The sequence below is a fragment of the Mytilus edulis genome, chromosome 9 (assembly GCF_963676685.1).
Source record: "Mytilus edulis chromosome 9, xbMytEdul2.2, whole genome shotgun sequence".
Taxonomy (NCBI): Eukaryota; Metazoa; Mollusca; class Bivalvia; order Mytilida; family Mytilidae; genus Mytilus; species Mytilus edulis.
This window is the reverse complement of record NC_092352.1, coordinates 73411145-73483233: the sequence shown is the minus strand read 5'-3', so window position 1 is coordinate 73483233 and position 72089 is coordinate 73411145. Positions and strand designations below refer to the sequence as shown.

Here is a 72089-nt window from a genome sequence, read left to right as displayed (position 1 = left end):
TGTTATGTTTTTGTATAAGATACAATCATCTGCAAACAAGCGTGTTTTTTTTTTGTTACTGCTGTAGGTAAGTCATTTATGAAGATGAGAAAAAGAAGTGGATCCAAGACTGACATTTGGTGTTGGAATTGAGAGCACGAACTACTTACTCACTATTTCTGGATACAATGGAGATGCTGGTAAAAATATTAGTTATGTCTTTCACTTGAACAATTGAAAATAGAAATTGACGCAATATGTAATAATCTTATAAAGAAGTCTTATTGTATCTTTTCTTATTCGGTTGGTCAAACAACTTACATTTCCCGTGGAATAAATTAAATTAATTGACTGTTAATTTATACTATCAAATTTAATTACATTTGCATATTTTGATTTAATATTTTGCTTTATTTAGCATGATAAAGTCTATTTCAACATGAGACCGATATCAAACCGGCACTATCCTTAAAGTTGAACCAATGAATGCTATCTTTGCCGCTCTGTTTACATTATAGGCATTTATTTCAACCTATTGGAATCACTGAATATAAGACATGATTCGTTGGGGTTTTTCTGACCAAGATATATTATCCATGTTATTTTCGGAAAATGCCTATACTAAGTCATGAAAATTGAAGTTTTTTCTCACTTGTTTCGTTTTTTGATACCGTTTGATTATTTTTTTCGATTGTTATGGATCTCCCCCTTTTGAATTTGCGTTTAACATTTTGAAGTTCTTTTTTTAGTGATACATTTTTATGTAGTGATTTGTGGACTAGTTGTCTTCTTTAATAGTTGTTTTTTTTTTTTTTTTTTTTTTTTTTTTTTATGTGGAAAAGACGTTGTCAGTTTATCTTAAATTTGTATGCTCTACTAGGAATTTCCGCATGTTTGTTCTTTCGTACTATATCATATAATAGAATATACAAATATATATAACTCACTCAAAGGAATGTGTTTTTGAGGTTGATCTAATTCTAAATTGTATTCGTTTACGGAACTTTACATCAATTTTAGATGTTCGGGAGAGTAAAGAGTAAGACATAAAAAGAGAAGCGGGATGAACCAAAGGGCGAACTAAAATCAATAGTCAAAGAGGCCTAGCAATATCATGAGAAATACCAAAAACACTCGTTATGCAGTCATTTTGGTTGATTTTAAATACATATATAAGTAGTAAAACATGTGGTTGTTTAATTTTATATTTTCTTTTTTATGCTTCTTTGTTAATTATTTGTTTGTTTTGTTCTGATTGAGATTGTGACACGGTATTGATGGCTGTATCGCTATTTTGACAATTTTACCTATTATGTCTGTTTTGTTCACGCATCGTTATAAATATAATGGAATTTGATGCGACTGTCATACAAGTGAGAGGTTTAAAACCAGGATCAATCCACTATTTTCTACATTTGAGAATGCCTGTAACAAGTCAGGAATGTGATAGTTGTTGTCCATTCGTTTGATGTGTTTTATCATTTGATTTTGCCATTGGATTAGGGACTGTCCATTTGATTTTTTTTTCAGAGTTCAGTATATTTGTTATTCTACTTTTTAAGAATATACCGGGATAATATTTTTTCCTGGAAAACTTATATATTAAACTTACTCATACAAAAATCATAACTAAATATTTTATACAGCAGACGCGCGCTTTGTCAGCAAAAGGCTCATCAGTGTACGATTCAAAACAGGTAGTCGATCATTACGTCTCATGTAAATAAAAGAACAAGTTCACATGAAAAGGAGCATAGTTGGTAAATATTTTCACTAATTATCAAATCTCAAAAATCTAGAATTTATAAGAATCAAAGTAAACAACAAACACTGAGGGGATGAAATTAACATTAAACAAACAAGATCGGGTGAGTTAAATATATGGTATTACTCTCCTGCTATGCATACGTCACCTACTTTACAATTACAAAGACAATTGTTTGACAATATTTTATTTATGTTGAAATTAATAAAAAAAAAATATCATTTACTAAAAAATACTCCCAATTTAAATGTTCAACTAAAACATATCTTCTTCATGCCTTTTTGCAGACAATGTCTTAACCATAAATTAAAACATTCCTTTGGTTTGATCAGGTCGGAGATCCAACCAAAAGGACTTTTTGAATATGTGAGAAAAAAAAATAAGTTATAAAAATGCTATTTTTAATCAATATACTTTATGAACATGGACTTTGCTAACCATAAACTGTTCAAACCCGTAAAAATTACTTCTAAAAATGATTGAAAATGTGTTTTAAAAGTATATTTCGCCAATAAAAGTCATAATTATCAATATTTGACATCAGAAATCTGTACAAAGAAATGTACTACAAAAATAAGGCTACACCTGTAATTTCATTTACTTACATCAAGACTATTGCATCCACGATGTTCAACCATGAGAGGGTTCTTGAGCCCCAATGAAGTGAATTCCAAACCTCCGGGTTGCTCTTCTGCATCGCTAAAATTCAATTATAGTCCATCGGGTTATGTTATTACTGGAGAACTAAGTATCGCTACCAAAGAACAACTAGGAGAGATTTAAGCGAAAGGATTCAAATTAAGAATTCCCAAGCCCATCAACAGGAAAAGAATTTGAGTTTACTGATGAATGCAGTTGATGACTATGTACGAAAATGGAAAAAAGCGCGAATTAGACAAACCAGCAATGGTTCAATGTGTCTCAATGGCTCACAGATATACGATCGGCCATTGAGACGCGCATTCAGAAGCTACGATGTACTATGAGCACAAGCATTTCTAACCCATTCAAAATCTCGGTTGCTGATAAAGCCTTCGATTATATTGTCTTCGTATGCTAAAAAAATTATATTTACAATGTCTCACAAAAGAGCTTGGAATAAACAAGACAACACGTATTCCTACCTAATTCTAAACATCTTTCTTAAGTGTTGACTACTATTTTTTTTCAGAAAAAGAGAACCTTCAACAATATCGTGATAAGAAATTCACAACCAGTGGTGTCAATCAGATGTTGATTCTCAAATTTTCTAAAGATCTACAGATAAATCTTATTTCACAATCGCTGCAATTTTGCAGTATCATAAACCGTCAAATTTTTCTACGCTTTACGCTACTATTCCTCTTTTTTTCAAATGAAAGATCGACCATCATTTCCATCAAACAGAGCGTTTAATCTAAAAATTGGAATCGTAGATATTCATTTCTAGTTTTGGGTTATAATTAGCATTATTTTGTGAAGAACCACCGAGGAAGTGATTCTTATAGAATTTTAAATGAAGATCATATTGTCAAAATGCTTGATTGTGGAGGTTTGCTTTTTCAACCGACAATCGATATTCTAATGGAGAATGACACTCCGTTAATTTCCTGAACAACATAATGAATTGGTTGATATTTTTGTGTCTAATACAACTAATCGCATTTTTCACCGCATAAGATTGTGGGTTTAACCCCTATTTCGTCTGTCTGCTAAGTACCGAACAAAACAAAACAAATTTCCCGTATATGATTGTTTTATCGAGTGTAAATTCGCTTTGCTATACGACATGTTTCTGTATTTCATGCATCCAACATTTATCTGTATTTTTTTTATGTTCCTGTTGTTGTTTTGGTTAGATAATGTGTTACTGGTGATTCATTATGATTCGTTGAATTCCATTTTGTGTTGATATCGTGGGCACAGGTGAACCACGAATTCAAATATTCAACGATTTACATATTTTCAATGGGCTTTGTATGTTTGTACTGGTTTTGTGAACATGACTGTATGAAGTTCAAAATTACATATTCGTTACATACATACATACATACATAGGCGAGTCACTGTTTGAGATGTTTTGTTGTGCCTGTCGTTGTTGGAAGATATTTGTTGTTTTTCTATGTATTTGCATGTTGTGTCGTCCATTATATCATTTGTTTGAGCAGCTTTTCTATGTGATGAGTGTTTTTGTGTGTATTTGTGTTTTACTTCTGTATCGTAGTTTTGTCATTTTAGTGATTTTTGTTTTTAACACTTTTATATATGCGGGAGGTTTATCTAGCAATTATAACCAGGTTCCACCCACCATTTTTGTTCTGTACCATGTCAGGAAAATGGCAGTTATTATCACATAGATCGTTTCTATGTATATTGCATTTTGGAGTTCTGGTTGTTTCTTTTGTTTTTCCCTTCTATGGTTAATTTGTTCCCTTCAGTTGTAGTTTGTGTAACCCGGATTTGTATTATATAATTCGATTTATGACTTTTGAATATTGGTATACTACTGTGTCTTTATTAATATAATGATTAAAAAAAACAATAATGAAATATATAATGATATGTGAATAGTGTACTTTATACTTTTACAGATTTGTTTTCAGCTACTAATATGTGAACATATTAACATAACTTGCATCATGTTATATACTCTTATACTGCATTCGTTCTATTTGAGCAGTCAACATGCGCTGACTGTGTATTTCTATTTCATGTACAGTCACTGACCCTCTATCTCTTTTCTTAATGAATATTTAAATTGAAGTTACAAAAACTATATTTAATTATTCATACAACCTCTTCAGTCTGTTTTTGTTTCCAATATATACAAAGAAATGTGGAACGACTCAAATTATAATTAAGTACGCCAGACGCGCGTTTTGTCTACATAAAGACTCATCGGTGACTCTCAAATCAAAATAATTTATAAAACCAAACAATTACAAAATTGAAGAGCATTGAGGATCCAAAATTTCATAAAAGTTGTGCCAAATACGGCTAAGGTAATCCATGCCTGTGATAAAAAAAAAAATCCTTAGTTTTTCGAAAATTTCAAAGTTTTGTAAAAAGGAAATTTATAAAAAAAAAATCCACATTATTGATATTCATGTCAACATCGAAGTGTTGATTACTGGGCTGGTGATACCCTCGGGGACGAAACGTCCAAAAGCAGTGGCATCGACCAAATGTTGTAAATAGTTATCAAAGCTACAAGGATAACAATTAAGTACGCCAGACGCGCGTTTCGTCTACATAAAAACTCATCAGTGACGCTCAAATCAAAATAATTTATAAAGCCAAACATTTACAAAATTGAAGAGCATTGAGGATCCAAAATTTAAAAAAGTTGTGCCAAATACGATTAAGGTAATCTATGCCTGGGATAAGAAAATCCTTAGTTTTTCGAAAATTTCAAAGTTTTGTATACAGGACATTTATAAAAATGACTTATTGCTTTTACAATTTTTAGAAAAAAACATGTTTCACTTTGTTTTTGAAATCTATAAATCTTTATTTTTTATGCTTATTGTTGGGATTTTCGTCTAAACTCAAAAAAAACAAAAACAAAAACAAAAAAAAAAATTCGTTCACCATTGATTGCAAGTTTCAACAGGTAATCTACATTTCATTAATTGTGTTGTATATTTCTTCGCCTGACATGAGGAATTTGTTAAAGGGGATTTTCCCCAATAATTTTAAAATCAAATAAACAACATTAACACATTAACACATTAAACAACACTTGAAAACGTTATTTTCTAGATGGCAGTATAAAGACAACAATAGTTCAAAGATATGTCAAGACAATGCACTATTATTGTCTATCTAAATATAAGATTTCCAACAACAAATTGAATACAAAACTTTGTAAATTGAATACAACACTTTGTAAATTGTATGCGTCCGAAGCGCTTTATGAATTAACCTTTAGCAGAATTGTTCAAAGTCGAAAAAAATTGACAGCCAAGGATACATTTATTTATAAAACCGATGATGTTGATATAACCACAAGTGACAAAAAAATTATAGCAAATTTCTGCAAAGATCAACATGGCATGAGGAGTTTATACCTTAGTTTCTTAATAGTTTCCAATTTTACAAAATGGACAATTTAAGAAAAAACAATTCAATTTTTTCCTAATTTTTAGTCCAAATAAATGTGTGAAATATTTCCCACTTCCTCTTGTAGCTAATAACAAAATATATACAGCATATCATAGCTTAAATACCAACTTTCTGGGGAGTGGAGTGTCTTAACTCAAAGTGTAAGCCGCCATATTATTAGTGCATTCTAAGATTGTATTTTAGTTGTCTTTAATGGTTGCTGTCTGTCATATTTGTTTTAAACTTGTTGTTTCAACATACATTGTTTAAAATTTTGTAATGTTTTGACCTTTTATAACTAACAATTCGTATCTGTGTTTGTCCATTGTCGATGAACATGTGTCGCTTACCCCAAATTTATTTGACATCTCCTTGGTTTTGTTCCAGTTACTTGTGTTAAAACATGTTGATGTTTAAATTGAAAAAGATTTAATCATAATAAATACATGAATTGCCAATAATGTACCTACAGTAAATCAAGTAAATTAATATTGACCAATTATCTTAGCAAACCAAGGATTCAATTATTTTTCCTGCTTGTAAATGAAAAAGTAAATTTACAAAAATTCTAAACTCAGATGAAAATTCGAAACGAAAAATCAAAATGCAAAATAAAAAGTGCAAACACATCATAAGAATAGAAAACAACTGTCATATTCTGAAAGAATGTGGTTTTTAAGCATTGATTCTTACTCAACTGTAGTATAATTTTTTGTTTGGTGATTGAAGGTGAATTCCCGTAGTAATTTAAGTTATACTTAGTATTCATACAAGAAATTAATCATGCAACTGTGTATTTTCTTATACATCAGTGGCTACATAATATTAGGTAGTAAGGGTAAAATGTCATTGTTTGTACATGTAGTAAAAGTACGTAAATTCTCATTTAGTACATTTAATTTAAAAAGAAGGAATAATACCAAGCAGAGTGCACCCATAAGTGTTAATTAAACAGTTGATATAAAATATAATGTACTATTCATTCTTGCATAAGGATGTTTGTTTGAACTAAAGACTGATATTAAGAAACACTCATTTTATTTGCTTAAGGTTTCGATTTGTAAAGATTTCCCACAGGGTAATTATCATTCGTTTATTCTAATTTATTTTTTTGCTAATTCAAAATATCTTTTTATTGTTATTCTTTTCTTTTTGTGTTTCAGTACATCGTGTCACTGGTTTGATAATGTAGAAAAAAAATATATGGCATTAGAATTACATAATATTTACTCAATAGATATTAATTTTCTTTATGAAATTATTCTTTTTGTATGAACTTTCTAATATTTAATAATTCTTTTTTTTTCTAATTCATTGGCCAGTTGGTAACACCTGGTTTCTATAAAATAATATTTTGATTGTCATACACCGCATTGCGGTTTTTGAAGACTTGTTACTCAAGACTCAAACAATATATAGTCATGTATATGCTTAGAATTGTGGTAGTGGTTCTATCATTGTTCTGCTTTTCCAAAGGTGAATTGCAATTGTTTTCGATCAAAAATAAAACACGAATCACATCGAACGCAACATATCTCTTAACTGTAACAGTACCTTCCTCCATTGCATGTGCCAGAGAGTGTACCAGAAATGATTGCTGTACAGCATGTTACAACATAACAACAAACACATGTCACCTTCATCGTGACTGTTTTCCTGTAACTGAACATTCTGACAGTGGTGTTTTTCTAAGAAAACACAATAAGTGAGCATATTAATTATTTTAATTTTTTTCATACATAGTTGATATTTTGTTTCTATATCACTTTAAGTGACTATATCTTCAAAATTCACTAGGCTTATCTTTGTGGCTCCATTTAATAAAAGCAAAATGTTTTCAAGAACCGCTAGAGCTTTTTGTCTCTGAGGGTATCGTCAGTTCTGTTTTTGTTGATTTAGGACTTATTTCGACTCAATGCTTTCAATATCCCTAAGTATCTTTCGTTTTACTTTTTTTTAAAGTGTTTAACATTACACTTTTACCTGCAACAGGAAAAAGCGATTATTAGTAAATTTTGCTTTCAACTTATGCCATCTAAACGCATACTTTAATGTATAGCTTATCAAGCATGCAATAATTCAATTGTTTTTTAATAACTCATAATAACGCTAACCAAATGAAACGATGCCAACATATCAAAAGTATAAAGTATCATTTTTAGTTTAATTGAAAAATACTTAATTATGCATAATATATCCGCATAATTCTTCTGAACATGGAATAAGAACATAGAACATGGAACATAGAAATATGATTAAGATATATACGATTTTACAATAAATGTTAACTATGGGGTGTTGGATATGGAGCAGAATCGTCTAACCGTACTGCGGCACCTCAGAACAACTCTTTGGAGGGGTTTGCGTTGTTCAGTAATTTTTATGTACTTTTTCGTTTATGTTCTAAACTTATATAGTGTATTCACATGTTCATGTTGTTTTAGAACTGATAGAGTTAGAGAGTTCTAGAATAAACAAAAAAAAGGAATTTTTATTCTTTTGACATACAAATGTATTTATGTAAAAAGTATAATATATTAACAAGTACATCAATACTAGATATTATAATAGTATGCCATGGATGTTAGACATGTTTCAATTTCACATATGTAGAAACAAGCAACATCGCAACAGTTACATCAAGTCATAGTACAACACTGGGAAAAAAATCAACTACCGAAATATCAACAACAAGCAACGAAAGATCTACTGCAATAACCATTGAAAGTGCGACAGAAGAGGAAACGGCAGCCATGATCATTGATTGCAGCGACATCCCTGGAGGCAGTCTTAGTGGTGTTTACGAAATAAACGTTGATAACAAGCCAGTTGAAGTGTATTGTGAAATGAGAGTCGATAGTCAATGGACGGTATGTCATATTCATCCTTATTTATGAAATAATCGAAATCAAAATAGTATGACATCTGGTGAAAAGTATATTTGAATCGTAAGTGAAATTTTTAATATTCATGTTATTTTTATTTTTATTATAATTATAATAACCAGTTGTATTATCTTTATTATTTTTATCATTGTGATGAAAATTTTCCCCATTAGAAGGTAAAGTAATGCCACTTTAAGCCTGTTAAATCAAACCAGCAAGAAGGGTGTACACAATCCGAATATTTCATCAAAACGGCTAATAAGGATATTGATATAGAAACCACCTTTCTACAATAAAAAAATAAGTTTGCATAAAGATCACAAAATTATATCTCGTTTAGAACAGTTTTATTGGTTGCATTTGGACTTGCGATTTCCGCGGTTTTTGTTTGCAAACTAGATTTGCTTTCTCATTCAATTTCTGATATCTAAACATGGTCCGTTTCCCAAATTTATATTATGGTTTTTCAAAAGTCCTTACCGTTGTTTTCTCAGCATAATGCCAACAATATGCAAATTAATATCTATATGTAATCTTGCAGATTAGAGAGACTGTAATAAAATATTTTCCGTCCATTTTGGTTCAAAAATTGATAAACTATCTGTTTTGATCTAAAGGAATTATAATATTAGTAGTATAGTATTTATAAAGTCATAGTTGATTTGATATAGCATGTATCAATGTCAGTTTAACCTCAAGCATCATTCAAGAGATCTGGTTAAGAAAATAAAAAAAATATCTGTATTTTTGCCAATACTGAAGTATAGGATAGTAAAATATTGAGGAGGGAAAATAGTTTATGTCTATTAATGTCTTTACAGGTGATACAAAAAAGAGTGGATGGCACAACAGATTTTAACAGGAACTGGCAGGATTACAAACAAGGATTTGGGGATTTAACTCCTGAATATTGGATAGGTATACTTTTTTCGTGAATCGTCTTTGTTTATTCTCTGACGTTTTTTGGTTATTCTTTGACTTATGAGTTTGCATAACACTATGGCATCTTCGCATCTTTCTTCCAGAATCGCTACCTATTCAAGTTGGAATTAAGTGGGGAATATAAATACGCACAGGCTAAAAGCATCTTAATATTTTCAATTTAGCAATGGCATTAAACAAGATCTCAAATCAAATCTATAATTAAGACAACAAATCGAGATAACACAGATAACACATACAAACAAAGGAAATCGATTTACTAGTAACTTAATAATGAACGATAACGGTCGACAAAGTATATATCTTCCACAATGCATTATCATCTGTATAAATATCCACACTCCGTTGAAATGATAGAATTGATGAAAGAACAAAATCGGTAAAAGTATGATTAAACCAGATATGGTAGTTCAAAGTAAAAAATCCGTTTAGCTTATAAGTCAACACACAGATACATGCATCGTATTGGTCAACGTATCAGTGAATTCTTTGTAATATTTTAAGTCATACGACGAAGCAAGTCGTATAATGCTGTCGAAAGAGTATGTAAGTGTTATGTTAGTTTACTTGTTGTTTTACGGTTAACACTACCATTACTCAGATAAACTAAACGAACAGTTCAAAAGATTTACATGTAAGATGTAATACATTAATTGTAGAGATATTGTTGTTCGATGGTTAAAATTTATAATGCATTTTGTGGTTATTGGTAATCGACGACTCTACGTTATCAAGTAATTACACATTTTCTATAGAAATGTTTCAGACCACGTCAAAAGCAATAAAATATTTGTTTTTAATCATTCCATGGCAGTTAGAATCTGATAATATGAATGGCACATAATCTACATGAATGCAACTGATATTTGTTCGTATAATAACTTTTTTTATTATTTTTTAAAGACAGATTCATATCATCGAAGTGTTTCATTTTGAAAAATAAAGATATTGGTCATGGTGAAACATCTTATACACTTAATCTAAGATGTTGGTTTCTATGTTTGGATCAATTAAATAAATTGATAAATAGTAGATAAATCAATAACTGAATGATTTGCTTTAACTCCCAGATACATTTATTGGTTTCATTGTGTTGTTTTAGCTTCTTTCTCCTTGATCATGTTGATTTTTTCCTTGGTTACCGCTGCGGATTAACCAAAAACACAATTTTATATCATATATATTTTTACTTACCAGTCAAGGAATACACATAAGGATTATCTCCCTTACAACGTTCTCATAACTCGCAACACCTGGATGATTTCAAACATCTATCTAACATTGATCATCCGGGTGAAGGCCTCCTCAGTTTATCTTTCGGCGGCAACAAAATAAGACGTTCTCACTTTGAGACTTCCTACTATAGTCTCGTTGTTGAAATTTTTATTTATGTACGTTTGATATTATCGTCCGTTCATATTGGACGATGGCTGAAGAGTATAGACTCTCACTTGCTGACGCAAATGCTGAAAATTTAGATTCAGATAGTGCAGGTGAAACGCCAACGGGTGATTTTCTCGTGAAAAAAATGGCGAGGACAACAAAAGACTCTTCTTCAAAGAAAAAGAAACGTGTGTCAAAGACGGCTGAACTTGAGAATAAGTTAACCAGTATGGAGGACAGGTTTGATAAGAAAATAGATATGCTATTTGCAGTTTTGAACAAGTCATGTGCTACTACAGGTAGTTCGACTGTTGCAGAGATTTCTCAATCTGGTGGTTTAGCCACGCAGAGAGAACAAAGTTCGGATAACGTCCCAAGTACAGGGGAGCGTAGACCGGTAATTTCTTTGAATGCAAATCTTGATGAGGACTTGGGAAGTCCTAGAATTATTAGAAATATTGATTTTGACAATAGGTCAGAAATTTCTCTTCATATAGACAGTCGTGAAAAGGCTGATTTACTTGGTCTATGTTCATCAGATGTAGAGGATGAATATTCTCGTGGCCTTGGTAGTCCTGTAAGTGTTTATTCTCAGGCTGGCAATAAATCTAGAAATGTTGAAAGATTTAGCCAATATCTACAAACTCAACCTACTATAATTAATAACAATGTTGAAAGTCATTCAAATCAGAGACAAACAAGTAACATTGATAATAATAACAATAAAACTGTAGACAAGCAGTCAGATAATTTAAATTTATTGTCTAAGCTTTTCAAGGAAGATATTCCTTCAGAATCTTCTGATAATTCAGGTGGCTTGATCATTGATGAAGCGCAGGTTAGAATTCTAGAACGTTCCTGGAGAACTACAAATCCAGAGAAACTTACTGCTTTTAAAGATGAATACCGTAGTTGTTTTCCGGTTAATGATAAATCTAAAAGCTTTTTACAAGTACCCAGTTTGGATGATTTATTAGAACCAATGATAAGAACTGTTCATGGTACAAATAGTGTTAAGTCATGGGACAAACACAAGCAATTGGTTACTCAACCTTTAAAACAGATAGAAAATCTAGCCTATCAAGGGCAGGTGGCTTCACGTATGGGTATTATATCAGTGTTGTATATGCAACAAACATTAGGAACCTTATTAGAGAGAGTTGAGAATGAAAATGTAAGTGATGAAACTTGTCAAATGGTGAAGGACTTGTTTGCAATTTCGACAAAGTCTCTTGGTCAGGTAGGACGCACAGGGGCGTTTAACCATATGATACGCAGGAAAGCTGCAGCTACTGAGTCTGGTTTAAATAACTTGAAAGATATACAGGCTAAAGTGTTGTATTTACCTCTTTCGAATGAGGGTGTATTTGGTAAAGGTTTGGAAGACAAACTTGAAACGTAAAGAACAACGTGAGCAACTAGACGATCTCTTACCAGAGTATAAAAACAATAATAAGAGAAAGTTTGAATCAACTCAGGTGCGTCAAGATTGGCAAAATAAAGCTCCTAGATATAGTTCTAATAATAGTTCTACTCATGTTAATTATAACAATGCTAATTTAGCTGATAAACGCTCAGGTTTTAATTATAACAAATCTTCTGTGAGATCTGTTCCCAGGAAGTTCCAGAAAGACAATAAAGCTGATGACTTTGGGAAAAAGGATAAAGAAAAGAAAGCAGGTGGCAATTGGCATTCTTTTCGGATCCCAAAGAAAAACAATAGCTGACTCAGAGTTGAAGGTAATAAGTTATCAGAATCAGGCCGAGATACCAGTTGGGGGTCGTCTAAGATTTTTTCGGGACAATTGGGAAAAAATAACAGACGATCAATGGGTCTTGTCAGTAATAACAGAGGGTTACAAACTAGAGTTTCTAGAAATGCCATTTTGGACAGGCATACGGAAAACCTCTGTGTCTTTAAAAGACTCGGATATTTTAATCCAAGAAATAAATACTCTTATAGAAAAAGACGCTATAGAACCTGTTCGCCAGCAAGATGCAGCAACAGGTTTCTACAGTACATTTTTTCTAGTCCCCAAAAAGAATGGGACAATGAGACCAGTAATAAATCTCAGACCCCTCAACAGGTATCTCAAGAAAATACATTTCAAAATGGACACTCTCACAAAAGTATTAAATCTAGTAAAAATAGGAGATTGGGCCATTTCTCTAGATCTAAGCGATGCTTATTTACACATCCCAATATTTCAGAAACATCGCAAATTTCTCAGATTTTCTGTTCAGAACCAGTGTTATCAGTGGAAAGTTCTTTGTTTCGGACCAACTTCTGCTCAGAGAGTCTTTACAAAAATGGTTTCGGTAGTAGCGGCTTTTCTGAGAACTCAAAATGTGAGACTAGCAGTCTATCTAGACGACTGTTTAGTAGTCAATCAAAACAAGGATCAATTATATCAAGATCGGAGGAAATGTCTCGATCTCCTAATGTCACTAGGTTTTCTTATCAACAGAGAAAAATCAAGTCTAGTACCAACTCAAAACTTGATATACCTAGGGGGGCAGTTTCATTTGGACAAGGGACTTGTTTGCCCAACTCAGGAAAGAATAGACAAACTGAATATGGCAATATTAATTCTTTCATCAGGGAATGCAGTGTCAGCATTTCACTTCCTACAATTACTAGGCATAATGGCATCTTGCATAGAGTTAATTCCGAATGCACGCTTGTTCATGAGACCTATTCAACTACATCTTCTCTCATTTTGGAGACCAAGTTGTCAGGATCTGTCCATAAAGATCCCAGTTACACCACATCTGAAATCACATCTCAGTTGGTGGAAAAATTCAGCAAACACGCTGAGAGGCCAATATTTTCAACTGGCTCAGACTTCTGTCACCATAACGACAGATGCTTCCAAAACCGGGTATGGGGGTTTTATGAACAATCAAATTTTTCAAGGGGAATGGTCAGAAATGCAGAGCAAGAAACATATAAATTCCCTAGAATTGGAAGCAGTGTTTTTAACGCTGAAACACTTCCTAAATCAGTTGAAAGGTCAATATGTTCTGATAAGATCGGACAATACCACAGTGGTCCAATATATAAACAAACAAGGGGGGACGAAATCGCCTACTCTTTGCTACCAAACATGGGATTTATGGAATCTAGCAATTCAAAACAATATTCGATTGAAGGCTGCTCATATAACGGGAAAATTGAACATTTTAGCAGACCAACTCAGTCGAACCAAAATTCAACACACGGAATGGTCTCTGAACAAACTGGTGGTTCAAAATCTATTTCAAATTTGGGGGACTCCTCTCATAGATTTATTTGCCTCAATAGACAATCGTCAGACAGAAATTTTTTGTTCATGGATCCCACATCAGAAAGCTTTAGCTCTGGATGCTTTGACAATTTCATGGGAGAGAATGTATGCCTATGCTTATCCCCCAATCTGTCTGATCCCAAAAGTCTTGCAATATATGAGGCAATACCAGTGTCAGATTTTGTTGATAGCTCCCCAATGGCCACGGAGACATTGGTACCCAGAGCTGCTTCAATTATTGATAGCAGTTCCCATCAGGATACCAGTAATTCCAGAATTGTTATGTCAACCGAAAACTCGGATTTATCATCCCAATCCACAAGTTTTCAAGCTGACTGCATGGCTTCTATTAACGAACGGTTTACAACAGAAGGCTTTTCTAAAGGGGTTAGAGAGTTACTCTCCGCCTCATGGCGGAAAGGGACTCAAAAAGATTACTGCTCAAAATTCAAAAGGTTCAATAGCTGGTGTAGTACAAGGAAAATTGATCCCTATAAAATATCTTTAAGTCAGATAGCTGATTTTTTATCATATTTATTTGATAGTGGTTTGCAATACAGAACGATTGCAGGATATCGCTCAATGTTGTCCACAGTATTACCTCCTATAGATAATTTCCAAATTGGACAACATCCTAAAATAATTAGATTGATTAAAGGTGTTTTCAATACAAGACCTCCAGTTGCAAAACTATTACCTGAATGGGATTTGCACATAGTATTAAGAATGTTAGAAAATAGTCCTTTTGACAATGTTGAACAAATGAGTTTAAAAGATTTGACTTTAAAAACTGTATTCTTAACTGCCATTACTACTTTCAGGAGATGTAGCGATCTGCAGGCACTAAGAACGGATGAAGGCTCCATGAGAATACAGACTAAAGGAATTACGTTTATAAGACATGGCCTAGCCAAACAGGATAGGGAGAAACATTTTGGAGCAAAAATTTTCGTGCCTACATACACTGAGAATACCTCTTTAGATCCACGGAAAAGTTTGTTACAATATTTAGATAAAACAAAACCGTTGCGAAAAAAATTACAGCAGGACCAAAAAGGGAAATTATATTTAGCTTTATGTGAACCTCACAAGCCAGTTACCTCTCAGACAATTTCACATTGGATTGTTCAGATTATTAAACAGGCTTATTCTGACTCTGAATCTTCAGGGAAAGGGAAAATACATGCACATTCTACAAGAGCTATTGGTCCGACTTGGGCATTCTTTAAAGGAGCATCTATCAATTCGATCTTAGAATCTGCAGATTGGAGTTCAGAATCTACCTTTAGTAGATTTTATTTGCGTGAATTAGATGTAAATGTGTTACAGACTAAGTTGATATTTTCGGCGAGTTGCACAGCATGTTTTTTGTTATTCATTAAAATGTTATTGGTGGAAGCATTTTAAATGGTGGAAGTATTTTATATGTTTTTAACTATGAACTGCATTTGAACTTATGATAAAGTTGAAATGACAAAGAATCACAGAGAAGTTTTTCTGTTATTAGATGTGTTGTAGAAAGTCTCTTCAGGTGAGATAATTTATTTATAACACTCCTCCTAAGGTTCAGACTGCTTTGAAATCAGTAGTAATCCTTATGTATATTCCTTGACTGGTAAGTAAAAATATATATGATATAAAATTGAGAATTTGTTTTCAAGTTCTAATTTTATGAATTATTTTTACTTACCAGTCAAGGCTCCCACCACCTCCCCAGTTATAAATAATTTTCGGTATAGGGAATATTTTGTTCCCGCCGATAAACTGAGGAGGCCTTCACCCGGATGATCAATGTTAGATAGATGTTTGAAATCATCCAGGTGTTGCGAGTTATGAGAACGTTGTAAGGGAGATAATCCTTATGTATATTCCTTGACTGGTAAGTAAAAATAATTCATAAAATTAGAACTTGAAAACAAATTCTCAATTTTATATTTTCCAAATCGAGTAATTTGTCACCTGTAGGTTGTAATGTCTGATAAGTTTGTAAGTATGAGATGCACAATCAATCATATTTTGATCAAGGATGAAGCGTTTGAACAATAAATTTTATGCAATTCATCAAGTACTTCCAACGAGTTCTTGACACTCCAAAAGTAATTAATTCCACTATTTTCAAAGGCTTATTTGAACAATTTATTATCAGGTTTTTTATTTTACCATGTGTACTGGTAAGAAGAATAGACAATTTAGTAGTGGAACAATGGCTTGAAGACGAAATGAATATATATTTGTAAGGTGCTTTGTGTAGCTTCGAAAGCCAATACATAGTTATGACTTTCATTGTGTTTGGTTCTACTTGTAAAGCGGTAGCTAAAAGTTTATGTTCCTTACAGATGTCGTTTTCTGAAAATTGATTCAGTTGGAATGTTGGTTAATTGGGGATTTCTTTTTTCAGAACTTAAATGTAAAATTCACGTCTAACAATAATAATATTATTAGCAGCTTTATCGGCTAGGACAAAAAACAAATTCATTGGCTAGTTCTTTTAGTTTATGTTTGATACGAGAAATAGGTTTATTGTGGTTATTGTTTTAAAAGAGTAAAATATTCTTTAAAATGTTGAATACGTATATCAAGTATGTTCATTACTTAATTAAAAAAAGAGTCCCAAGATTTTTTGTCAGTTTTTTCTTGTTTTATCCATTTCAAACAGTAAGTACGCAGTGAGTCCTGTATAATATTACGACAGTCATTCCGATTAATAATTGACGGAGGACGATATTTAGGTCCTTAACTGATGAATGATTCTAATTCTCGGTCTTGAACGATGTTAAGATCTCCTGTTATAATAAGGGAATTGGGTCAATAAATGTATTCGGAATTACTGCAATTACATGAAGTAGGTGTATTTTCACTGATATTAACATATTTTACAAAATTGGCTATAATTAAACACAAATTTCCGGGTAGATTTCTTGTAAATATAACAAATAATATAAGAGGGAGCTCAGTATTATCAAAATATCCAGAAATTTGTTCTTTAACAGAATGGTCGTTAAAAATACCGGCAATATTTACAAAATCAAAATATGGTTTGACATTTATAATACGACTCTATACTTATACATCCCGTCATTGTGTTTTTGCATCATGGTTAATGTTTGTTTATAAATCTTTTTGTTGTTAAAATAATTAAGATAACAACATAACATTGACTGCTGTACCCCAATTCTTATTTTGTTTCTACTATGTCTTTCTGTTTTGTTCAAACATCGTTGCCAATATATATTTGAATTGTATACGACTGTCATACAAGTGAGAGGTTTATCTAGGTAAAACAACTAGGTTCAATCCAACATTTACATTACTTAGTATAAGAATATGCCTGTATCAAGACAGGAATATTACAGTAAGTATCCTTTCGTTTGATGTGTTTTAGCTTTCGATTTTGCCATTTGATGAGGGACTTTCTGTTTTGAATTTTCTCGGAATTCTTATTTTTGTGATTTCACTTTTTTTCATGCAATTGTTACTGTTCAAAAGCATCCTTTTTCAATCAAAATATATTTAATCGTGCATGAAATATTTCAAAATAGTTTTTGAAACATTAAACAGGACATATCACATTTACGAGCGTAAAAAAAATGCTGCAACTTAAACAAACTCATAGCGGAATACCGAACACGTTTTTGAAAAACATTGAACGTAAAGCTAGCTTTGTTTTTTCTCGAAGACCGAAAGTTTATTAAATATCACAATGATAATGAAAAATAATATAATACATGTGTACGTCCCAATATTTTATCTGGTCTAATTTTTCTTCGTGTTCGGAGTCGAGTCGCGGCGTATTGCTAACAGTTATTTAACTTATTATTAACAATTTCAACTAAGAGATCAGATTGACACTGGCCATGCATGTAACTAAATGATCGTAAGTTAATGAATGTATGTGTCAAAAATTATATCTGATAATAACCTTCCATCATTACCGAACTGAACAAAGAAATAATACGACGTGTGCCGTATGCGGTGCAGGAAATGCTTACCCTTCCGGAGCATTCGTGTTGTTTCTTATTTGTTTTTTATAACTGTTGATGTAAAAAGTAAAATCACAAAAATACTGAAATGTCCTTTTGTTTTTTGAGTCTATGTTTACGCCTTGGTCTTGATCGTTATTGTCTTATTATATAAATACGGAAATGGAAAGCAATTGACAATTTGTGGTGAATATTTTCAAGTTCATAATATGTAAAAGAATGGCATTTGTAACAATCTCCTTGGATGTAAAATGTTCAAGGGAAGTCAAAAAATCTTATTTACATCTACAGGGAATGACAATTTACATAAGATACTTTCTAAAAGAAACTACAAATTACGGATTGATTTAAAAGACTGGAACGGCGATACAGCGTACGCAGAATATGATACATTTGTTGTTGGGAGTGAGGAAACAAACTACGCACTCAGTATTTCTGGATACTATGGCAATGCTGGTAAATATAGAAAAAATACTTGCTATTTCTTGCACTTACACAACTGTCAATAGACTATGTTATTCAGTAAACATGATAAATCCTCAATGGATCTGTTGATAATTTTTCGAAAATTTACGACAAAAAATATCTCAGTTAAATGTTAAATTTTAGATGTAAACTAGTATAACTCAAATATACTGATAACCTTCATCATTTATTTGCTTTCGTCAAAAACTGTTAAATCCATTTATTTATTTTGGATAAATGATTAAGAGTTTTACATATTGTGAAGGTAAATATTCACTTCTAAATGTCTTTACTTTTCCAAATTTATTGATGTTGTCTTTTTATCGAACACCATGTTCATCAGAACGCAAAGAAATGCGCATCGGACGCATACACTTCATGCCGTGTTATTGTCAATATTCATTTAAATCAAAGACAGCGTTTCGTTTGAGATGGTGTTAAGATGACAAAATACAGACTGGAAACTAACTAGTATACATCAGTGAATATCTGTTTTGTGTTTTGTCTGTAGATAATGTTATATAAATATTTAATTTTTTAAGGTAATCAGTTAGTCTCACTCCCTTAGGTTTTTAATGATTTTCGAAGTGAGGTATAGATTTCTAGATGATGTCATGATATTTCAACCAGTATGAATACCTTTGCTTCTTATTTGTCTCCCTTTTTGGAACTCGGGTAATTGAAGAACTGGTATTATATCAAGTTACTGAATAAGGATAAGCTTGTAGTGTTAGTTCGACTTTTAAATTAACATATAAATAAAGGCAACAGTAGTATACCGCTGTTCAAAACTCATAAATCCATGGACAAAAAACAAAATCGGGATAACAAACTAAAACCGAGGGAAACGCATTAAATATAAGAGGAGAACAACGACATAACACTAAAATGTAACACATATAGACAAAATCCCACGAGAAAAACAAAACATGTATAAATATTCATTTGATTATGTGTTGTAGGTGACAGCATTATAAATCCACCGTCAGGCTCAGTTTACCAGATGAATGGAATGGAGTTCAGTACACCAGATAGAGATAACGATAAACACCAATTTGGCAATGTTGCACAGCAGAGACGGTTAGGCTGGTGGTTTAACTGGGGTACTGATGCCAACCTAAACGGAATATACTACACAAAAGGGCAGACAGCTAGTGATGGAATATACTGGAACTCTTAGCAACCCTCAGATTATTCCCTTAAAAGCGTATCAATGAAAATTAAACCAGTTTAAAAATCAAAGGCGTCAGTTTCAGATATGAGTACTAGTATTTGAGCGAATAAGACTAGTATATCACATATTCATATTCACAAGTTGTTAATGTTTGTTTTGCCTTAAAGTTTGTTGAGAATGGTACGACTTTTTCACCGAAATGAATCCTTGCCGAAACTTTTTGAAGGTCAGAAAGTGAAATATTACATTACAAAATTTTCTTCTTAGCTAATTGATTTTTAAGGCAATTTTTGTATCATGTCGTCAGACTGGTTTTTCGATGCAACGTTTTGAATATTTGGTCGTTTTTATATTTTAGTTATTTCATTACTTTCTTATTCTATTCGATTCATCTATAGCTAAATGCATTGAAAGGACCAAGATAATTAAATGCATGCTACTGAAATAAACATTTATAACATAAAAGAACGCCCGCCTCATTACTGATGTATATATTCCAATTAACAGACGTGTTCTGGAAGAGAAAACTGTTCCATCGGCTTTGTGTATTTTCAAGACACATGCGCAGAGTTATCTGGATAACGTTTGTTCTATTTCACACGAAATAAAGGCATTTTATAACTATTTCCATAGAGTCAATTTTACGAAATAAATGTGTAGCCTCAAGTATAGCTCTCCTTGAACTATTATTGCTTCTGCAATGTATATGTTCAAAACCCTTCGTCAAAAATTTGAACACGAATAAATATTGTTTATAAAGAGGCAAGAGAAAAAAAACTCACTTCGAATTCCATAAGCTTAACTCTAACTCATTCGCTTACTGATAATACTTCTTTTTCTACTCATTGGTACATACATGCATTGTGATGTAAACACAGTGTTTAGATGCATTTCATACTATTTGATGTGGTATATTTAAAGGGTTTCAGTTTTTGTAATGGTTTTAGATTTTAAACATTTGGTGTCATTTTCCTTCTAGCATATTCCTAGTGAAGGAATGATCTCTTATAATAGATCATGTATATTTCATTAGGCACAATGTCTGTATTACAACTTTAGATTTGATTCACCTTGTGATTGAGAACTTCTATAAAACAGATATTAAGGACCTTTTTCAACTGATTTTTGTAGTTTGTTCTTGTGTTGTACTAATACACCACTGTACCAGGTTTGGGGAGGGTTGGGATCCCGCTAACATGTTTAACCCCGCCACATTATGTATGTGTGTGCCTGTCAAAGGTCAGGAGCCTGTAATTCAGTAGTTTTCGTTTGTTAATGTGTTACATATTTGTTTTTCGTTCATTTTTTTTATATATATAAATAAGGCCGTTAGTTTTCTCGTTTGAATTGTTTTACATTGTCATTTCGGGGCCTTTTAAAGCTGACTATGCGGTATGGGCTTTGCTCATTGTTGGAGGCCGTATGGTGACCTATAGTTGTTAATTTCTGTGTCATTTTGGTCTCTTGTGGAGAGTTTTCTCATTGGCAATCATACCGTATCTTCTTTTTATTTATGTATGCAATTGTACAGCATGTATGTATCGACATTTAAAATTCAGTGTTTTTAATCATTTCATCTTCATTGATATTACATGTCTTTTATCAATGATTTGAGAACATGTGTATATTAAAACCGATTTGTTTTTTTTCAAATGAATTCAACTTAATTACCCGTTTCGGAATATATTAATTCTAAGTTGCGTAAATGCAAAACAGAGAGGTCTTTTACCGAAGGCTAATGATTGCTAAACCGTTGGTAGTAGTGCTGTCCTTTAAAAAGTCTGACAGAAACGATTTTATGGGGATGTTTTGATTACTAAGTCGAAAGCGACTATTTTTAGCCTGGTGCCTTTGATAACTATTGATACAAGAACAGATATAAGATAAAAAAAAATCATATGTTAAAAATCTCCTTATTTTGACTTCAGAGTAAATAGTGAAAATGTGGCGAAGGGGAGGCTACTCAAGAATGTCTTGTGAAATAGGCTGACACTGAAAACATTAACAAAAGCGGAATAAAAAAAAATACATATGAATGAGCAATTATCTTGGTTCAATTTCGTCATACTACGGTTGAATCGGGGTTTTTTGTGGTTTTTTTGGGGGGGTTTCCCTTTTTTTCATAAATATAAAATAAGGAATGTTTCCCCCATCACATAGTTATCATTCATTGTCGGATTTCGCTGCACTAAAAGTCCTTCCTTTAATGTATCAGCTTTTCAACGTTTGTAAAAAAAAATGTCTGGCAAAAATAAAGATACAAAAACAGTCGAAATGCGAATCTGGTGCAGTACAAATTAGTACTGTGAATGTTTTTGACAGCAGATGATTTTAATCAGTCCAAAAAACATCACAATTGTTAGAAAATAGATAGTGCAAAAGTACCACAGAACACAAACACAAATTAGCTCCCTAGTGTAAATAGACATCAGAAGATGTAGTACGAGTGCCAAGACAAGGTCATCATTTGCAAAAGAAAAACCATTATAGGTGAAAGTACGGTCTTCAATGCGGAGCCTATACTAGTGTGTTACCCTGTTGATGTTCTAACTAAGTTGGACTATTATCTACTTAGAAATTGTGACATTCTAAACGTTTCCAATCTTTTATTTGTCAAAATTTACAAACTTACCTTTGTATTGTAAATTTAAATTCTAGTCCCAAATTTTAAAGTGTCAAATTTTAGGAAAAATAGTTCAGATGTGAAACATTTATCTGTGAAGCGTTTGTAGCACCTATGTAATTTCTCATGATGAATCATGTTGCAGTGTGTGAAATTGTGTTGTAAATGAATAACAAGGGTATGGAAAAACTTCAAGGAGACAGCAACCCAAATCAAATGGTCAGGTAGAGGTCGATCATGGAAAACTCCATATGTTTAACTAATATGTCAGACAACTAAAATGTAAATCTCCTCTTTATAATTATTTTCTTAACTGACTTTTATAAGTATCTTGTCTTAAGGAGGGATAAATCAAACTTTGTAAAGAATCACTCTGATTCAAACAAAAAATTCTCTGAAACCGATATTATCAAGATGCTTGATTTCTTGATTGACAACATATTTGTAACGTTCGGAGGACGTGTTTTTCAACAGACTGTCGGCATCCCAATGGGAACAAACTGTGCCCCTCTACTTGCCGACTTGTTTCTTTATTATTATGAGGCTGACTTCATGCAGGAACTTCTTAGGAAGAAAGATAAGAAGTTAGCAATATCCTTTAACTCTACTTTCCGCTATATAGATGACGTTCTTTCACTAAACAATTCAAAATTTGGTGACTATGTGGAATGCATCTATCCCATCAAATTGGTTGACCGTTATGGAATAACCGTTTCACAAATGATATCGGATATGTTCCTTACGTCGTAACTACAATCCCCTTCCCATTCATGAATGTGACCAACCGAATTAGACTATTTACCGGATTTGTAATCACATAAGCAACACGACGGGTGCCACATGTGGAGCAGGATCTGCTTACCCTTCCGGAGCACCTGAGATCACCCCTAGTTTTTGGTGGGGTTCGTGTTGTTTATTCTTTAGTTTTCTATGTTGTGTCATGTGTACTATTGTTTTTCTGTTTGTCTTTTTCATTTTTAGCCATGGCGTTGTCAGTTTGTTTTAGATTTATGAGTTTGACTGTCCCTTTGGTATATTTCGTCCCTCTTTTATATGATTGTAATACAAGTGAAATATAAACAACCAAGTTTAATCCATGATTTAATACATAAGGAAATGCCTGTAAGAAGTCAGGAATATTACAGTTGTTTTCAATTCGGTTAAAGTGTTTGATCTTTTAATTTTGCCATCTGACTTTCCGTTTAGAGTTTTCTTTGGAATTCGTTATTTATGTTATTATACTTTTTCCACCACCAAATACCATAGGGCTAATAGTGAAGGGCAGTCATTTCCTTCGGCCATTCGCCTTGGTTGTTCTGCCGAGTAACTTATTGTGATATGTTATGGAACTATTCTCCAAACAATACTGATAGTCACGTAAATGTCAAATATCAATGACAACAAAACTATAATTCTTTTTCTTATCTTTTATTTTTTTGTACTCCTTGTACCATCTGATCATAAAGAAATACTGATTATAACCACAAAATAAAAATAAATATGTTTCTAGGAACTTTAACTCGCTCTTTCGCTGATTTTTTTAATTTCATATCATACATTTAGTTGATATCTATACAATATGCTATGCATAAATTAGCATGAATAATGAGTGACAAACACATTTTTCTAGTCGACCTATAAAATGTACAGTAATAAATGCCTTGGTGGATTCAATAAGGCATTTATAGGTTTATTAACAGTAACCATTTGTGAACATTTCTTACAATAGTAATTTCAAGCACCATTTCTGTAAAACATTAACAAATTGACACAGTTTGTGATAGAGAAAGTATATAAAATAATATGGGGAAAAGTCGACAGCTGTACTGTATGTCTACATGGGGATTACAAATAAAGTTTAATAGTCGTTTATTATACTATGTGACCCCTTCATGTAGTTATGTTTGCACAGATTTATTGTGTGTCCCTTAAAAGCTAGTAAAATACTCAATGGCGCAAGCTAAATGCAAAAATAAAGCATACAAAAGGCTATTGATTTCCAAAACAGAAAGCTAACACTTTGGTTTTAACAATTCCCATCTAGAAATTAGACATTGAATTGAAACTTTTTCAATATTTTGATTCCTAAATCACAAACGACAATTTTCATAGCAGAAAATATATCAAATAAATAAATACCATTTTACCACATTCCCATAACACGAATAAGTGACATGACACATTTTGGACAATGGGAGTTGCAAGTTGGTGATTGATAACTATGTCTTTGTAATATAACTTGATGCAAGTTTTTATGCAAATCTAAAGAGAGCCAAATTTAAAAAAAAAGGTTACAATATGATACATAAACTATGAACATGTGTCTATAACAGATTTTACAAAACAAAATGAAAAATATGATGAATAAAATGAAACTTACCTAATCGGTAACGAATTTGTGATCAATTAATTCTGACAACCAGGTTTTTAGGATACTATGTATACTTAAAAATTACATTTAAATATTTAGATAATAATAGCCGTATCAATTTTAAATAGATTTTTCACAGATTTGTATGCTAATGCAATGCAATTTAATTTTAAAAAGATGTATTTGTAAAATATACTGTTCACCAAATGTTGACAAATACTTAATATTTTAACCCTTGTCAATTTATTATGATGCATCAAAATAAATGTAGCTAAATATGATTTCTTTTTAATTTGGATGATAAAAGAGGCGGTTAAAGTATCAAAAACCTTAAACAATCTGCTCATTGAAATTGATTGGCAATCTGTGTCCGGCTGTGTAATCTTGAACATTTTTATATCAACGATTTTGAAATTTCTAAAATAAAACAACAAACAATTAATTTGTCAAATATATATAATATCAATGTTTGAACAGTTACAGACATGTAAGATATACTGTAGCTTTCGATCCCTTGTACTATATTATAAGAACATTTTCGGTCTATAACCAACTCAGTACTATTATTCAATTATTCAGATTATCGTATATCTAAACATTCATATCACAATCCAATCCCTTTATCAATGCCCATTCACGGTAGATATTATTGACCTTAAACATCTTCTGCAATTTTTTCAGATTATCAATATCAAGAGGTTGTTATCAAAATGTATTCTTAAATCAACTTTCATCTACAATGACTGTTATCGGTCAATAATTACTTCATCAATTGGTTTACCATCTTCTATGCATGTGTATATCTCTTTTAGCACTTTGATAACACGCCTGTCTAAGGCATATAAATGAGGTTCTGTTAATATGGGACTTATGGAATCTATGGACAGAGAAGATCTTGTTTCAGAACTAAGTTTCTCTGGTCCAACATAAAGCTTTGCTAACTTAAGAAATGTTGAGTAACGGATTTGACAGCATTGATAGATTGGAGCCAAAATTGACATTTCATCATGAATGCTTTTACCAAACCTAAAACGAAAAAAGATTAATCAATAGATAACTTAAACCCATTTACCAAATGCAACATTTATCAAATAATATTTTGAACGTTTAATGCATTAAAACTCGAACTTACTTGAATAGTATACTGATCTTGATATATCAAATTGGTTTAAAAAATAAAGTAATTATACACTTTGTCGCCATTGTTTATCTTTATGTGTGTTATCACATTCACAAATATTTTGAATACCTCAAACAGCAATAAACAAGGGATCTATAATGGAATGCATGTTGTTGTTCTTTGTCTGCAATATTTGTTAAAATACGGATTGAATTAGTTTAACAAATAACCATGCAAGTTGGTGCTTTTATATATTATACATGTATAATAAATTATGTATGGCATACGTTTCATTTGTTCTTGCTTGAAATACGCATGGTGACCTCTATTTTCTGTCACCTTCGTCCCTTTGTCTTTTGTGGATATTTGACTCCTTGGCAATCAAACCACATATCACCTCCTTATTGTAAACTTTCAACAAAATGTGGCTTTCCTAAGGATTTTTTATAGTTTTGTAGGTAAACATCTAGTGTTTAAGGCAGATCTTTGTTAGTATCACCCTTATTTTTAACGTATAAACAACATATGTTTTTAAACATGTTTATTTCAATTATGAATAAATGATATAAATAAAATATACCTACCCTCTACCATTGTCTAAATGCAAATGGAATGTATTATTGCCAAAATCTTTTATTGTTTCATAATGATGTCTATCCATATTTCCTGAAAAATAATTTAAAACAAAAAATGAAGGCGGTTAGAGCAATAAATAACTCAATAAAAATGCAATTCATTTTTTCACGACAACGTGTACATAAGATCCATTATCGCCGAATCAATGAACGTGGTATTGTCCTGTACCGAGTCAAGAATATGGCAGTTGTTATCTAATAGTTCGTTTCTATGTATGTTGTCTTGTCGTTTGCTTTTTGTTGCACTTCAATGTTCTGTTGTTTCGTTGTTTTCCTCTTATAGTTGATGTGTTGTTTTCGATATCAGTTTGTAACCCGGATTTGTTTTCGTTCAGTCGATTTGTGAATGTTTAACAGCGGATACTACTGTTGCCTTTATGTATTGGAGGTGTTCATCTTCCATTAATCAAAATTGAAGTAAAAACCAACAGATAGGAAGAGAATATAATGATAAATTCAATACATCATAACTCGCAATCGTTTTCCATATTATATTAATAACTCACGGAAATGAAGTTTATATGCAATCTGATTTAAATACGTATGGCCTGATCTAACATTGTTTTTAAAGATCCAGAAAATGCTCCAATTTTCATTCTGGTTATACAATCATATTAGGCGGCATTTAAATTTCTACTACAAAACTGTAAAGTAATGTATCAACGATGTGTCGTTGCCCCTAAACAGATCTTCAGAACAGAACGTACAACATATTTGCAATATTTTAAGTTTATCCTATAGGGATACGAATATTGTAAATATATACTTTACCTTGAAAAAAATCAAAAATATGCATATCTATGAGATCAAGAAGCCGTCGGCCTTTGTTATATGGTGCACGCTGTTTGACCTTTTCACAAAGATCGTCGTAAGCTTCCCAGTATGCCTTTCTGTGTTTACTGTAGGACCGTTTCCATGGATTCCGCCATGTTTTTCTGGCAGCTATTTTTTCAGGAGGGAGGAATGTAGCGAAGGAACCTTCTAACATGTCTGGATTTCCACAAATAGCATGACTTGTATCACAGTAGTAGGAGCAGGCGCCATGAAAGCAAACGTTGTTTGCTAAATAAAAAGAAATATAATTTCAAAAGAAAAATAATTTCAACTGTTTCATATAAGTATAACTAATAACTGATTTTGTGCTAAAATCTCGATGAGCAGCCTTTCCAAATGAACTTCCTATCTTGGGATAACAAATTCAAATTCATTGTTTTTGGTTTTTTTTGTACTTTTTTTTATTAAAAACTCAAACAAAAGTGTATTGCCAAATAACCTTCAAACAGTCAAATACTGGTAAATAATTGGCAGACTATTTTTTTGCCTAATTCTGATTGTAAGCTGGGCATTGTTAAACAATCAACGATTCATCACTCTTCAAAATACTCACATTGTGCATTAAATGCAATACCTTATGATTTAATTTTTTTAGACAATACAGCTTATAACTAGATTTAATAAAAAGAAATGATTAATCAAATTTTTATAGTTTACAAGCTATGGTTTCAACGTTTTACTGGTTAAAAGTTCAGAATAAGAATATTAATTTAGATACACGTCATATAAAAATTAATACATTAAGAACGTCACATAAACATGACAATTTTAACATAATAAAACAAATTATGTTTCCTTGTTATAAATCATCGTGATATTTACCAGTTCATCCCCATACTTTAGACATGTGAAGACTTATTTTATACGGAAGTACAAACAAAATTTTGATATCTTCCGCTTAAACTGTTTTCTTTTAAAAACCTGATGACGTTACGGTAACAATTGTAGGTGTACATGAAGGGTTAGCATTTCAGGCTCCACTAGCGACATCCGTGCATATCATTTTGTTTTATTATCTTGTAGCAAACATATACTAATAAACATACAATACAATTAATATATGCAGACTTTGTTCCACGGATATGCTATCTATGTAAGAATTTTACTTACCTGGAGATTTGAAGAATGTTTTTGCTAGTTTGCGATCTGCTAATCTTTTGATATCATATGTCATATTAACTTTTCTACCGGCAGTTGGTGGAACTCTATAAAATCCTAAAACTCTGAAAAAATAAATGTATCTTTGTAAAAAGAAGTAATTAGTATTTAATAATGTATCTCAGGCACTTTGTTTATTTTTCTAAGAGTACAATACGAAGAAGGTATGTGTAAGATTCTAGCTAACAAGTAGGTTATTCTTTGTAATTTTTGTTATCGTCATGCTATAAAATTCAGGGACATGTTTTTGAGAAAAAAACAACTATGCAAAAGAAAAATAATAACTTAACTTGCACTGTATGGTCGGTAACAACGATACAAAAACTTAAACTTCATGCCGAAATAGCTCGAATTCGAACTTTGATGGGAAAAGGGAAATAACTCTAGAAACAGTAAAAACAAACACGATCTTCATTTTATTATTGATAAAGTTTTGAGGGAATGAAAGGTATTACCCAAAATCAAAAAGAAATTATATTATACTTCGTTTCTATGTATGTTGGCGTTTGTTTTTGTTGTACTTCAGTGTTTCTAAATTAACCGTTGTTTTCCTCTTACAATTGATGTGTTCCCCATGATTTTAGTTTTTACCCGGATTTGTGACTTTTAAACACCGGTATACTACCGTTGCATTTATTTATGTACTATGTGTGGGTTTGTTTTGCACTCACATATTGTTGTCAATATAATATAATTCTGTGCGAATGTCATACAAGTGAGTGGTTAGCTACATGTAGTTATAAACCAGCTTAATCCAAGATTGTCTACATAAAGAAATGCCTGTACCATGTAAGGAATATGGCAATTGTTTTTCTATCTATTAGGTGTACTTGAGCTTCGATTGTGCTAATTGACAAAGGACTTTTGGATTTGAATTTTCTTTGGAGTGCGGTATTTTTTAGCTTTTTTCACAATGTTTTCTTTTTAACATCGCGTCCTAATAAACGTGACAATAACTATAAACATAATAGTATTATCTAAAATATGTTTCCTTGGAAGATGTTTTACAGCTATTCTCAGAAGTTGACAGTATTAGGTATTTAATTAAATTGAAATTAAAGTCAGATTTATATTTGATAATATAGTTGGATGTTTATTTTAGTATAATAGATGTATTTATCATCCCCACTTTGGGAAATCAGTGAAATGACGTGCTTTGAAATTAATGTAGTGAATGAAGGCTTAACAATTTCATAATTGATAACCGTAAACATTCTTCCATATTAAACCTCCATTTATACAATAATGTTCAATGTAGTTGTAAACAATGTAAATATAAGTAAATACATCATTTTTCTGACATATATAGCGTTTAACATAAGAAAAATAAATGTTGCGTATAAATGCCTTGTTGATAGATCCCTGATTTTGAGGTCGTCTAGTATAAATAGGCCAAGGTCTTGCAGAGGTAAACAAGTACCTTGAATGTTATATCCTATAGTTAGTTGGGCAAAATAGTTGATAAGTGTTGAATAGCCATATGTTTTTTCCTTTTAAACTGCATCTTTCTGCATTATGAAACAAAAAGGATGTAGAAGATTCCAAAGGAAAAATCAAAAATCAGAATTAAAAATAACCAGGCAACTCCATAGTTTAAACGGCAAACGATGAAATGATAGTCAATGGTCTTCCTAATACAACACTTGGGAACACGAACCGGGGTTTTAAATCTTCAATAACGTATCAATATGTCTTTTCGTGTCATAATACATGATAATACATGAGAGTAACAAATAAAGGCAACAGTAGTATACCGGTGTTCAAAGGTCATACATCTAGTGGAAATAGATATTTTAAAATATCAGAAATGGAATCTAAAGTCCAACGGAGGAATCATAAATCTAGTAACAACATAAATGTATGAGAATATGGATGGGGTTAACAGATTTTAAAATAATGACCAAATGAGGTAATGAAATGAGAAAAATGAACAACAAAATGAAGAATAGAGAATAATGGGATACAAAAGTACAAAGAATAAAGAAATTATGCATTTACAGATAATATAAATCTAAAGTAAAAATAATTTTCATGAGAATTTTACACAACAAGCATTACTTCTAAAGATAAAGAAAAAATGCCCAGTAAATTAAAATTACAGAGATGTAGGAACCTTTCCAGACCCTCATAGATCTGGTTTGGTCGACAATTCCAAGAAAACAATAAGGCGTCGACAATAAAGTATACGCATAATTCATGCATTAAACTAATATATTTACATGATAAGCAAGTCTACTGTTCACTATTCAAAAAATAGTCATGACATTCTTCTGTTTTAAAATTAATTTCCTGAATAAGCAAGAGCTTAATATAGCATAAGTTTAAAACGTGGCATGTTTATCAATTCTAACATTAGATGCCTTCAAATTATGTGACATACACATGTAAGCAATTAAAATGGCATTTGGTAATTAATATTTTGACAATTGTGTACTGGAGGAGTCAAGATATTATCTCTGTAAATTCGATTTTTATTAATCAAAATTTGACTTCATTATCCCAGTTATATGTTGAGTAGTAAAACTGTGATTAATCCAAACGAAGGACGTGCGTACAGTTTTTGTTAAAAGAATTTAAAAAATACCGAAAGTACGTACCCAAACAAGTGGCTCAATCAGAAACTCAAATATATCAAACGAATGGAAAACAACGATTTCTGACTTGGTAAAGGTTTATCCTTGTGTAGAAAAAAATGTTGATAAATCTGGTTTCATAGCTAGCTCAAATTCTCTAATGTATGACATTCTGTGTGTTAGTGTTGTCCGCTGCTTCAAACAGCGGTACACTACTTTAGCCTCCGTTTAGCAAACGTTACGTTGGGTAATACTGTATTCAAAAACAATATAACAATGTGGTATGACTGCCAATGAGACACTTCTACCAAATGACGTAAAAAATAACATTCAGCATAGTCAGCTTTTAAAATTCCCTAATGACAAATTGTATAACAATTCAAACGAGAAAACAAACAATCTGATGTATGTATGAAAGAAGAAACATAAAATAAATATGATAAACGGCAAAAAGGTTAACCACTGAATTACATGCTCCTGCGTTGGCACATGCACATACAGCTTGTGCCGTGTTAAGCATGCCTGCTGGTGCTAAACCCTCCCATAATCTATGACAGTGGTTGAAAAGTAATAGACCATACGGTGAAAATCAGTTGTAAAGGTCTGAACTCATCAGATATATACAATAGCAAAAACACTCAACACATAAAGCACAGATCCGTGAGTACTTGCTGTTATTGAAAGCTAACTCAAAGCCAAAAAAACAATTAAAAAAACTTGAACTGAAGACTCAACAATCAATCAGTAAACACTAAACGTCCAACGGATTTATTGTAAAGACGGCATTAGTAGTCAGAAGAAAAACATGACCTTGTGCAATGACATGTCTTTTTTTTTTTGGTAAAAGATATGCAACTCTGACATCCTGATGAATTTTGTATGTCAGGTCTGTAATAATGAGTTATATTTAAATCAATTAAGCGTATCAAAATTCGCCTATCGCCTATCGTCTTTTTAATTTTAATAACATCCATTTTACTTCATATATATGTGATTTGGGTTTATATTAATATGTAATTTTGATGATTTAAGCAATAAAATGCTACTTTATTAGTACACCATGTTAATGTTTTATAAATTAAACGGAAAATTTATATTTCCATATTAATTAGCAATGTTATAATAATAATTTCATATAACAGTCTGTAAATTAAAATAGCAAACAAAAGCTATTTTTATTTATTGCCATTAATGTCCTATTATGAAAGCATTTTTTTATTTATTTATTGTCATAAAATACCTATAATAATCACACATGGTTCAAAATATGATAAACATTAGAAATATTGTATAATAAATGTCAGCGAATGGGACATCAAATGAGTGATGTATTACAACTTCATTAGTATTATAAATATACAAGTGATATAGTAATTAACATGATAAACTTATTAACTTGTTAAACCTGGTGTCTCTTAGTCATTTGTCTTATTGCTTAGACTATGGAATAATAGAGTTAACATTACTTTAGCTTAAGACTAACAGTGCATATGCACGTAATGCGTTTTTTTGTCTTTTTTTAATAAATGAAAACTGACAATACTGAAATTACTATAGTAGCTTACATGATGGCATAAGATTTGCTAATTCCAATGCAAGGACGTTACATCGCATGGAGTCCTTGATTAATTAACCATTTCTCTCGATATACGTGTCCTTTGGTCCTCTCATATTGTTTATGATACAGACTACAGTTAAGTTTGTAAAAAATGAAAACAATGCCTTGTAAATTTCGTACGTTCGAAGTACTTTTATAGATTTTCCTTCATCAGGAAAGCTCCATCTCGAATATTTGTAAGCTGAGGGTGTATATGAAAAGAAACATATGAGAGCGTTATGACCATTTAAGGATGTAAAAATTAACAGTCAAATCCATCTAAAATCAACTTTGTCTGATTGAGTGGAAACCTTATAATTTATAAATGTATAAACGAACAATTACAAAAAGGTATTAATCATGTCTGAGAAACAATCTCTACGTGTTAAATGTAAGGTTCACAGAAAATTGTTGTGTTTAAATAATGGATGTTTGTTTACATATGTGGAGACACCATCATTGAACTAGCTCAGACTGGTATAATATAAACACAAAGTCGTGGAGACAAACGGGAATTTTTATCTAACTTAACCATGTGTAGCAATTTACTATCTGTTCGGGCTACGGACTATAGTCAAATGCCACTATCAAATATGACAAATTGGACATACACACATTTCATTTGTGATCATTTGTGTAACGTCTGTTAGATTTAAAAATAGAAATATAGCACTTTCCATCATACAAGATGGTACAAGATGTGTCATATCAAAACAATGAAGTAATGTTAAAATGGAATTTCCCAAAACTTTATATCCGGCATGCCATCTAATAAATTAATCGGCGTACAATGTACGTGGTCTATTGCAGTTTTTTTAAAGATTTTTAAGAATCTTTAATGAAGTCTTTATTTTCATGATGTTGTGTTAGTTTTAATTAAAATATTTTAGGGGTCTTTTTATCTCTTGTTTCGTTTGGTTTTTTTCTTTAAGATTATTTTGATTTGTAAGTATCTAATATATGTATGCTTAGATAATATTTCTCTTCTAGAGATATTCCTTAGTTCTTACATGAATGGTGGATTTACCTGTTAAATGGCTTTTCTATGGTTCTCTATATTAAGCTGCTTCAAATTGATACCCCTCCCCCCTCCCCCAGAGAAGGCTAGATACAAATAAACTTGTCATAGATACCACGATTAAAAATGTTAACGCCAGGCGCCCGTTTCGTCTACAAAACTACAAATCGAAAAGATTGATTAGGCAAAACAAGTTACTGTTAAATCAGAAATGATTGCAAATTCTGTAACAAAGACTGAACTACGAGATTAATTATTGCGATTTCAAGATAATCTTCATACAGTTAAAAATATCTTATTATTACGATACTCATTCATTTGAATATTAGCAGTGATAAAAGCCTGGCATTAAGTTGTGAATTTACAATAGCAGAAGTTTGTAGATGTTCTTATCTAGACAATGCAATTTTGATAAACAAGGTGAAAACTAGGGGTATTAATTGCGTTGACATGATAAGCTTCTACTGCTATTCCTGTATCAACCATCATGCGAATACGGACTCAGTACAACAAATATATTCGGCCATCCACCAGTGACACATTTCGGGTTCATTTTATATTCTTAATATAGGCAACATTTCCGGGTTACAAACTAAAACCGACAACAGAAACGCTAAAGTGCAACACAAACGCCAGTGTAACATACTTAGAAACCAACTATTAGATAACAACTGTCATATTCCTGACTTGGTAGAGGACATTTTAAGAAAAACTGGTGCGTTGAACCCGGTATTATGGCTAGCCAAATCTCGCACTTAATGGCAATGTTAAATGCACCACTTCGTACACACAAATAGAGCGCTAATTATATACGTTTGCTACAGTGCGTTCCCTGTACACGTTACGTTCCAATGATTTTGTCAGGTTTTATAGCTTTCCCTTTTTTATTTACCTTCGAGTTGGTTATATTTGTTAATACTTATTTATTATTTCATATTTCTATTTGAAAAATAAAGAAATTGTGGTGTGATTGCCAATGAGAAAACAATCCTCTAAAGATTGTATCATCGACAGGTCATACTGAAACTTTCAAACACATAATATAACTTACTTGTCTAAATGAAAAGCTGCTATTTCGGCATTATGTCGCTCATAATCAGTAAAATAAAAATGGTCTGGCAATGTCTCGTAGTCTCTGGAATGTCTAAAATTCAAAATGATATTTTTAATACATGTATCGTTTCATACTAATGTTTAATGAAATGCAATATTATATTTCTAGATGAAAAGGTATGTAAATGATTTCAATGAGACATCAGTTTGTCGAGCACCAGTATTTCTTTTCCCCATGAGGGGACATGATCGTTACCCTTGGTTAGCGAAGATGATATACTAGTAAGTATAGTAAAATAAAAACATAAAAATATATTTTCTAGTTTATTTGTAGCAGATACATTAATCTTTCAATTATTTACAACCAGTCAAATTGTTATAGTTCAAAGGGTATAGAGCAGCTTTCGTCTAAATGAGCTTAAAGATATAATTCAGAAATTATGAAAAAGGTTCAAAGATTGCTATGAGTTATAATGAGATCTGAATTCTACAGCGTTAATTTGTTGCAAATGTTTTGTTAACTCAACAATGACAATCCCGCTCTATCAGAAAGGGGTGCTAGGGCACGGGAAGTTGGTGGTGGTGAAATCCAATGTACTTGGAGAGAACAACCGGGCGTTTCAGCAGGAACACACCCCAACAGACATCAGCAGATTGACATCCAGATCAAAGTCAGGGACAACTTTGACTAACTGAGACCCCAAAAGTATACAGTTAAAACGCACATCTAGGTACTACTGATATTTGTGGGGTATGAAATCACCCTTCTGATGTACTAAAATGTCCGACGCCCGAGTTAGAATTGGGCACGGGACCTTCAGAATTGCAGCCATCGGTCTTAAACAATAGATTATGAACCCACATTGCACAATTCATGTGATGGATCGTACAGTAACATCAAGTCGACGCCTATCAGATGTCAATCTTAACTATTGAAATTACCCATAATGCATTAGATGCAAAAACGGCCCAGGAGATTTTCCTTATATAGTTAACAAAATATTTGCAACACTTTAACGCTACAGAGTGCAAATATCTGAAGAGTTTTTAACACGAGAGTCGTAACAATCTTTGAACATTTCTTATAATCTTTAAATAAAATCTGATTTAGGGCCCAGTATATATAAATGTATATATTAATTAGTCTTCAAGCTCATTACGTAGCTTGTTGTAGATTAAAAAAAGAAACAAAGAACATTAAATGGTAATCTTGATGACTAATACACATACACATATACATATTACAAAATTAATAAATTATTAATTCATCATTTATTAATATTCCATTGACCTATGACTTCTTCATTTGTAATTTTTTTCTAAGTATTACATGTATATCTTTATGATATGTAGTTTATTCACGTACTTTTAACTAATGTGGTGTGAACTTAATAAGTATATATCATTTTTCTTGTGTAATCATGTATAAATATATATAAGCAAATATACCATTTAATGTGCTTTCGGTATACATAAAAGCTGTCATAGCGAAGACTTGTGTGATTGTAAATGGTTTTGCAACACTGGACAAATATCATAAAAGCTTTTGAAAAAGACAATAATCAATCTACCATGAAAATATAAAACTGTCATTTGAATTCTAATTACCTTAATATTTAAAATATTTTACGTTTGAATTATTGATCTTCTAACATTTTAAATGGAAATATTTTGTATTCAACACATGAATATTGAGTGCAATGACAACAAGGACCCATTCTATAGATCATCATTTTTGTTTCATTTACAATTTCATATCTTTTATTAATGTGTTTGAATATGAGTAATAAATTTCATACCTCATTGGTTTAAATAAAGCTTGTCCTTCGTCACTAAAAGTTATAATCAGCTTTAGTTGTGTACCGCCTTCTTTCATTTCTGTAATAAAATGAGAAAGAAGAATGTTAAGAGGAATTTTGGTCCTCAATGCTCTTCAACTTCGTACTTTTAACTTTTTTGGATTCGAGCGTCACTGATGAGTCTTTTGTAGACGAAACGCGCGTCTGGCGTATATACTAAATTGTGTCCTGGTATCTATGATGAGTTTATTTAATATTGAATGACAACAAATATTTTATTGAATTTACGTAAAATCGTACTGTGCAATGCAAACATGGTTTTGTACTAATAAAAAAAAAATAGAAAACGCATATGCCATGAATACACAAACTAAAAAAATATCATAAAGAATAAAGTAATATGATCAGGTTCCTATCAATAGTGCATTTGAAGCCATTATTTTAGTGAGAATAGTTGCTCATTAAAGCTCAATTTAAAACTAGTAATATTTATTTCTGTAATAGACCTTTTGCTGATGAAGATCGTGTGTAGAAATCAAGGTATCGTTTTCCTTCTCATTTTCTTTCTGAGATGGCGGGTTCTGTTTCATTGACAATGAGTGAATGTATGAGGGGATGGTACAGAGCGCTCAATTCTCGATTCTCGCTTTTTTTTAGGGAGGGCGGGATCACAAGATCACAATGTTTAAGCCCTATATATGTATATATGTATACATTTTATATCCAACATCACTATTTGTTTTACCTTCGATGTTACAAATCCCCACTTTTTTTTATCTCCTAGATCACACACATCAAAAGCGTCTCATACCACGCATGTATACTTTAAGTTTTTTTAAGGCAATGTGAACAAATGTGAGACAAAGCTGAAATCTGATAAACAGCGACCAAAGACATCCGCTGAATAATAGATTCCTAAACTGGCATAGCCACATGCATAGTGTGGCAGGATTAAACATGTTTGCGGGCAAACGACCCTCTCCGTACCTTGGGCTTTGGTGTAAAAGAACAACATACGACCAAAGTATAGAAATTAGTTGAAAAAGTTCAGATCTGCAAAAAGCAAAAAAACAAACCTATGTAAAAGTACTTAAGACACAAAGCACTGATCTAAGAGTTTTCAATTTCGCAGTTACTGGAAGGTAGTTCAAAACCAATCATAATAAAAAATAATTAATGTTTATCAGACTAAAATTCTACCCATGTCACTGTAGTTCTTGATGGTGGAATATTCACATTACAAGAAGCCTGATTGTTGGGAATCATATGGTAAAAATTATTGTTCGTCCATTTGTGTTTGCGTAAATTAGCAATGAATACTATAATTGAGATCTATGGAAAACCAATATAAGCGGTTAGATCCGTAGATGATACAATTTCCCTCTTATATGATCATGTTTCGAAGCAAAAGTAGTAATCTGGGGTTTCGATTGTATACGTTGATAGAAAACGCTGCTCAAATTATCTCCTATTTAATAGAACAATTACACATTTGCACGTTCTTGTGTCAAAGGTTATTAAGTGCACAATTTAAGAATTTGTCACGGCTGTTTCAATGCAGTGAATATTATACCGAACTCACAACTATACAATATTAATTTATGCGTATCACAAAAGTTTAATTAAACCTCCTTCATTTCAATACTAAATAAATCCGGATTAAAAATTTCTTGTCTGGAACGACATTAGAAAAAGATCAATAGTTGATGAACACGGCGAGATTAAAAAAAATGCCTGCGAATATTATATTTCTTTTTTGTCACCTGTACATGTGTGATAAAAAGAACTCCTGATAAAACATCTGTTATATTACTGCACTAAGTACCCTAACATGCTTCTTTATTGGAAACAATCACCATTAACGGCATTATAATGAAGTAACGAAGTCGCACGCGGTAATAATTAATCGTCTGCTGTCACAGTAAAGGAAGTCATACGAGACGTTTGGAACGCTTTTTATTTTCTCACAACTTCTTCAACTGTTGATCTAATCAGGAATATAATTACGAAAGGAACGTCTTAACTTTTTAAAAATATAATTAAGTTAATTACATTTAGGGAAAGTGTATTTAGAAAGTTTTGTTTAAATTGATATCTAAATTTTTAAGATACGCGTGTTAAACGTGCGCAGTCATATCACTAAAATAATGGACGAACATACCAAGAAGCCAAACAAAATTAAAAACTGGTGGGTGTAGAGTTCGTGTTTCTTTGCATAATGATTTTTCTTTGCACCTTAGTATCTTCCCTATCTTTCAAAACAGTTTAAGACAACAAAATGACAACAAGAAACTAAGAAAGACGAAACACTACACAGAAAATAAAATATAGAGAAACAACAGCCAAACTGAAAACTCTTGAGAAAAACTTCAACTGCTTTGGAAGGGTATGACGTGTTTCCGGTTACAAAGAAGATAACCGTCTTTTGGTTTTCGTACGTATATAGTTCTTTATGAAATTAAATAGGGATTTGTTTTCCTTTACTTTTTTACTACTATGTATGAATACAAAATGTGTGGTACACGAGTGTCCAGTGTTATACTATCAACTACAATCATTCTGGTATGTCAAAAGGGTTTATTAGAATTACATGAAGATTTCATAGTTATTATTTTTTTTTAAATAAAAGGCGATTTGGGATAGAGCCTAATTGGACCAGTCAACATCTGTGATTTCGTAAGGGGTACAACCTTGCCTGGTTTTTTTTAAATGACAATCTTTGGACAAAAATAAATTCTATATATCTATTTATATATAGACGAACGATGTAAATTAAATAAAGTGTTGTTGAGGTTTGTATTCGGACAAAATGCTATAAGGAAATGTATATTCTAGTAATATATGTGTGTATCATTCCACTTCCTGGTTGTTTGTTACTTACCTACATCTATAATTGGTTCGTTAGTCATATCCCTTAACAAACCATTGATGCTCTGATCTTTTGGGTCGTATAAAGCTGTCTGGTGAATGCCTTTATGGAACTTCTCCCAATTTGTCATATAAGCTCTGTAAAGACAGAATAATAATACATTTCTCCATTAAAACTATCTCTTTACAAGGATTTAGACCAACTCCGACAGGCATTTGTCTCAGAATTTTTTTTCTATATACTACTATATTATATAACGTGTTATATTAAGGTATATAGACAAACAAAATTCTGAGACAAGTGTCTGTACCAACTTCTTCTCTAGGAGTCAGAACGAGAATAAATTAAATGTGTCGTGTTAATCAGCCTTATCGTGTTATAATAGAAAAGAAAGAATATGCGGTATCCATACTTGACATATAAACAGCTAATTTAAAATAACACAAAAAAAGTAATGGAACAGGGCTCTTTATTGATGTCTTCATCTCAACGCTATAACTTAAAAAAATATAAGAGCATACACCTCAAGCACGGGGAAACTATCCACGACCGCTTTCTATAAATGTGGAGATATCTAATATCCAAGTGCAATGGTCTACCTTCCAATATATATTACAACACCCTATACGTTTTTGTCAGAACTACAATGTTGTATTACCACACTCATTGGTCTACAATACATGTACATTATGTATCTAGTTAGTTCAAATATGGATTTTTTTATAGTGTTATATTTCTACTATTTCATGTATCAGGTACAATGTATGTTTTGCGTGTAAAAGAATTTAAGAAAATAACACTTTGCTTGAAATGTTTAAATGGTTTTCACTCAGTACTTGTAGAATTTCTTAGTAGATCAGTCCAAAATTGAGGATAAGTACACAATACAAAATCCATGTGTTATCTCTACCAGACATTTATACTAAGGATAAATGTCTAAACATAAAATGATTGTGGGGATGTCACATTTTATCTCCAAAAAAGCGGAAGCTTTTAAAATTCATCTACTTTGCTCGATTCTCAATAAAACTTGAAACAACAATCGAATTAAGAGACACATATTTGTAGGGACGTCTCATTCTATCTAAAAAAAAAAGCGGATGCTTTTAAAATTCATCTACGTTGCTCGTTTATCAATAAAACTTGAAAAGCAATCGGATATAGACTCTTTTCATGTACTCAAATTCGATATGACTGTTGATGTTTTTTCAAATGATTATAATATTGCGCTTTTAAACTTAAAATTTAATTTTCCATCATTTTATTAGACAAATGGGAAGTACGTGGTTTTAAGATTCATACGACGAAATGTTACTACTTTGGTTTAAAAAAATTCTAGAAGGTATCACAAATTAAATATGATACCAATAGTTTTTATGGTAGCCGGTTCACGAAGAACACTTCTGGTATAGTTGCATCTATATTACATTGGAAGTAATTATAATAACCTAATAAGTGCATATATTAAAGCAAGCCGGAACAATGTCAAAGTTAGACAACCGAGATACAATAATTGTTATTTCTTTTTTGTATTATGTTGTTTTTTTTATTGTTTGTTTTTTAATATTACACACTAAATGTAAACTATTTACATATATAACAATTAAGATATTTATTATTTATCTATTTATTATTAATTATTGTAATGACTGTATATACTATTAAAAGCACTATCTTTAATGTCGAATACATACATATTGCCATTGGACGTCAAATGTTTAGAGCAAACCCAATGCCCTTGAGTAACAAACTCAAGGGCATATGCTGCCGGGTGCATGTAACACGAGGTTATATATTCTTTTGCACTGTATACAAAGAGTAACAATAATTACAAGCCATATAAATCATTATTAACATAAAATTGACTAGTTAGGTTAGGTAAACGACCCTCTTTAAGAGTAGACTAGTCCACAGATAACCAATCTATTACCATGTAGGACTAGGCATACTTCGAAAGGAGGGTAGCATATCTTACCTAATAATGACTTCACGGTTCAGCTAGCAAGCAAGCTAACCAGAGATATTACCTTTAGCTACACACGCAATGCAATCGGCTGTAACTTTTTTGTTTTAAATAAGAAGATTTGGTATATGATTACTGATACTGTATAGTAATGCTGTTTCAAGTTTAACAGATTTTAAGTACAAATCAAATATAAGAATAGAAGATGTGGTATGAATATATATAGCTTACTTAGTTGAAGAATAATTATCAAACTGCTAAATGTAATACAAGGATATGTGACGGGTCGGATTATGTAGAAATCTACCTAAATGAGTCAAATTCTAATTGATACGTTATGATAAATCTTAAAAAGAAACTTTCTCATTTATTCTCTTTTTCTGGTGTTTTCTTGGAGTTTTGTATTACAGTACTGCACATTTCAAGAATTAAAGCCTTACAAATGTGTCTTTTGTGGATTAAACATTACTTTCCTTGACACGAAAGTTTTCTTAATTCAAAATCAGACAGATTGAGTCGTATTGCCCATTAAGATGTCCCCATCACATTTATTAAGCAGGATAAAAAGCAAATTAGATGAAGTTTACGTTTTTTGTACTTTAAATCACACATTTCCATAACATTCATCTTCAAAGTAAATAAAACCTCTTAGTTCATGAACGTCCTTGCGAAAATTATTTGACTTATAATCTAAATGACGTACTAAAAAAGTGTATAATTCCCTTTCTCAATTATTACTAATACACGCAACATTTTTATCAGATTCTGAAATTTATCATATGTTATGGGATTATTTCCGATTTTTTATTTAATTCGTCGCAAGAAAAGCATAAAACTAAATTTCCTCTCAGCAAAGATACCTTCAGAAAAGTAGAAAAAAGAGGAACGAAAGATACCAGAGGGACAGTCAAACTCATAGATGGAAAATAAACTGACAACGCCATGGCTAAAAATAAAAAGACAAACAGACAAAGAATAGTACAGAAGACACAGCATAGAAAACTAAAGACTAAGCAACACGAACCCCCACCAAAAACTGGGGGTGATCTCAGGTTCTCCAGAAGGGTAAGCAGATCCTGTCCCACATCTAGAAGGCTCAAGGTCCTTTAGTAAGCATACATTAGGACTAAGGACAGGGGATCCCTAATCTGTATATATATATATTATATAAATAAATTTGTTTTGCTTTCAAGTTTATGTTTATGTTTGTTATACATAATGAGATGATATGGTATAATTGTCCATGAGACAACACTCCACCAGAGACCAAATGACATGGAAATTAACAACTATAGGTCATTATTATTGTCACAATTCTGGACATGATCTACATGACAATACAGTATTTGTTATTTATTATATAAAGATGTGACCCCAGTTCAACAAAGACAAATGACAACCTCAGACGACTATAATCCCTAAACTTAGCGGTATATACACTGCATATAACTTGAGGATATGTTTCAGTGGCGCATCTAGACCTTTTCATAAGTGGGGGACCACTGACTGCCTAAGTGAGTCCCCTCTCCCTCTTATTTGGCCTAAATCCGACTCTGGCTTTGATTCTATTGATAATCCTTGTTTATCCATTTCTTTCAATATTTGCCAAATTGTTATATTCTGTTGAGTTTTCTTTAGAAGATAATAGCTTTTATGTTCATATACTTACATTGTGCTAGAATTTTGGACACTGTAAAGTTTTCATAAATTAACATATTTCACTAAGGAGTATATCTAAATTTATATACTCGTATAGTATTCTACATTAGCACATATATGTGTACCGATGAGTCTTTAACCAAAGTTTATATTTAAAATATATATATATATATTCCTTAGATGTGTGTAGCACGTAAGTACTGCCTCTTCTTGTCTCTAAATAAAATCGACTGATGTTTTGGTTGCTTAAAGTCCAGCGACAAATATTTCATGCTTCTTCAGGAAGAACCACTTTCAATATATCAATAAGTGTAAACTCACCTTGCAACTCGCAAGAATGAATTTACAGACACCAAATTATCGCTTCTTTGCTTTCTTTTCGATCGAATACTATACGTAGTTGGTGTGTGTATGGGGTTCAAGATGTGCAAAATAAAGGGTCAACATAGAAGGACAGAGAAATACAGGCCACAAAATAAAGAAAAGATAATGATAGGGTATGTGCTGATAACAGTATAGAACTTTGTAAAGAATAGAGGCAAATGGCCTTAAAATAAAGATAACAGAAAAGAAGAACCTCGTCCCTACCCCCTAGTCCAGACCATCGTAGATACGTAGATGATAGTTCAATACGTGAATGATAATTACTGCAGTTGTAAGCTGATTAAATCTTCCCATGCATATCTAATCTATTTTCATTGCATGTTGTGTGGTAAACTTTGCACCAAATGACAGATACGTCACAATATTTCTCGTCTGCTGAATTCACAATAACTTAACTGATTGGCATATGTTTTAAATATATGATTGATAAACGTGATAAACAATGTTATAATTTCTATATTTCCACAATAATTTATGCTATTGAACATACATAATTATATCATTATTACCACGTGTTACATAGGGCCATAATAAATAATAGGTTTGTTTGCCCAAACGCTACCTACCCAGAAAAAAGCTGCCTACTCAAATTCTTTTATTGTCCTGATTTGAAGAAGTTTTTTTTAATCAAATAGGCATGAAGACTAATAAACATCTGATACTTCAATTTCTTTTTTTGAAAAAAAAAAGAAAATGCCTACCTTCCTACCCACTGTCTCAACCTTTGGGTAGGGTTTGGGCAAACCAAAATATTTTTAAGTGTGGCCTAGGTATTTTTATAACTATCCGAGTTTGAAGTTGTAACAGCTATATGTACCTTTCAGACAATGGCATATAAAAATACACCTGCTGTCCAAAAAGTGCTCCAACGTGCAAACGAGTCCATGCTAAGCTGTTGACCAAATGTGAAGTCGTTCTGTTCAGTGGTACATTTTGTACCTGTGAAAAGTGTTGTGGAAATGTTTGTTCGGCGACGGGACAAACGAAGAAGGACAAGGTGAATGCAATATAGTTACATGTTTAATCACTTCAAGAGTATGAATCTAGTTAAAAGCACTGGCATTTATAAGAAGTTGATTCTATCAATGTGACCAATCATACCCGTTGTTATGTTAATATGAATAATCCATTGATAGATTGCTTGCTTGATTGATTGATTGATTCGTTGACTCATGGATTGATTGAGAAAATTGATAATTACATACTCGGTCCGAATGCATGGAAACAACATGCATAATTTTAAAACACATATTAAATTGTACCAGCCTCAAACTGAATATAATTAACCTATTATATTAATCTATAGAAACCGACAACACCTTTTTTTCTTTCTATCATTAATTTTTAATTTAACTAAAACGATTTTTATTCTTTTACTCACTGTTCCGACGGCTGTTGTTTTACTTTGAAGATTTATAATCAGACGAATTATTTGTTTAGTTTTATTACATTGTTTGCTCATTCAAACGTAATATTTGATTATTTAACAGAATTATTTGTTTATGACACGGAAAATGTTGTGATTCATTAAATATAAAATAGCGATCAGATCAAATGTTTGATTTTTATAGCAAAACAAACATATGACTTTAAATTTCAATGGAAAAAATATAGGTCACGGCCTTGATGTGAAAGATTTATATACATGTATGCACTTTAAGATGATGACAGATTCATTAAATATAATTCAAGGCAGAAGGAAGCCGCAGATCCCCCCCCCCCCCAAAAAAAATCCCCTTGGATCCCCAATGGAAGGTATACTTTTTTTTTTTGCCCCTGAATTATCTGACAAAAAGGTATATAGTCACTATCATATGATTCAGCAAGATATTCACAATGGATTAATATTTAAGTAATGTTCTCATTGGAATTGGTTATTTTCAAAACTAAAAGGTGCTTGAAATTAAAAGGTCTCTGTAAGGACATTATAATTTTAAGTTATTTGGGAGCCGAAATAAATTGCTTGGCCTTAAGATTATAGACTTGTTTTGTTAAGGGAGCTCAATTCTCAGTTTCAAAGTAATTAACTTTTCAAAACACTAGTTTATATTGATAAGGAATTAATAAGGAATCCAAAAAGCAAAAAAAATATATAGGTTACCGTGCTTGTTTTCGAGATATGAGCCATTGTAATTTTGGCGGGAAAATATTCTCTCTTGACTTTTCATGGCTTTATCATTGACAAGTTAAAGTTCTCAAAAACTGTTAAAAAGTAATTAAAATTTTATAAGACTTTTACAGATGGCTTATCATTATACATGTTAAAGAATTTCAAAAAGAAAAATGAGGGTCACTGGGCAAATTTTTTCAAGGCATTTAAATGGATCCAAAAATTTGACAAACATCAAAAACATGACAAGCCAGCTTCCTTAAGTGTCCTTTATTGTTTGAAATATGTTAAATCATATTTGATTTTACCATAAATGCGGACATATAAACTTAACTGTGCTTCCTCTGAGATAAGCGTCACATTTGTTCTTTAATTGAAGAAAAACAGTGTTAGGGGAGATAACTCTTACAAAGTTAAGTATTCGGTTAAGCAGGGTCACCCTGAGTTTTGAAAGCGCATAAACTTAATTGTACTTCCTCTTAGATAAGCGCCACATTATAGTTACAATCTAATTACACTGATGTTTATGTAATCCCTGATAATATGTTGCCATTTTCAATAATAATGTTATAAAATTATACTCGTGTCTGTCTTTCTCTCGTTTAGAAACATGTTTCACATTTTGTTTTGTAAGTGACAGACCCTGCACTAGTTTACCGCGTATTCTAGATTAACACTTGACCTCTTCACATAACGGATCAATAACTAATGAAAACACTGATTATTCAAAAAGCCTCAAATTTGCAAACATTTGATACTAAGAGGGCTTCAAGAGCCAAAGGTGAAACCTGTTTAGTGACACGATTCCAACAGGATTTTGAGTGCTTTGATTTGTTTTAAATCAACCGTCTCAAGTATCAGTACGAAATTAGCCTTCAAACAAACAAACATTTGACTAAATATACCAATAATCTCTAATTAAATGATTAAAGTACCGAAGAAGATCAAGTGTTTAAAACCTGTAAAATGTTAAGATACTTGTATACTTGTGCACCAGCTGTCTGCAAAAATCTTAAGACTAATAGATAAAATGTCAACACTTCAAAAAATACAAAGAATTGAGAAAATATATCAAGCAGCATTTAAACCTCCTGTCTTTTCAGATAGTATTAAACAGCACGTCGTAAGCCAAAACATATGTCAGCTTGTTCTTCAATCGAACCATCAAACCATGGTTGCTCTGTTGTTTAATTGGGAAATCAACGCTTTACTTTGCTGTATATCTTAACTATTTATTTTATGGACTCGTCGAGTATTATTATCAGTGTGTTTTATGCAATATAATGTCCTTTGAAGTGGCAATATAAAATGAACTTTTCATTTATGAAATATAATAAATGTCTGGTTTATTTGTGTTTTTACAAGAATTATGTATTTTGTATTCAAATAAAAATGCAAGCAGATCATATCGGAAAAAGAATTAAGCAATTTCTTTCACAATTTTCAAAAACAGCTGGTACTAAACATGGACGCAATGGAAATATGTTTCTCAATTTTCAAAGACTCTATTGTTTGATCGGTGGTAGGCAAGGAGTTGCCTTTATAGGCTTTATATGTTTGATCGGCTATCGACATGCAGTTGTTGCGTGCATACTATTTTAACTCCCAGAATGTTCTTAAATTGTATACGATGTAATGAAATTAATTGATAAAAAGGCTGTGCAATTGAAACTGTGCAAATGCACTAAACGAATGTTGTTATACGTCATGTAGATCGATTTGTGCGTCAATTATGTAATTTGCGTTGCTCCTCCTTGCTTCATTTTCTATACCCATATCAGAAATGCACTAAGAATTTTAGTATATAGAAAATAACCTTCATCAATTAAAATGACACGTAGGTTGGCTGCAAAAAGGGAAATCCTACAATTTTCAATGCAACATTCACTGATAATAAAAATATAATTTATAGTTCAGGCTATCCATGACAAATGTCGAATCGTTTGTGTTGGTTTTGATGCATTATTGCTAACTGAACAACAGCACCTACAATAGCTTCAGGCCCCACTAACACATTGTTTAAATTGTAATGTTCAAAGAATGTGGACTGTTAGCTTGAAATGTGTTACAGTAACTATTTATTTACAATGACGCTTGTGTATACAAGGACAGTTTTACATTACACAACTAAAGAATGAGAAGGCATGAGGCAGTTTGATTGGGGGGGGGGAGGGGGTATCAAGTATGCCTAAAATTGGGTTCAAGCAGTCAAAAATCAAAGAATGCTCTACATGCATATTTTCTGGACAAAGAGGCGGGGAAACGCCTCCTCTATCAATACAAATGTTACAAGTAAATCTTTTCTGAGGGTTTCAAGGGTAAGATCAATCACATACCCATTAAGATTACTTAACCCGAACAATCCAGTCGTTATATCTAGCCCACTACGATCACTCTACAAGGAACAGTTTTGAATAGAGGGCGCTAAAGATTATTATAATCCGAAAGATCTAGGTTGTTGATTTAAATTATGAATAGAATAGTTAAATGCTAGATAATATCACTGATCTTTGTGAAAATAAATTTACAGATTTGTTGCCGGGTACTACCGAAATGTTATATACATCCTCCCATTCTAAATATATAGAAAAACACCCATACATGTATTGAGATAACGACGGTTTACGTATTGTACCTAGGCTAGTCCAAAAGATAATTATATCGTCAGATCAGATGTTTTAATACGTCATTTGTATTCGAATTATCCATCTTTTTCAAAATGAATTGTCACAATGGATTTTTAGTATCCAGACAACCCATGAGACGAGGATATGTTTCAAGACGTTTCCATGCCTCCTAGGAGAAAATATAGAGTGTAAATAGGCAGAAAGAATGATTCCCTTTAAAGCACTGGCGACGATTACCCGTAAACGAACAAATTATTACTGTTACTTCCAAGACTAATTGCAGTACTGTATTTCCGAAAAACAATGAACAATAATACTGTTGCATGCACCCATTCCGGAAATACATATAGTTAATATTTCATATTGTTACTTTTTGTGGGTAATCGTAGCCAGTGCCTTTTTTTTAAATATTGTGCTTAGTCTTTACATTGGGAAATGTCTAGACTTCAACAGCTCTTAACCAAGTATGTTTTACAAAGTTGCTTGGTAGACATGAAAACATCGGGTTATTATGAAGGAAGGAAACACAAAAATTTGTTTTGCCTTGTCTTACAATCTTAAAGGAAACTTGAACAGCAAAATATTAATAAAACGTGAACTCTTCTCCAGATTTCTTTATCCCTTATTTTCTTCTCGTTTAAGCTGTATTCTTGAATACAGCTTATACAGCTTAATTATTGAAATATAGAAAATGGACGTCTTTTTTTCATTTAAAGGATCTATGTAAGCCAGAAAGCTCTAAAATTGATTTTTGAAAACATCATTTGAGAAAAAACATTTTGTTTGTGTTATCTGTCTTTATTCCTCCTATACCTTCTCTTCCTTCAATGCAAACATCAGTCCTTCATTCCAATTGGTCGACATTACAGAAATTTCTAGGTTACATTATTGTTTCGTGCGTTCTCCTCGTCGATATGCGTGAAATATTTGCGACTGGATATAAAGCTAAAATTAATTATTCAATCGTTCTTTGATAATTAAAAACAAACACTTGTATTCTTCTAGTTCTGTCATAAGATGCAACAATATATCATGCACGGAGTCATTGTCGAGTAAATCAGTCATGTTTATATATGATATGCAACATTCAAATCTCCGATCTGTTTAGAAATTTTTCAGAATCCCTGAAGAGAAATATTTTTGATGGAGTTTTTTATGGTACTAATTTGAAGAAAAAAGTCATGTCCAGATCTACTTTCAATGAAGTATTACGTCAGACGTTGAAACATCAATGATCACTAGAACACACCCGCAAAATCGCGGGCATATACAGCTTGTGAACTGTTGTGGGATGATTTTTTGTAAAAGATATTATGCATGGAGAATTACATAAAAGGTATCTCCCTTTTTGGAAAGTCCGATATTTGTTTCCTTTCTGTTAAATTCAATTATATTTGTGTTTCTGGCCTACGACCACAATTATTCTTTTCCTTTGCTACAATGCTTCTTTTGGTAAAAGTCAAATCAAATTAAAAATTTGCACCGTTTCAAACATGAAATGAATGTAACTGCTTATATATAGACCATTATTAGTCTAAAATGTATGCTTCAATCTATGACAATCCATCAGTGCTTTTTTTAGAGCCTTATTAACATGCCAATGGTAGGATTTGAATCATGTATAAATGACTTATACTGACTAAGGCTAATTTGAGGGGTTGTCGATCGGAGGGGTCCTGATCCCGAAATCCCGGGCTTAAAACCATGAAATCCCGAAATGCAGAATTTAAAGAAATTCGTATCCCGAAATCGAAAAATATATTCCCGGATCCCGTAAGGATCAATCCCCAAATCCCGATCTTAAAACACCCGATCCATACCCCCCGAATAAGGTCCTGCCTCCCTCTAATCTCTACCTTGTTTTCATTCTTGCCAAATCACTAATTTCCCTTTTAACAATAAGTTTTTATGCCCCAATTATGGGCATTATGTTTTCTAGTCTTTGCATCCGTGCGTTCGTTTGTTCGGTCGTCCGTCCGTCCGTCTCGTCCGTCTGTCCCACTTCAGGTAAAAGTTTTTGGTCGAGGTAGTTTTAGATGAAGGTGAGCATGTTTTAGTTAGTTCAATATATATGCAAGTGGTATGACCCCTTAAATAGTTAGTCTGTTTCCCGGTCGTTATTGAAATGGCAGCCTATTGAAATTCTTGACATTTGTATATTCCGAAGGCATACTGAATGTTTTACGGAGGGGACCAACCTATTAAATAGTAAACATTTCAAAGAAAACAGTAAACAGAATCAGGGACTTTCTATACTAACATAGAAATTCCCTGACAGAATACAGAGAGTCTCTATATATATATTAAAGTAGTATAATCGTAGGTTACATGTAGATAAACGCGAAAAATATTTGTCCTCTCTAAGGAGGTATAACAGTTGTGATTTTTGCGATCTAAACACCATGATATGGAGAACGCTCTACGATTGGTTGTACTTGTGTCACATGTTTTACTTATTTCAATATAAATGCAACGGGTATGACCCCTTAAATAGTTAACATTTTAAAAAAAAACAGTAGACATAATACAGAGAGTCTCTATATATTAAAGTAATATAATCGTAGTTTAATACATGTAGACAAACGCGAAAAATAATTGTCCTCTCTACGGAGGTCTAATTTTTGTGGTTCTTGCGATCTAAACACCATGATATGGAGAACGCTCTGATTGGCTTATCTATTTTTCATTTTTGTTATCTATCATACGATTGGTTGTATTTGTGCATGTTTCAAACCGGAAGTCTTATCTATGACTAAAAGTCAGTCTGATGACGAAATCATATCCGGACTCCCTTTTTATCGTTTTTCTCCCAAAATAACTCAATCTGAATAATCATAAGAATGGATGACAAATGCGACTATGCATGTTACCTATAGGACACAGAGGCATGATGATTGTTTTATTGTGGAAGGGAGAGAAGCGACACACAAAATGAGGTCTTCTCGTTTAATAGTATAGATATGCAATGAACAACAATGTTTGATAATGTTTCCTTTACACTAGTTCCCCTTTATCATATTGCTAAACATTCGGGTTTCTGATTACCGTTCGGGTATACTCTGCTCCGTTGATATTACATAAAACACTTCTTTATATTCGTAATAATGCACGGTGTATTAAACCATGCATTGAAAGTACTTCAAATAGTCGATGATTTAAAAGGAAGAATTTCACTTTAATTTTCCGGTTTAGTAATTTTCAATATAATTATTAGATTTATCAATATTGGGAGGTGAAGAAATGAGTACATAATTTAAATATACAAAAAGTTTATGTGGCAAGACGACACGATTGAAACACTTGTTTTAATGTTACTAGCACGGTTTTCCATAATGACATTTCCAAGTTTCCATAATTTCAATTTAATTACTATTTTTTTCATTTATGCACTGCGAGCATAAAGTTATGAAATAGAGTATTGTATTGCTTCATATTTAGATGATGCACATATCCAAAAAAAACATGAAGGAAAATGTGTCTACAACTGAAGGTCGTTGAACAACCTTTAACAATGGGGGGGACCCATATTGTATGTATGGTAAACTACATGTATATAGGGTCCGATCTTGCTCGCTCGAAACCAACAGATTTCGAAAAAAAATGCATGATTATTTTCGGACTTTCGTAATTAACGCGCCATGTTCTTTTTTTTAAACAAATATGGGCACAGAGAACGAGAATGAAAGAGGTCTGTAGAGTTTAATATCAAATAAATATTCAAGTAGCTTAAATTAATTATGCACAATCGTGACATCCATACGTATAAGAATAAATACAAAGTAAATTTAAAGTCTAATTAATTGTTTTAAAAATCATAATTTATTCAGGAACATTTTTTCGAGCAAATTATAAGTAAAAGTAATTTCATTACTGTGTGTAACGATACATTATACATGTTATAGTAAAGACTTTTTTGTAACATAATTTATACATTGCAACAACAGTCACCCAACCTTGGGGCATTGTAACAACGTGTAACATACTTATTGTTATTTACTTAAGAAAAACGGTAGAACATTAATACAAAATAACATGTACAAAAGTGACATGATTAATTTGTACAATTATATAGTCAAATAAGATATAAACGGAAAATGTTGTTAATGATTAACTGTACATGTATCTAGTTAATTTTTAATGGTATTTTTCTTTGGTTTTTTTATGAAGACAGAATATATCTTCTACAAAAAATCAATTTGTTTTCGAATTACGCATTCTTCCAGAATTCATTCATCTGTATTTGTCAAGCATGCGAAGTTTCTTGTTATTTCTTTTTTTTGTTCTTCTTTGTGTGTGTGCTTTTTTTATTTCATCATTTTATTCGCAAATTCACACCCATATGAGTCAAGCAAAACACAAAATATAACATAATATTAACACATCAGTCAAAAAATACAAGTAAATACATAAAACAAAAACATATTTATGATCATGTAACTTTTGATAGACATGGACCTCATTTTCGAGCTGTTTCTTGCATGACGTCACTTTAAATACTTTTATTAATTATCATTAGAATTTCAAAAGACATAAATTGTATTTATGACTAACGAACGTATTGCCGGTCAATTTATCTTTTTTATTTTTGACTTTTACATTTAATTACAAGGGTAGTTTGCATATGAGGTGCCCCTCTTTTAAAAGCTGATTTTTATTATATATTTTTTTTTGGGGGGGGGGACAAGATGCTCATTCTTTTATTATCTGCGTGTCGTGCTTTGTGGACTATTAATTGGCTTTTCGTCGTTTTCCCCTTACATCTATAAATATTTGATAACATGCATGTAATAATTGTACCTTACAGTTTTGTTTTATATAGATTATTGTTCTCTGTTACTATGTAACTACAGTTTTATGAGAAACATTGTCATTCATTAGATAGTCTTTTCTACGTTTTTCCTACGGCAATGGTTTTGTTCAGTGTTAGTTTACTGCCTCTTAAAAATTGACATCTTGACCCCTTTGTGTCCGTCCCGTGCTACTATTTCAAAAGTCCAATACACAAGACATATTTTGAGCCTGTAAATTGGACCAGATCGTGAGGAGTTTACCATTACACATACAACATAAGTACGACCATTGATGTCTATATAACTTGAATGGTGCTATTAATTGTCACAAACTTCAGGTAGGTTGACTGCTTTAGGGATTATCTACATGTAATTAAATCTCATTTTGTAGTCTGACGCAGAAGCAGGTGTGTTATAGTGACGATATATTTTTATGATTCCGTTTGCAATACTCATAATCTGTAAAATCAATTTCATTTTACATGTTTTGATTTCAGATAAAATTTGACTGACCAAGGGTTTTAAATAAATGTAACACGTGTTTGGACTCAGTCTTTACACTGAAACCATATGCTGAACAATGAGAAAGTTTCATCTGATTTGATGAGAAAATAAATTGGTAATTAATAAAATATGACTGGCCATGGGGCGACTATACATTTTATGTTTTTCAGAACACAGAACATGTGTAGATACATCTAAAAATGCTCTACATGCCCAAATATCTCATATACTTCTAGCTTTAAAATGGAAGGTGCCATAAATCAAATATGAAAATAAGTGGCTGAGATAAAGCATAGGGAGGAAGGAAACACGATTTCATTGTATAAATAAAGTAACAATAATAGCTTACCCTTCATATGTCCGGTATGCTGAGAGATATTTTCCTTTCTTGATGCTATCGCTGTAATTTTCTATCAATTGTTTGTACGACATTTTCCTTAGTTTCTCAAAATTGTAGATTTCTTTATTTATGGACTGTAATTTTTTTAAAAGATAGTCTACATCTTTATCTGTATAATTTACAAAATTAGATGATGGATAGAATTGGAGTGGTTGAACATTATTCCGGATTCCACCGACTGGCCTTCCTTGGAATCCACGAACTAAATTAGGGTCCCCCTTTTCGGGACTAAAATCATCGCTGGTGTAGTTACTTTTGTTCAACCGTTTTCGAATTGCAGACATGTGTGCAGTATTTTCTCCATAATTCATATACCTTCCACTATTAGTTAATCTAAAAGAACTAACTTTTACTTGGGGTAGTGCTTGTAGAAGAAAAACTACACTACACACGAACAAAGTTGTAATCCCACCAAATAATACACGTTGCTTCCACTTCATAATATATTCAATAAATAACTATACAATTTTACATCCATTTCTATAAACTTGAATCACATTTTAAATTCCACAAGATTTTTCAGCTTGTGTACTCTCCCATACTTTCCACGCATTTGAATCCAACGTCGACTACAACTCGATTGTCAGGGAAATTGACATCGGTGATCATTCAAGTGACTGTCAGTCAAGCAAGTGTTGTATATATTATACTCTGAAATAACAAAAAAAATCCAGGTATGTGATTATTTATATCACTTTAATCAGTGTACATAACGGAATGGTATCACACTTGTTTATAAATCTTCAAAGTAGCCACTAAGCGCACAGATTCAGTTGCTTGTAATGTATTAGGTTTCGTTTTGATTGGCAGGTGTTTATTTCAAAACAATTGATACGCACAGGTTAATTGTTAATCTACCTGATTTGTGTTGGGTTTGTTGACAGTTTAATCATGCGAAAACAACTTTACCTGAAACCTTACCTGAAGTTATAATGGACTTCTTCAATCAACCTATAATAATCATATTCATAATTTATTGTTTGTGTAGTATAATGGCTATTCCCGGGGTACAACATGGTCTATTTACAAATAATTATGTAAGGGTAATTGATGTCTTTTTTATTTGTTAAGAATGCACTAAAAATAGAAAATCAATATGTTCATAGGTAACTATCCTTTATCAAACTTTAAACTTTAAATAATATTTGTTTTAAAACTTTAAAGTGATTTCGATTGGTATTCATTTTTGGTTGTTTGTAAAACCTCCAGTAGCAAGTATTTCATGGATATTCCGGACAATAAGCTGATTTTTGCAGAATAAACGATAACGAAACTTCATTGTTCATTTAATTGACAAATTCAGAATTTTATAAAGTTTATAATTTTAAAAAGAAGGTAATTATAGAGGTTTATATGGAAATTACATGGACGTTAACAAAATCTACATTCTTGTCATATCATTTTTTTTTAAACAACCAAAAATTCCACGGAAGTAAACAAAAAATGTAGTGATTTGTTTTAGAAGATAAATTTCATTTATTTTGTGAAATGTCTTGTTAATGAAACAATATCACATCGAGATTCTAAATATACGATAATTACATACTAAATTACAATATAGACCTTCACTGATGTCAAGTTAACTTTGTTAATAAAAATAAGGTTCCTTTTACTATGAGTGTTGTAAAGTTTGTTAGTAAACATTGGGCGGTCACTAAAATTGTTTAAACCCGCCACATTTTGTGTGTGCATGTCCCAAGTCAGGAGTCTGTAATTCGAAGGTTGTCGATTAAATTGTTGCTGTGTTTACATATTTGTTTTTCGTTCATTATTTCGTTCACAACTTAGGCTTTTAGTTTTTCTTGTTTTAATTTGTTTGCATTTTGGCATGTCGGGGCCTTTTATAGCGGACTATGCGGTATGGGATTTGCTCATTGTAAAGGCTGTACGGTGACCTTCCCCAAGTTTGCTAATGTCGGTGTCATTTGGTCGCTTGTGGAGAGTTGTCTCACTGGCAATCGTACTACATCTTCTTTTTTAGATGAATACCCGACAGATGTAAACCATTGCACACTCGCTTCAACTGAACATCATCTGAACGTATATATGGAAAATGCAAACCAAATATAAGAAAACTTTGACAAAATGTTATATTTGGAAAGACGACCGGCATGACGGACAGACAGGGTCTAGCGATTACCAGACATGCTGCCGCCTTCGGTGACGCAGATTAAATAGCGATGTACCATCATACCGCATCTCCTTATTTTCATTTAATGTATATTATGTAACAGTCAATGAACATCAGTCAACCATTGACCGAACTAAACTATACGTACATCAAATTAGGCATCCTACGAAGAAAATATCAACCCAGTCACCCCAAACTTTCAAATTAATATAAAATGTCATTCACATGATGTCGCAGATAGTTTGTTAAACACCATTCAAAACTACAATTCTGAATAATACATTTAAGGTTTATATACCGTAAAAGACCTTACAAAAATGAAAATTGTCAACCTTAAAAATAAATATATTAAGCTCGTTCAATAGTGTAAGAGAGATTAAATCAAAATGGAATTATATTAACTAAAGTACGGATTTCCTTTTCAATTTGAATGTAATATGTACGGGGTTTTTTAAAGAAATTTTGTCAACCCTGACTCTTTGCTCTTAATTCTCAATTAAATTTGAAAGATACAAACCAACTCTTTTTCAGCAGAATTGTAAATATTTCGCTGTAGACTTCCTGTGACCACTCCTAAAATGTAAAATTTCTAGATATTTTTTTTTCAAAATTTAGATATTTAAAATTTGAATGCTTCTTTTGCAATTTTATTTCGGCGTAAAAGTATGGTCTGAAGAACATTTTGTATGAAGCGCCTTCAAAAATGTGCGCACGTTCCATCTCTATCCCCGTCTTCATCCCGACCCATCTCTACAATCGAGGCGAGCACACAACCGTTAGAATCCAGAGGATGTCGACCCCCCGTTCATGTTGAAGTTTATCGATAATATTGAAAGCGTTGTGAAGCTTTGACTGTCGGAAAAACTATTTATTTGGCGGATGGCATACATTGTATTGGTCAATGACTTGATTTAATTGTTTTTATATCTATATATGTTAAGTTAGACTAAGTCATTAAAGTATAAGATATATCTATTTCTTTGCAATTCAAGTCCTGCCAACTCGAGTAATAACGGCAATGTCTTATGTGTTTTCTTTGCGGTCGAGTCATGTCGATTTCATTAAAGGTTAAAGGATGCTGGTGTTTTGTCTTATATTAATGTTGCGACTGTCATACAAGTAAGATATTTAGCTAGCTAGAAAACCATGTTTAATATTTCCGTTTACTTCATAAGAAAGTGAGAATTGCCTACACCTAATCAGGAATATGACAGTTGTTATTCATCCGTTTGATGTGTTTGACTTTTGATTTTGCCATTTGATTACTGACTTTTGAAATTTCCTCGTTGTTCTGTATTTTTGCTATTTTACTTTTTTTTAAATGTCATCTTGGCGTGCCAACAGTTTAATTGAGGGGGGTGTGTTTTTTGTCGTATAGTGTGCTTTATTTTGCTATACAACATATGTACATTTCAAAATGGTAATTGTGAAAAATGGTGATGTGACATGAAATTGACATTATACAAAATAAATCATTTAGGATATAAAGACAAGAGGAAGTGTGCTAAAGCTTAAGTATAATTTATCTCAACCCGACAGGCTTTTCTTTTATCCAATGAAGTATATACCATTGAAAGTATAAAGCAACCGTAACATATTTTTAAAGGGCTTTTTGGTGTATTACTTTTTAGCGTATTTCGAAAAAAGAAAGAATAAAAACAATAAACGCACATTCTTCAAAAGCATAAAAGCGCTATATTGCTACGAAGCCAGAAGAAAGCCAGACGCCTCTCTTTTCGTATAAATAAATTGTATATATATCCAACAATGTGCGTATTTTGTATATCTAATTCTCTTTTATAACGTGTAAATAATACAAATAAGCTTTTCATTAATGACATAGAAAAAACTAATATCAAATTATTAATAAAAATTCATCAAGCCACGTCAATAACTTGCCTTACGAACTGTTCTGTCAGTTCTCATCAGCGTACTTGTTCAAGCAGACGACTAACGTGATTGAAGAGTGCTTGAAAAACAATGAATAATATCTCTATTAAGTGGATTCTTAGTGTACTCACCTACAATTCAATTACAAACTAATCAGGACTTATTAGTTGTATATTTCATCTAAGTAATGAAATATATTTCACGGATGTATTGTTTCACGGATGTTAACTGAGGACAGATGGTTGATACATGTATTAAGGTTAATTTCTTTAAACGATTGAAATAGATTGGATCCGCTAAATACATGTAAATTTATTGAAGAATAAACTGTATATCTTTGATCTTCCCGGCACATACTTGTTATATTAGCAAGTATATATATTATATATATGTGCAATCTGTTGAAGACAAAGGAATTTTTTCTGTGTCATCATATTTGTGGTGAAAGATACCAAAGGGACATTCAAACTCACATGTCGAAAATTAATTGACAACGTCATGGTTAAAAAAAGAAAAACATCAAACAAAACACATTATAGAAAAATAAAGACTTAGAAATGGGGGGAGGGGGGATTAAGGTGTTCTGGGAGGGTAAGCAGATCCTGTCATAGTTTTCAAGCTAAATGTTATTTTAAACCTACCTTACAGGAAATGGGAAAATGCTCTTTATGGCCATAAATGGGTGAAAGGCTGGGTTTGGATTTTTTTTTGGAATCTAATAAAATAGATTAACTGCACTCCACGTTCTTATAAGAATGCGCTAGTAATAAAATTGAGAATGGAAATGGGGATCGTGTCAAAGACGCAACAACCCGTCCAAAGAGCTGAGATTACAACACAAGGCCTCCAATCTGACACCGCTGCAGAAGCTTTCAAAACTGTTGTTTTGCTTATTACCAGTTTTAATATGGTCGATGGTTTAAACAAACCACAAATAAACGGGAGTAAAATAAAAATATAGTATATATATACAATGATGCCGTTGATCAAACCCAAGTAAGGCTAATCATTTTATTTCATGGTACTCAGGAGCCTGTAATTCAGTGGTTGTCGTTTGTTGCTGTGCAACATATTTGTTTTTCGTTTATTATGTATAGGTAAATTTGGCTATCATTTCGGGGCTTTTTATCGCTGACTATGCAATATGATGTTTTGCTCATTGTTGAAGGCCGTATAATGACCTATAATACTTGCTTATTTCTGTGTCATTTGGTCTCTTGTTGAGAATTGTCTTATTGGTATTCATACCATTTATATTGAATTTAATTACTTATTCAAAGAAAGATTTACGTTTGACAGCTGGTTCAGGAATTATGTAAATTATGATGCATACAAGTGTATATTAGCTTTACTTACATAGTATTACTGGTTTTACGACATGTATATAGGTAAATTTCTATTTATACAGAAACAAGCGTCAATGTAAATGTTGTATGCCGATAGAATTTAACAGAAGAACAACGTACCTTACACGTGACACGTACTCATTAAACCTCAAATTTGAATCCCTTATTACATGAATCTTTTCAATTAACTAAAACTTTGGATTCTAGTGGCTCCTATTCATGGTTGCAAAAGATATTCTTTCTGAATCTAACATTGATATAGATAGACTAAAAACCTGTGATAATTTAAAACAATTAAAAAATATTAAAAGCTATATTAAACCCCAAATAAACTCATACTACAACAACCTGTTGATGGATAAGTTGAAATCTATTGATGATAAAAGTAATTTAAATTTTTATAAAGGACTTGAGCCAAATATATTGATCAAACCTTACCTCTCTAACCCAAACTTTGAATTTAGAAAATTAATTACAAAACTTAGAATCTGTGACCATTCATTATTAATTGAAAAGGGAAGGCATTTTAAAATTCCTCGCGAAAAAATGCAAAGTACTAGATGATGAGAAACATTTCTTAATAAATTGTTCTCATAATTCAAATATTAGATTAACATATTTTAATTGCATTAACAGAGAAAGTAATTCATTTGCTAATCTCACTGACAATGACAAAGTTATATATATACTTAACCCATCAACACCAACACAAGTGAATAAACTAGGATCCTTTATAAAAAAGAGTCAACGGAACTGAGGACCGGGGACCCATTAATATTTACCTCATTTTGTGTATATATATTGAGTTACTTAGTCATTGTCTTTATTTGTTTTTGTTGTTGTTATATGTCACAAACTGTAAAGTTTATATGGCAATAAAACTTTGAATTGAATTGAATTGAATTAAAAAATATACTTAACCTAGTGCAAATCCAGGTACTATTGATTCCCTTTCCATGTTTTAGGCCGTGTCTATTTTTTATTTGTTTTTCGTTAAGTCAATCTTCAAAATTGAAAGGTCGATCAGAAAGAAAATCGAATTATTGTTAAAGGAAGCTTTTTCTCTAGCACAGTCTCTAGATTTGACAGGAACTTACTCATGGTATACATATGCAAAAAATATTGTTAAAGAGACTAATGTTGACCTTAATATTCTTTCTACTTGTAAGGACATAAAAGATGTAAATAAAATAAAAAACGATATAAAGATAAAAATGAAAAATAGATATGAAGATTTAATTCAAAATAAATTTCAAAACATTGATGATAAAAGTAAATTTTTTCTTTATAAAAAAATTAAAAAAGATTACAAACTAGAATCTTATCTTAATACATCTAATTTTCAGATAAGGAGATTAATCACTAAATTTAGAATAAGTGATCACTCCCTTTTGATTGAAAAGGGGAGATATTTTAAAATCCCAAGAGAGGAACGACTTTGCCATTAATGTAAAATACTAGAGGATGAGAAACAGTTTTTACTCTATTGTGAGTATAATAAAACTCTAAGAAATGATTTTTTTAATCACATATGTACTGAAAATAATAACTTTAATAATTTAAATGAAGAAGAAAAAAATCAATATTTACTAAATCCATCATCGCCTTTACAAACAAATAAGTTAGGATCCTTCTTGAAAAAGTCATTAGAACTGAGGGCAGGGGACTCTTAACAACTTGTTTGTTGTTAAAATAAAATTTGATGCTGTTGTTATTGTGTATGTTTAATATGTATGTTTATTGTGTTTATTGTGTTAATATATGTTGGTCACAAACTGTAAAGTTTATATGACAATAAAATATTTGATTTGATTTGTTAAAGAGAACAATGCAATGCTCTTACTGCAAATAAACAAAGAAAACAAATACCTTGCCCTTATTGTAAAAAAACAAAGAAAACCACTATTTATAAGTTTTTGATTACCATTCATGTCTTTTTACTTTTTAAAGGAGTAGGTCCAGTAAGACCCCTTTTTGGCCCCAAAATATAGCAGTTTCACAATTTTTTTAAAATGTAAACTTTTAGTTATTTATTGGACAGTATAATGCTTCTGCTTCATATATATGGGCTGTTTTTTGACAATACAATGCACATATATCGGGTACTAGCACCATTAAGTCATGCTAAATTACTGAAATCTTCACAATTCTAGCATTTTAGTTAAATTTTAGACGGTTTTCGTGTGAAACGAAAGTGGCCGCATTCGTGTTCATCCTTAATATTGAAATGTGAGTTGTATTTTAAGATAATACATAACATATATAAAGGTTGAGGATGAACACGGATGCGGCCACTTTCATTTTTGACAAAAACCATCTGAAAAGTGACATTTTTCGGCATATTTGGTAGATTTTTCATATTTGAGCTTGAATCGGGTCGTTTTTAATGACTAAATCAGTTAAAATCTTTCGTTTAAACTAATTGATTCAAATGAAATAGACACTTAAGTGTTTAAAAAGTAGTCAAAATCTTTCGTAAGATGAACCTGAAATTTGAGGCCTAAATCGGTCCTTACCGGACCTACTCCTTTTCGTTTGGACATTTTTATAAAATAACCTCAAATTTTGTGCTTAATTCTTTTGCGGGCGACATGGCAACGAAAAAGTTCATACATGTATAAACACATCTCATGACATCAAGAGCACATTTTCTTACAGATGCAAAGCAGGTTTATAAGTGTTCATAAACAGGACCGGATCCAGAAATGTTTGCAGGAGAAAGTTACCAATTATCCTGGTTCCCGGTACTACGTTCCAGGTATAATTAGTTATTAGCCATACTCTTGTCCCGGTAGTTATATTCATTTGGTAAATGTGTAACATACTGAATATTGCGATCGGGAACCAGTCAAGTTACCAATATAACATTTTACAAAATGGAGTAGAGCCATTAACCGAATTAGCAATACATGATCAGTAATTAGTAATTACATATGCAGTGTGCAGTGTATATTTATGTGGAATTTGTTTCCTTATAATGCAAATCTATTGTATTGGAAATAGAATGACAAGTTTGTAATTATAATGACTTATTGCTATATAAATCAAAATTTTAACAATATATACTCTATATGATGCACCATTTTCGCTTAACTCTTGTGAATGTCATTTGGTGTTCAAATGACACCCTCTGTATCCGCCTATGTTAAAAACTGTAATCTAGGCCTAATTCTATAAGATTAAAATTGGTTATGCCAGCTGCGCTTGTAAATCTGTAAAAGACTCATCAGTTACGCTCGAATCAAATAAGTTTATAGGGCTAAAAAAAGTACGAACCGGAGGAAAATCTGAAAGATCCATAAAAAAACCTGATTGTACTGTTACCAAATGTAATCTGTGCTCGTTCGCTTAAAGAGCGGACACAAGTTAGCCTCTTATATCAGTAATCAAAAATTCTCTTTTGTGTACACCTATTTATCTGACAATAGTCGCGGCGGTGTAGAATACGCCGTAAATCTATATATATACAGCAGAATTACTGCAAATAAATATATAAGAAGATGTGGTATGAGTCCAAATTAAAGAACTCTCATTCCAAGTCACAATTTGTAAAAGTTAACCATTATGTGTCAAAGTATGGTCTTCAACACGGAGCCTTGGCCCACACCGAATATATTGGGCCCCAAAAATGCCTTGTGTAAAACCATCAAAACAGTAAAACCAACTGTCTTATATGCTTATTTATATCTATTGGTGGATTGACCTTAAAGTTATTGAACGCAAATTGCGGAGAAGGCAAACAAATAATTAAAACTCTGTGTGCAACATCAATTCGGATAATTTCAATGTCAGACGATGTCACATGGGTATGTGTGGTACCGAAATTATCCTCTCATTGATAACAGTCAGGAGCATGCTACAAATTCAGTACAGTAAATAAATATTTCAGATAAATTATTTGTTTCTGAATGGCTCTCAAGTCACATGACGGCTTGTTTCGGTGCAGAATATTAGGATGGAAATAAATTAAAGAAGACGTCGGTAATACATTATTGTTAGGTTTGGATCCAGGAATTTGGAAGTAAAAAGGGATGCTGTCAAGCCAACGTTTAGACATATACTTGTTAAAAATCTGTGCATTTAGCATTATATATGAAACTCAAAAAGGGAATGGCCCCTAAATCAGCTTCTGATTGAGAAAACAAACAAACAATATAAAACCGTATTGAGATACAAAGGTATAAACTTAACACGAGTGTTTACACCATACGATGATTGATTGTTTGGTGTTTAACGCCACTTTATTTTTGCTCCATAGATAAGATCTGAATCTTATATGTAGATGTTTATATGCATGTATGCAACAATTAATCCGCTCACTCTAATAAATAGTCAGACAACGTGTTTTTGTAAAGGGGGAAGGGGAGGGATAATTTTTTTTAAATTTTAAATTACTTAATCAAAAATAATTTCATTGATAAGGAATTGGAAAAAATATTCTGTATTCAAAACGGTAAGAAAATATGTTTAAAATGTATTTCAGAATTATATGTTTTCAGTTATGAGAGAGTAATTGTAATTGTAATTAGCTATATGTATACATGTAGGTCATACAATCTTTTCCAATTGTATTATACAAATATGACATAAAATCATTAATAAAGATGAATATAAACTCGTACTGTCGTAAAATTTGATTAATTTATGATATCATTTTCTATACTATCATATATATCTAAAATAAAATAAAAACTGTAATACGATTTTTTTAGTTCGATTTGAGGTAACATGTGGCTGACTATCTGACTTACGCTAAGAAAGCAACATTCTTGTGGACATTAGAGTGTATGTAAACTTGATATTTACATTAAGATTTTACTTGTAATAAGGCACTAATAACATTTTACGGAGTATTGATATTGTTACACGAAAGGAAATGTTTCAAGCATAGAATTGATAATGCTAATATTGAATATTCATATAACATGCAATATGGAATTTTCCCGCCTTTAATTGTCGTCTGCTTGTAACAAGAACGTGGTATGGTTATATATATGTTTCTTTAATTTAATCAGATGGTGAATTTTTAATGGTTAATTTGAATTATTTTCACATAAGTTTCCCCTTAATGTCATGTTTATAGTCATTTTCAGTAAATCTTATCTTCACTAAAAGATAAAATAATTCAAAACACAAAGGTTTATCTACTTCCAGGCGTAGATGACCGGTGAGACTACTATAACTATAATGTGATAGTAGTCTCAGATAACCGTAAACAAATTGGTACAAGTTTGGGGAAATTGTGTTTTATAAGATCTGCAATTTCCAATTTATTTAGCAATCCAAATGTTTAGATTTTATCGTCACTGACAGTGTCTTGTATATTTTATTGGTTTGTTTGTCCGTGTCTTCTTTAGTTGATGACGTGAAAGAAGAAATTGTCGAATTTGAAGATTTCATGTGCATATTTAATAGTAAGAACTAGTCTTGGTGCGTGTTGCTATGTGTTTACTTATTCCCTATCGGCTGGATGTATAAGGGGAGGATTGAGATCTCAAAAAAATATGTTTAACCCTGTGGCATGTTTGCGCATGTCCCAATTCAGGTACCTCTGTTGTGACTTGGATGGAGAGTTGTCTCATTTGCATTCATACCACATCTTGTTATATCAATTTATGTTGTTTTAAATTTTGGTTCATTAATATGTTTCAGAGTCTTGTGTGGCGTCCATTTTGCTAAACTAGTATACATAATTGTTTTTGAGGCAGCTGAAGCAGGATTTTCTCACGGTGTTGAAGACCCATTGGAAAAATTCAATGGTAATGAAGTCTTTTCTTTCGATTTTAATTTAATCTGCCGTCTATCCCAAGTAAACTGTTAAAAATGGAGATGCTGGACCAAGGCCTGGACACTGTCTTTGGTCGTCCTTGGTGAAGGTAAAGCCCGAAAAGCGCTTAACATGCTTAAGACGAACGAAATTTAATTCCTCACCTATGCACTTTTGTTTTGTATATAATAGTCATATTTGTAGTCATACTTTTTGGAATACCGGTTTAGATATTGGTCAATTGACGAGACTACATGATATTTACATGTTTTAATGTGTGACATCAACTTCATTTGAGTATGAATTCACATGCATTATTCCACTAAATAAAAAGGTATTTGATATTAATATACATGTATCTCCTATTAACGGAATGAACGCTAATTTAAAGTTTGAAAACTTAGGCTTGAAAAACATATGCACTTAATAGGCGAGTGTAATATTTGAAAAAGACGTCTAGTTAACGACTTTAATGCACCCACCTAACACACGGCTAATTTTTGTTTTAAATGAAAGAATAATGATTAAACTTTGATTTTTGCCCGGTCGTCACAAAATCGTACGGTGCAGTTTTTGTAAAATTGACGTTTATTTCAGAAATTAGTTGAAAATTATATAATTACGACATGTTTTTCAAGCAAAGGAAATTAGTCGTATCTCTTCTTTTAGACAGAATAATTACGTGAATTAGATTCTTAAAATAATGAAAAACAATATTTACAACTGTAAGTCCGCATGCTTTTGCATTCCTTCTAAATATTTGACATTTTGTACGAAAATTTTCATAATCCCGACCTTTTCGGATCTACAATTAAATTTTTATTAAATGTTTTTGCAATCTACCCGTTTTAGATCACACCAAATTACTCATCAGTTATCGTTTTTTCATTCAAGATTAAGACTTAATCTCAACATTTCTTAAAATCACGAATTTCTGTAATTTTATGATGTTGGGTAGAATCACTATAATTTCCGGAATCCCTTATCTATTTCGTTATCGTTTTTTACTGAATATATTAGTCGATTTCCGTGTACTTAATAGTGCTATTAGAGTACGATAAATCATATTTAAACAGTTCTATTTCTATCTTTAACTTCAGTGTAGCTTAAATAGATATAAAATCGTCCAAAATAAAGATCAAATCAAAGTAAAACATAGTTTTTGAGTTCTTTTAGAATTCACCCCTTTCTAAATAAGGAATCGTATCGGAAAATTGTAGAAAATCTTCCGAGTCGTGTCAAATTTTCAGTCCAGTTCAATGAAACCCTTCCTTTGCTAAAAAGCAAAAAAAAAACTATCCATTTATTGACACAGATGCATAGTCTGTCATATATTTACTACATAGAAACTATGTAGTTAACACTTAAATGAAGATACAGTTGTATTGCCGCAGTGGGAAAACGAAAAGATGAAGTTTACAGAAGACTGGTCGATGAATATGAAAAAAATTAAAACATCCCATTTGAAAATACAAAATATCATAAGAGTTGCTATAAATATTTCAAAAGTAAGCACAACCTATCAACTTCTGTTTTGTCTGTACAAAGACTTTGTACTACATGTACCAATTCTACCGACCAGTAGATCTTCTATATATCAACGAGGACAGTAGATCTACAACTCATTCTGATTTGTCTGTTTGTATATTTTGCAAATGTATAAAGCCTATAAGCAAGTTACACAACTTCATAAGGTATCCTCTGAGGAGCAAACTCAAGCTGTATTGAGTGTTACTACATATATCTCCTACAATGATCTGATTTACAAAATAACTCATGATAATTTTACTATTAAATCTTTATACCATCGAGCTTGCATCGCTAAATATTTGCTACACAATTTGAAATCAGAAATTAAAGAGCTATTTAGTTCTTAACATAAAACAGCTTTTACTAACATTTCGACGATTAAAGATGACGTGCCTGTACACAAGGAAGAATTCTGGTTAACAACTTTAATTACTTGATCAGTTAACCGGGCTTAATTTCTGCCCGAGGATCGCCGCCGAGAAAACTACACAACATATTATCAGCTTCAACAAAAACTAAAATACCATGGTCAATTTATAGTTACATGTATACAGCTTCAACAAGGCCAAGGTACATCCAATATTGTATACAAAAGTTCTATAATTTTGTCTTATGCCGTAATGACGGAAAATTACCCGTTTAAAATGACTGTTATATTCAGTATGTAAAATTTAAAGATCTGAGCAGTGACTGCGAAACTGGTTGCAAGCACTTAGTGCAGCTACTTTACGGAAGCAGATATAGGGCAAAGTTGTAATCCAATCAGATGAATATCCATTATCTAAAAACATTTCACTGGATTATTCAATTGAAATTATGCCACCTGCTTTAAAAACATTTCTGTGTTGTCTTTTGGATGATGGCACATCTGCAGCAGTTAATAAAGCGTATGGTATTCATATTGACAAAGTTCTTAGATGTATGGCTTTAGTAGAATGTATATTATCTATAAATATCTTTTTTACTCTTTTTCATTTAGGTTTATCACTACCAATGCACCGTATTTATGGACACACCTTTGATAACTATTAACAAGTTTGACTGATTAGGAGATTAGAAACAATGAAAATGGGGCATACATTCTACATGGCATTATTTTTCTTCTGGGGGTTAAAATTTTATCCAAGACAATGTCGACCCAACTACAGAAACAATAAAAGATCTCCGTATGACTTTGGTTGGCTAAAAGGTAACATCGGTCCGGTATGATGTCATCGAACTTTCTACAAGATTTGATCTGTTCACGCATTGGTATAGGTATAGGGGGAGGGTTGAGATTTCCAAAAACATGTTTAACACCGCCGCAATTTTGCGCCTGTCCCAAGTCAGGAGCATCGTGCCTTTCTTAGTTTTGTATGATTTTTTTATTGTAACTTCTTGAGTATATTTCGAAGCTTAGTATGACGTCCATTATCATTTCAAAGTAGTACATCTTTGTTTAGGGGCCAGCTGAAGAACGCCTCCGGGTTTGGGAGTTTCTTGCTGCATTGACGACCCATTGGTGGTTTTTGGCCGTTACCTGCTTTTTAGCGGGTTGGTGTCTCTTTGACAAATACCTCATGTCTATTCCAAATTTTTAATTCAATCTGTATATAGTAGATCTTGTGTCCGCTTTGAGCAAAACCTCTGCTGTACTGATGTATGCCCATGCCAAGGAAGTTGTCTTTGTATTGATATGTTGACCGATAAGAATGATGAGATTACAAGTTAAAATGAAGCTATAATATTCCGATATCGCAATATTCTGACACCTAAATGGTCCAACATCCCATTGGTCCGACGTTTCGATCACGGGATTTTAACATTAGAAAGCCAAATAAAAGGTTCAATATTAGGATAGCCTTGTCCTCCGTTTGAAGCGGTGAAACAAGATAAAAAAAAACCCGTAATACTTAGTGTCAAAGTAGCCGAACGTCATCACTAGTGTAATATTTAAAAAGAGTACAAACTACTTTGTCAAGTGTTGTTTGATTAATTATATATCTCAAGATACACGGCGGCCGACTGAAGTAAAATCCAACAGATTTTGACGTTCAATGAGTGATCATATTTTCCTTGTGATGTTTTATATTAAAATTGTCAATTTGTTGATATAAATATACCAGTAGCACTTTACTCATTTTAGTTATGTTTGTTAGTACTCTTATCATATCTGATTTAGTGATGTATGAGTTGTTATAGATGTCTGTGTCATTTTGGTCTTTTGTGGATAGTTGTCTCATTGGCAATCATACCACATCTTTTTTTATATATCAACATATTGCAACATATTGCAACATATATAAAAGAAAATCTGCTCTATGGTTGTCAGGCTTTCAAACTAACAGGAGACCATACGCTTCCTCAATTTTAATAAACAGCTCATCATGGGACTTTTCTAAACAATTAAAAATACGTCATATGTTATATATTTTCCCCTTGCTTCAAATATTTTGTTTCGGATTATTTATATCAAATTTGCAGATATATATGTTTGTAAATACGTGCAATCAAATGATATGGAGATATTATATGATTTAGATAATGCAAGGGCGACTACAGATACATTTGTGTGACTTAAATGTTAATTTTCAAAGACTCCGAGAGAAAACGTTATGTAACATGCGTTACCGTTAAAATCAACCAAAATTAATTAATATTATGATAGAAATATATTTTCCCAACAGTAATACAGCATTCCTATAAAATTGTTTCGTTTTTGCATTTGTTTTGACTCGATTTTACAACTGGAAGTATCCGTGAATTGAAATTGCACCCATGACCTTTGACCTCGATTTAAAAAAAAATGCACCATAATTTCTTTTGACGACCGGGATATTTAGAAAGTACACATTCTTAGCTTTCTAGTGATATATAATTTAGCCGTGTGTTAGGTAGGTGCATTAAAAATGTAAATTTGGCTCTCATATCACTCGCCTATAAATATATGTCATATTCATGTAACTGTATATTTTTTTAACTGACAGTATGTCAATAAATATTTAGTTCAATCAGCTACTAAAAGCTGATGAACTGTTTAATTATTCTTTTTTATAAACTCACTTAAATCACAATACTATCTTATAGATAAAAGGCACTCCATTTGTAAAACAAATATTGTTTGAACTTTGTTTTTGATAAATCATTATAAATATAATTAACTGTATAAATATATACTGTGTATTTTACTGTAGAAACATTTCAAAAGAAAATTGATTTTCCCCCTTTATTCATATTTCTTTCTTTAAATTTATTTATTCAAATTTAAGCAAATAAAGAATTTAAAAGGAAATATTGAATTTCTATGTGGTTATATGATTCTGGTCGATGTGATGTTGTTATTCGTTATACAATATTTACTTTAATTTTTTGAATTAGAAAAAATAATTTGTATAAAGCAAATCCAATAATTTGAAACTCTTAACTTTAATGCAAAAAAAAGATAATTGAAAAACAGCTTCCATGCAAAAAAAGATTATGTTACTGCTATTATAAAACTTACAACTTAATCTGAAACAGTAAAGACATTATAAAGAAATAATAATGAAAATCGACACCTAGCGGAATATTATTTTTCGTATAAAATCATATTTAACATATTTAACATAATTACACTTGTTCTAACGTAATTGCTGTGCAACTTACCTGACTATAGCTAGCGATGTCAACAAAAAGCCCCTTGTGTCATTCAAAATTACATTTGACTTGTCTTCTGCTATAAGTGAATGATTGATTTAATCCCTGCTGACAAACTATTTCTAAGTTTTACTTCTAATTGAAGCCGTTTTGTAATTTGTGCATGCGTTCTGATTACTATACCAGTCGGATGGTTGCTACATACAAACTCTTCGTGTGCGATACATTACCCATCTTTTCATGCTAAGTTTACTTTTCCGTCAGTGTGGTTTGTTTAATTTCCACATCAAAATGTTGATTTCATATTGTGATCAATGGAAATGAATTCTTGGATGTAAATATTACTATTTTACTGCCAAATCAAATTTAGACATGATTAATTGATTTTTTGGGAGTAGAAAATGTAAATTTTATGATTGTTTGATTTAATTTCTGCATTAAAAGGTTTTTAATCAATTCCAATGAACAGACTTGCAACATCTTCAAGGCGAAATGTACATATTTATTGTATATCTACAAATTGGACATCGATCAGATGTTAGAAGTTAAAAAGTAAGGGATCGATTTGCCGTTAACACCGATCTAAAACCTTTAATTTGTTTTCCCAAATCACTATCTTACAACAAATCTTGATAATTGATAAAGTTTTCTCAACAGAAAAGATGGCTAATTCTGAGTCTGTTATTGCCTGTGGTTAACTACTTACGTTTATCTTCCGAGACACTGGGATCACAGGGCTATTGGAGAGGAACATTTGATGAATCGCTTTCTTACTGCGGGTCGTGATAGAGCTTTAAAATGATTTTTGAAAATTAAATTGGCAGTCCTTGGGGTTTTTTTTAATTACTATTGAAATTATCACAATTTCATAAAAAAAAATGATTATGATGGACACGTAATATTTTTTAAATTCACTTGCAAAAAGCCGGTTTTCTTTGGTATGATAATCAAAAACGAGCCATGAGCAAAGAACAAAAATATTACATGGTATAAACGAACGCGTCGTAAAAATCTTTTCAAAAAAGAGATTTAAATTAGGATGATTGAAAAATATGCGGTAGTTCTTGTAAAGCATGTTACATTGAGTTCAAAGTACTTCAAACAAATATTTGTGTTATCTAAAGTTTTCTGCGTTAATATATTAAGTGTATGGGTAATAGGTTTTCCGTAAGCAAATACTATTTAAAGGAAAGCAAATATTAATATTTAGAAGCACAAAGAAAGTATTGAAATTTTCTTTGTTTTAAGAATTATTTATATTTCGATGGTTGAATGTCAAAATTCATACAAAAAAAAGTAAAATCACAAAAATACTGAACTTAGAGGAAAATCAATTCGGAAAGTCCATAATCACATGGCAAAATCAAATAACAAAACGCATCAAAAACGAATGGACAAGAACTGTCATATTCTTGACTTAGTACAGGCATTTTCAAATGTAGAAAATGGTGGATCAAACCTAGTTTTATAGCGCTAACCCTCTCACTTTGATGACAAATTTATTGCAAATGTATTGCGAACAGCAGTTGTGTTTTACCGTCTTGTGGTTTGTCTGAGGTTTACAAAATCAGCTTGCAAGCATAAGCAATTACGAAATGATTCAGAAAGTGAAGTGGAGTATTGCCTTTATAAAAATAAGGAGATGTGGTAAGATTGTTGGTGAACGGCCGTCAACAATGAACAAATCCTAAGCCGCATAGTCGAGGGTGGTAAAAATTAAGACACGAGAATCAAATGAATTAAAAAAGACTATCGGCATGGACTTGTTAATTGGTAAAAT

At 31.8% G+C, this 72089-nt stretch overlaps 1 protein-coding gene across 6 annotated transcripts; it reads right to left on the bottom strand.

Moving 5' to 3' along the window:
• Window positions 1-23981: 23981 nt before the first annotated feature.
• Window positions 23982-70663, bottom strand: LOC139488990 (extracellular serine/threonine protein kinase FAM20C-like). 6 transcript variants are annotated; one of them, XM_071274992.1, is made up of 9 exons: window positions 70319-70663; window positions 53980-54681; window positions 39606-39730; window positions 36725-36803; window positions 34924-35016; window positions 28637-28749; window positions 27464-27754; window positions 26642-26723; window positions 23982-25963 (listed from the first exon to the last, which is right to left on the bottom strand). In XM_071274992.1, the coding sequence occupies exons 2-9, from the start codon at window positions 54468-54470 to the stop codon at window positions 25684-25686; spliced, it is 1554 nt and encodes a 517-aa protein (XP_071131093.1). In that variant the 5' UTR covers window positions 54471-54681; window positions 70319-70663; the 3' UTR covers window positions 23982-25683. The 6 variants fall into 6 exon arrangements, with proteins under 6 accessions (XP_071131093.1, XP_071131094.1, XP_071131097.1 ...); XM_071274993.1 differs by lacking the exon at window positions 70319-70663 and adding an exon at window positions 58183-58287; XM_071274996.1 differs by lacking the exon at window positions 70319-70663 and adding an exon at window positions 58061-58186.
• Window positions 70664-72089: the final 1426 nt, after the last annotated feature.

What these genes read in the sequence shown, in the direction of transcription:
- LOC139488990 (XM_071274992.1), bottom strand. Translation starts at nt 54,470, where the DNA reads ATGAAGTGGAAGCAACGTGTATTATTTGGTGGGATTACAACTTTGTTC. An exon ending in CGAACCAATTATAGATGTAG is followed by an intron (nt 36,804 to 39,605) that starts GTAAGTAACAAA and finishes ATTTTATTACAG; the next exon opens with AAATGAAAGAAGGCGGTACA. An exon ending in CATTTAGACAATGGTAGAGG is followed by an intron (nt 25,964 to 26,641) that starts GTAGGTATATTT and finishes TTTTCGTTTTAG; the next exon opens with GTTTGGTAAAAGCATTCATG.